The 72,089-nt window shown below is 40.7% G+C and overlaps 1 protein-coding gene across 3 annotated transcripts; it reads left to right on the plus strand.

The window, feature by feature from the left end:
- The first annotated feature begins 7,552 nt into the window (after positions 1-7,552).
- On the plus strand, positions 7,553-41,722 carry LOC141001017 (paired box protein Pax-6-like). Of its 3 annotated transcripts, none has more exons than XM_073471933.1 (11): positions 7,553-7,565; positions 12,661-12,714; positions 21,436-21,566; positions 23,504-23,719; positions 25,546-25,708; positions 31,334-31,486; positions 37,960-38,042; positions 38,571-38,721; positions 40,270-40,379; positions 40,771-40,912; positions 41,637-41,722. In XM_073471933.1, the coding sequence occupies exons 1-11, from the start codon at positions 7,553-7,555 to the stop codon at positions 41,720-41,722; spliced, it is 1,302 nt and encodes a 433-aa protein (XP_073328034.1). The 3 variants fall into 3 exon arrangements, with proteins under 3 accessions (XP_073328034.1, XP_073328035.1, XP_073328036.1); XM_073471934.1 differs by lacking the exon at positions 7,553-7,565 and adding an exon at positions 25,941-25,958 and having other exon boundaries at positions 12,666-12,714; positions 31,349-31,486; XM_073471935.1 differs by lacking the exon at positions 7,553-7,565 and adding an exon at positions 26,013-26,015 and having other exon boundaries at positions 12,666-12,714.
- Positions 41,723-72,089: the final 30,367 nt, after the last annotated feature.

Consider the following 72,089-nt stretch of genomic DNA (forward strand, 5'->3'; position numbering starts at 1 on the left):
ATATAGTCTGGTCAGACAAGACCAAAATTGAACTCTTTGGATGTCATAGCACACACCATGTTTGGAGGACAAATGGCACTGCTCATCACCCCAAAAACACTAGTTTGGAGGTGGGAACATCATGCTGTGGGGCTGTTTTTCAGCATATGGTACGGGCAGACTTCATATAAGGAAGGAAGGATGAATGGAGAAATGTACCGAGACATTCTTGATAAGAATCTGCTGCCATCTACCGGGTGCTAAACCAGAAGTTAGCCAGCTCGGTCGGCGATCCAGATATTTTCATAGCCGGGAAGTCTTGTTTTTTAGGCTTCAAAACACCACTGAGCAGCTTTCATAGGAATGAATGGGGCTCCACCTCCAACACTGTGTCCATTAATAAAACCTCCTTAATAGACCGCATCCAGAATTCCTTCCTTATTTACGCACCACTACCGGATGTTGATAATGTGTCATCACTTTTTAGCGTAACGAATTTAGTGTGTTCACCCAGGTCTTACATTTAGATCAAAGCCGAGCCAAGGTGAAAAAAACCTGTGTCTACTGCAGAGTCAGTTCACCCGGTTGTAAATGCAGAGTTTACACATTCCCATAGCATACAAAAACCTGACTGTAGTGGGTTTAAGTGGGATTTTTGACCAGTGGAAAAGGGGTATAACTGGAGGGGAGTTGTAGGCTTTTAAACTTTGTGTGGGAGTGTCCTTACAGAGTCGTAAAGGACACATGTGAGCTCTGAGTTTCAGAGTCATTAGGGCCACTTGTGAGTCGTTGGTCAAACCAGTCTTCATGTGGGTTGCTAAGGCTAGGTGAGCCCAGGTGTGAATGGTTGTTAAGCTGTCTGGGGAGAGAACTCAGTACAGCATTGTAGGTGGGGGATAAGCAATGTACGTAGGCCACCTCCTCTGTTCAAAGACGTTCCAGTTTGACATAGATGGATTCTTTTAATCCTCTTTCAAACCATCTGTCTTCTCTGGACAACATGTTTACATTGTTGTCCTCAAAGAAATTATTTGTCTCCTTCAGATGTAAGTGGACAGCAGAGTCTTGACCTGAGGAGTTGGTCCTCCTGTGTTGTTCCATTTGTTTATGGAGAGGTTGTTTTGTCTCCCCAATGTACAAACCTGTGCACTGGGATATGATGTTTATTAAAGAGCCTCCCATCATAATTGAGTAGTTAATACATTTTCTGATTTTAATATATTTTTAAAAATATTTGTGAACAATACATATTGTAATCTTGGGGGAATTCTTTGTCTCAGTCCATCATTTACTGTCATATGTATTGTTATAAAGAATCTGTGGACATTTAGTTGGTTTGAGCATTAAAGGGTTGGTGTAATTTAACACTACACAAATCCAGGCACTGCTGGAGCCAGGAGATAGAGGCGCTTGTCTTACTTTATAGTGTTGCCTATGGGCTTTTCCTCTTTGTAGTGAGTTCTGCATTTGGTGTTCCTTAAACTATGATCCACTGAGTGATTTAAACAGTTAGCAGGGAGATAAAGTTACACACCATGATTTCACTGCAAACTCCAGATGAGCTACCACAAATTGCAGAGGGCTTCTTTCAGCTTGCACAATGCCCAGCCTTTGTCCATGCTGCTGGTGCCATTGATGGCTGTCATATCAGGATAAAACCGCAACCTTAACATTACTTAACCGATACATTTTTTCCCATCCATAAAAATGCAGGCAAGTGGCAGATTTACTTACTGTTTTTGTTGGATATTCAGTACATGATGCCAGGGTTTTACGCAACAACCCCATCTTCTGCCAGAACTGTATCCACCAGCTGGCTATTGTCTCCTTGGAGATGGTGGTTATCTTATGCCTAGAGAAATCAGTTGCCATTATTGCACCATGCAAGGTCCCTCTGCAGGGCCAGGTACAGGAAGGTTCAACTGATATCATTCCAGGGCTCAGTCTGTCATGGAATGAGCCTTTGGGATAATTAAAGCACACATTGCTTATTGTGTATTTCTGAACAATCTGTGCCTCAAAACAAGATGATGTCATTGATGAGCGCCTGACTGGTGCTGATTAAACAGCATGATTAGTACACAGATGTGCCTAGGACTGGTCACAATAAAAGGCCACTCCAAAATGTTTATCACACAACACAATTCCACAGATGTTACAAGTTTGGAGGAAGTGTGCAGTTTGCATGCTGACTATAGGAATGTCCATCGGAGCTGATGACCATAAATGAATGTTCATTTGGAATGTTCAATTTTTTTTGCGGAACCACTGTGTCACATTTTCAATTTTATGGATGGAAAAATGCCTGTGTTATTCCACTTTTGAAAGGTGGCGATCCAACCATTTTAAATAATTAATGACCAATCTCTAAACTCTCTGTTTTGGCAAAGGTGTGTTAACCTCTGGTCAGTGTGCAGGTACAGTATAAGAATATCTGGCTTCCAATTCCATGCTGTCCGTATTTCAGTCAGGATTTTGCAAAAAACCACAGCACTACCACTGCTGCCACGAAGGTCATAAATGATATAACTGCAGCCATCGATAATAAGCAGTCCTGCTTTTAGCTGTTTATAGATTTTTGTAAGGCCTTTAATACTGTTGACACTGTCTGCAGCCCAACAGGAGAGACGCTCTGTGGTATGCTTGGATGTCATAACTGAACTATGAGTAGGAGGCACACTTTCACTGACTGTGTGGAAATCTAATGTTTTCACATCAGAGATGATGAAGAAAGGCGTTAAAACGAGAGTCTGAGGCTGCAGGTAAAACATACTGATGTAGGCTGATAAAGAAGTTTAGAGATTGCTGATTATTTTTGACATCTAGTTGATTGTTGAAGTCTTATCTTATTATCTTATTAAGTCTTATCTGTGTGTCAAGGATTGGTCTTTGTTGCAGCAGAAAATATCACAATTTAGTTTAGTTTAGTTTAGTTTATTTCGGTCATTTTCCAACATATAAGATTCAAATACACTGGTAGATAGACAATAAATTAACTTAATGCTTTCCAGCTTCAGAAAAACAAACAAAAAACAAGTACACAAAACAGGACCGAAAAGGTGTAGGCTGAAGCTTTTAGCTCATTACACCTACCCTTTTAACATTAATTGCATTTTGTCAGCTGCCTTTAAATTATACAGAGCAATAAAAGAAAATAACAGCAACTAAGAATATACACATTTTAAAATACAAAAACCCCAAACTCATTTAATGTTCACTCTGGTGTTCTTACTTCTGTCTTATATTTGTTAATCATCTTGTGTTTAAATGATTTTTTAAATCTATCTTAAATATTTATATTTATAAATCTTTCATTTCTGTTTCTAAATCATTCCACAAATGTACTCTATATACTGAGACTTTTTTTTGTGAATATACAGTTCCCTCTCAGTTCATATCGACATTTTCTTATTTGGAACAACCCTTGGATACAGTCTTGCAACATGTTGTTGTGTGCTATGTACATCAGTGATGTTATTTTGAGATCTACAACTTCACTGAATTTGAGTGCCTGTGAATTTATGAATAATTTGTTTTTTGGTTGGCAATAATCAGCTCTGTTTATGATTCTGATTGCTCTCTTTTGAAGCAAGACAATCTGATTCATGATTGTTTTATATGTTTTTCCCCAAACCTCCACACAGTATGTAATGTATGGAAGTATGAGCACGGTAACAGATTTGGTTATCCTCTGAGTTTCCAACAGCACGTGAAACGTTCTCTCTGTGCGACATCACAAATTGTGATGATAGTTGAACTATGCACACACTGCGCAGGTGGGCGGAAACGGTGACCAGAAGAAATGTTTTTGTCTTGGATTTGGAGAGAGGCATGAGGCTAAGCATTTCACTCACTTGGGAGAGTGGTAGGGTTTGACATTCACTACTCCAGCTGTGTCACCTGCCTGATCAGTAATGCGGATGTACAATTCACAACTGAGAGTGAGTTAGAAATTTCCATCATCAGCTCTGTAAAAAAGCGATGTGTCTAATCCAGAATGTTATTGATACTTTTAAAACAAGTTTAAATGTCTTCTGGATGTAGTCTGATATGATTTGCTGCTTTCTACTGTTCGTCTTTTTTCCGGCATATTCATGATGATGAACACAAGAAAAAAAAACACAGAAAGGCAAATTCTTCTCCTGGCAATTTGAAACATTTCTGGCAGGTTTGCCCACCTTTAACACGCCCTAATCTTTGTGTAAAAGTGGTACAAGCCTGCATCAATGCAATATGTCTGTATTCCAATTGAAGACCAGAGGAGGGTGTGAATTATACTGGAAGTCAAGTTAAATCAGTCGGATACTGGCCCAGGGAGTACTGTGGGAGTATGGGGTACTAGGGCTGTTGCTACAAGCTATCCGGTTTAACCAAAGTCAGAGCTGTGTCCGTATACTTGGCACAAATTCAAACACGTTTCCAGTGAGTGTTGGACCTGGGTTGCCCATTGTCCCTGATCCTTTTCGTGGCATTCATGGACAGGATCTCAAGCCATGGTGAGGAGAGTGTCCGGTTTGGGAACCTCAGTAGTGTGTCTCTGCTCTTTGCAGATGACATGGTTCTGGCTTCTTCTGTCCGTAAGCTCAAGCAGGCACTGAGGCGGTTTGCAGACAAGTTTGAAGCGGTCTGTCTGGGCACGGCCTATCTCATCTGGCCTAAGAACTCCTCAGGACGAAAAACAACATCAGCCTTCCTCTGTATAGCCTCACTACAATTAACCAGAAAAACTCAGACTATTAAACACAAATGACCAACAATAAATCGTTGTCTGTACTTCCAGTTCAGACCAGGGGATTAGATGGGGCTGAGTTTGGAGCTTGTAGCCCCCACAAATAACCACAAGCACAACTTTCTTTGGTTTGACTGATGGTAATCTGTTTTTTTTTCACCCACAATTGTCTCAATGGGAAACTGTAAAAGAAAACATTCTGTCCTGTTAACTTATATTACAAGATCCTTGGCATATACATGAAGATAACTTCATGAATTTTTTTTAAACAGCTAACATTTAACACTCACTTTACATGTTTGCATTTATTATCCTAACAGATCATCTGTTTAAACAAATAGAAAAATAACAGGGAAATTCAATTTATCCTCACTGAACAAAGAATCTCACATAAAATGTCAAATTATTCTCTGACAGTGATCACACAAAACATTCCTGCTAATGATATTTACTCTATTTAACACTAGAATCATTAATTATTGTAGAATGCACCTCGTTGGCTGCTTTGCTGTCACACTCAGGGAATACAGAATTGGACTCAAATGCAGACAGAGAAAGGCAGCGAGAATATTTCAGTGATTTGTTTAAGCAAAGCTACAAGTAGGCAGGTCCAGGTAATCAGATCCTCAGAAACAAAAGCGCTAACAAAGCAATATGGAAATTGACTTAACAATCTGGCAGGGAACAAATGAAGTGAACTGGTACATATGGGGAACTTCTCTTATACTATGTACAGTGTATTTATACTGTGTACTGTGTATTCACACTGTGTACTGTGTATTTATACTGTGTACTGTGTATTCACACTGTGTACTTTGTATTTATACTGTGTACTGTGTATTTATACTGTGTCCCGGTCAGAGGCACAGGAACCATTTCTACTTGCAGAATGTGTTTATATATTGATTCATTATCTGCCTCTGTATTCAGTGATATTCTGATTGTGAAATCATCATGTGTAAAAAGAAAAGAAAATTGTTTGTAATAAATGAAGAAAGTTGTTTATGGTCCTTTTGATCTCCTACAGTCAGGCTGACACATTTTAAGTCACTGATGAACCAGAAACAAGCTAAATAATAAAACTTGATGGAGACACACTTGAGTTTAATCTGTAATCTGTCTTCACTCTGTATGAAACTCCAGTCATGTTGTGATGTATCAGATCAGTCTGATCCGCTGCAGCGTCCAATCAATAACTGATATCAACTAAAGGGGCGTGTCGGCTGGTCAAAACACTTGAGTGAATCATGAATCAGTCAACTTACTTTGCGCGTGAGGCCAATGTCACTTTGAAACAGGAAAGGCGCTTACACAAACTGGCCACAAAGTAGACAACAAACTATTGTTTTTATGGACGGGTGTGTAGTACATGTAACTTTTAACAGACCTGCAATTATTTTGAAAATAAACAAAAACTAAAACATTGGTCTTGGATGAAAACCAACTGATTCTGGACATAATCTTCGTATTTGCAGAATCATACATTATCAACATTTGTGCGTGGTGAAAGGGTCATCTTCACAGTAATAACTAATACCATCGTACATCTGGTGTCAAAGCAGCCTGGCAGCCTCATTATATCCTTCAAACAAAGCACTTGTCCCACAGTGTCTGCAACTCCAGCCACTGACACCTCTCTGACCTGGAACAGGGGGTGGGGGTGTGAAAGTAGGCAGTGTTTCAAAACAAACATGATAATCAAAATGATTGCGCTTTTGAATATGATTATTTTTACTATTCTATATGCAAAATCTTTTACTAAGCAGATGTTTCCACAGCCAAGATCTGACATATTCTCCTACAACTGATTCTCTACTTATTTAACAGTGAAAACAGTAATACACTTTTGAAAACATATTGAACTTTTTTTTCCCCTGAAACCTATGACTGAATACTGTATATGTTTCTATTTGTGTATATATGCACTGTATTTTTTGATTATCTCTGCCAAAAAAAAAAAGTTTTCACCTGTGTCTGTTTGTTGGTTGGTTTGTCAGCAGGATTACACAAAAAACTACTGAACAGATTTTCTTGAAACTTGGAGGGAGGATGGGTCTCAGCTCAGAATAGACTTAGAATTCTCAGAAAATATTTTTTTATATTAAACCCACTTCTGTCACTTTCCATGTGACAGGCAAAAGACCCAGACTCCTTGGACCAAAATCAGAAAGGGCAGTGGAATTCCTCCTGGAGGAGGAGGAAGGAGGAGGATGGAGAAACACTTCTACCTGTTCTGGTCCAGTGTCTGTTGTACAGCTCAGTTTGTGATTGGTAACTGGCCCAAACCATGAAAAACTGCCCCAGAGTAAGTGTCTGTCAACATCTCACAATGAAATATAAAGTATTTCATAATACTGTTAATCATATTTCAAGTATATCAGTATGGTCTCTGACTACTTGTCAATTTCATGCCAATAAAGCACAATGAAGTGAAGTGAAGTAAAGCTGAGAGAGGGATGAAGTGTGGGAGAGTGATCACACAACTCACACTCACACTCACACACACTGCACACCTCTTTCTCTCTCTCTCTTTCTCTCTCTCTCTCTCTCACTCACACACACACACACACACACACACAGAAACAGGCTCTCACCAATGGAGCTCTAACCCTCCGTCCCCTCCCCTCACTCTCTCTCCCCATCCTCTCTCCGTGACAGTCTCTCGGCCCTCCCACTCACCCCCCCTCCCTCCCTCACCTCTTCTCTCCTCCCTCCTCCTCAGAGGAGCAGCTCTGTCTCTCTCTGCACTTGTCTCCTCAGTCAAGGAGAAACTAATTGGAGGAAAGAATAGAAGAAAGGAGCTGTTGGAAAACTAAACGAAGCAAAACTTTACTTGTCTACAGCATGCCACAGAAAGGTAAGCTCTCTCTCTCTCTCTCTCTCTCTCTCTCTCTCTCTCTCTCTCTCTCTCTCTCTCTCTCTCCCACCTCTCCCTCCATCAGTTGGAGCTTGGAGTTAAAAAGTTACAGTTTGTTGTAGATGAAGATTAGTTGGTAATGAGGGACCCGGCTTGGAAAAAGAGTGAAGAGAAACATGTTTTCATTCTAATGTTAACAAAGAACGAAAATACATTTTAAACAGAGTAGAAAACTGAATTAGTAGAAACAACAACTGAACATTCAGCATGAAAAACAATAAAAATGGTTGAAAGAAGAAAACAAAACAGAAAGAGTTTCCAAAACAGAAATGCCGAGGGAAGAAAGACAGCTCTCCATCACTCTTTCTGTCTCTTAAGTGGTGGAAATATTTGGTGGAGCAACAATTCAAATAGACAAAAGATAGATAAAATATTTCTTTTGAATTTATTTCAACAGATTGCTCTTAAATGATGGAAATATGACTTATTAATTATGTCTAACCGCCATTGACAGCTTCACACAAAATCTGGAATTTTCAAACAACAGATGCTTATGTCTAGTTTCAGAAGTTGCTGAGAGACGCTGAAGTTATCTTAAATCACAACCAAAAGACTACAAACAGTCATAAAAACCTAACAAGCTCCTCTATATGTTTACCGTTTGCATACTATTGGCAAATGACTTGTGTTAACATGTTAGTCCAGTAACTGCACTGAAACGGCCTCAGGAGTACGTTTTTATTCTATCTGCAAGTTCAAGTCCTGTGTCTTACATCGGGCCGGACTGCACTGCTTGGTTCGGAGTTCAATTGGCCAGTCCCGTGTAGAACGCGCCGACTCAACAACTCACAAGTGAGCGCGCAGAAAAACACAAACAAACAAACAACAACCCTAACGCATCGCTCGCTTCCGATTTGACGCTCGTGCTGAGAGCGCGTGGAGCTGCCGGGTGACTGCAGTGGATTAGTCCTGGCTCGTTTTCTCTGACGGGTTCTGGATGCTCGACAGGACAGCAGGGTGCATTTATTTACCAGAAGTTTTTAGATACCTCCGACCTGCCTGTCAGAGAGCGGAGAAGTGTGCTCTGAGGATGTGATCACTTTTATCACCAGAGCTAAACGCTTAAATACAGCAAGTATATTTCCTTCTCCACGGTCTTTTGAGTCCAGAAAATTATTTGGAGCAATCTGTCAGTAAATCCGCCATGTTGCGTCAACCTCAGACTTTATGATACGTTGTAGGCTACTCTACTGTTTATTTTTAAAGATCCCACAAACAATTTCTATCATCGATCCTGGGATGTTTCCACATCGTGTATAGCTCATTCGTTATATTAAACCTTTCATTTAGGCTACATGAAAAAATCCACCTTTTACAGTCGCCCTAAATCAGCCCTATATGATCATAAACCTCAAGTGAACAATGTCCCTGTGCTCTTCTTCAAACACTCGGAACCAGCCAGCCTTACTGTACTCAGACGGTGTGATTAAGAACTTTTTATATCCAGACTGGTCGTCTCTAAATGGATATAAGGGAGCTAAAGGTTTCACGGCTCTTTGACCTGAACATTAAAGGATAAAACTACAAGTCATTCATTTAAGACTATCATTTGTAACCTGTAAAGACCATATTTTTATTTTTGTCAGCTAAAAAAATGCTGTAGAAAATTGTAGAATATTAGTTGCCTTAATTGATATTTAAAGGCAAAATAAGGAAGGTTACTGTATTAAACCTATAAACGATCAGGTTCTCCAGTGAAGGCCTTGTGATATTTATTTGACTTGTTCTTCATGGAGGCCCAGGCAGAAAATACCGGAGTGTTTGAGAGGCCTTCAAATCGTAACTCCGTCATTTTAATATCCTGCCTATGTGTCTGAATCACATTCTAAATAAGAATACGCGTCTGCTCTCAGTCTGATACAATACACGCTTTTTAAACACAAAGCCGGCATATACAAGACGGTAAAGTTGGTCTTAATTGATCTAATTAAGTCAGCTGTTAATTAACGTCTTCATTAAATCGAAGCCAATTAACTGCATGATTAATCAGGTCAGAATGAATTCATCCAACATGTGGATTTGTAACATTTCAGTTGTTTGTGTGTCAGCGGGATGACAGCGGAGCGGAGCGGCACTGGCCGCCGGAGGCGTGACATTCACTGCACGTGCACAAAAACACATCTTGAGCCGTATTTCATTTGAAGTGATCGCGAGCAGAGCAGCAACTATCTGATGTTGTATTATTACAGAATAACCGGCTTTCTGTTCAAATGTCATATTGAATTTGATTTTTAAAGTGTTACTAAAATACATCATGTATCCTACAGAATGTGATGTGAGTGCTGGCTGCTGCTGGTCACCGTGAACAACCTTTAAAACAGCGTCAAACTAACATCATCACCTAAATACAGACTCTCAGCCAAAACTTTAACCCTCCACAAACTCTTTTTTCTTCTTGCAGGGGACAGACCGCCGACAACCCGCTAACCGAACCAACCCCGTAATCTAGACCAGGCTGTAAGAACAGAACCATTTTTATTTCGAACATTTAAAATCCAAGAAAACAAACCATGAAAAACTTTTAAAGAACAAGTCATGAACAACAAAATGAAAACGAAATAACAGTCAACCTGTAGCCTACAACCAATTCAATAAAGAAACACAGTTGACATGTAGCCTATCACTTACTGACTGGAGGTCAGATTTAGTTTATCAGTTCATGTCTGTGTGTCGTGTAGTGTAGCGGGCTCCTGCAGGCTGCTGTCTGTGAGTGATGAAGAAGGTGAAGTGATGCCACAGCCGGTCATTGACTTTTTCCTGTCCGTCTCTGTAGAACGTCCTTGACTGATAATGTCCAGCTATCATGTAAAATGATCTCATTCTCGGCATCAACAGTTGCCTTTACTCACTGTGTCGGTCTGCACTTATTACAGTGTTACAATAAAATATTAGCTACTAGGCTACTACTGAATTATTATTTTTATGATGATGATGATGATGATGATGATGATGATGATGATGATGATGAACCTGCAGTGACAGTGTTCTGTGCAGCGGGACTCAGCAGCAGTGTCCTCAGTGTTCGGCCGCAGATCCGCGCCTCTCTCAGCTCTTTTCTGCTCATATCAGCGCGCTGAATGCGGCTGAATGAAACTTTTATATTGTCATCAGTGTGTTCAACAGAACTCCTTTATGTCAGTTGCACTGGTCAAATTGGGCTCCCCGCCGCGGTTTTGTGTCACAGATTTTTTAACGAGCCGCAGCTAACGAGCCAACGACACCAAAATCCCGCGGACACACAAAGCCTGGCGGGTATTTACCGAGCCGAGCCGCGGCTCCGCTCCTCCGGCTCTTTGTCTCCTTTCACAGGGAGAAAGGCGCTGAGTTACAGCGGGGACAAGGTGCCCATAGCCGGCCTGTGCGTGTGTGTGTGTGTGTGTGTGTGTGTGTGTGTGTGTGTGTGTGTTCCTGTGTGGAGATGCTTCATGTTCATTATGCAGGTTGGTAATGACAAGAGAAGGGCTCGCTTTGAAGCTTTTATTGGTGAGCTTTTGAAAGGCTTTGGTGTGAATATCGGAATGAAGTATGATGCATGTCGTGTTTTCTACATGCATCAGTGACAACAGATAGTTCAACTAATCGTCTTGGTTTGTCTCATCATCCTCAACAACAGGGCACTTTTTGGTGAAAATGAAGGACAGTTTAACATTTATGGATAATCATTAATGATAATCATTTAGGCACAACTATCATGATTTGTCAGGAGCAATTTGTCTTCATTGAGGGTTTATAGTAGAGATGGGACTGAACTGCGGACTCACAGCTAAACCACTATTCCACCAGGACACCCACAGTTTGTTACCAGTCATTCTAAAATTATTTAGAAAATTCACAAAATATATGGCTTCTGCTGTGCCACAAGTCATTGTGCTAAATGTAATATTTTCATTATTCAGTTCAACAAACAATCTTGAGGTAGCTCAATGCTGATTTCCTTTCTTTCAGTAATATCCGACAGGTCTAAGATCATTTTGTAGACCCAAGTTGTTCAAAATGAAAACAAATAAGACATGACTTATCAAATGCAAACAAAAAAATATATCAATATATTTGTAGAAATACATGGAATTGTGAAACATTCCTTTTTCTCTCTTTATCAAGAAGAGTTATAATTTATTTGCTTCAGTCATTTTTTTTATTGAATCTGTTTTTTGTTTTTTTTTCAAAATGTTCTGTTAGTTTTTATTTCACAACATGATTTTCTACAGGATAATCCCAGTGACCACAAAGTGTAGAGAAACAATCAAGATCAAGACCTATCGGTGGGCTGAATGAGCAGACAGGCATAACCTGCATTAAACTCTGTTATTGTGAAAGGATTGATAATAATTCATAATTTCATGGTTATATCATATAAAAAATATAAAATTCATTTGATTCTATAGTTTTCTTTTAATTTTGAACACACAAATTGCCTGTAAATCCTTCTTGTTTACACCAATAAGAATAATGTGATTCAGTTTCTCCACAAACTCTGTGAGTCCAGTGTTCGAGAAGACAGAGTTTTGTCTTTCCACAGATGACCTAAGATACATAAAGCAACTCCTCACTCATAGTTGAAGTTATGTAAAGAAATAAGAAGAAAGCAGATGTGATTCTAATTTCCAGTGGAGTGTAGAAATAACATTTAGTATTACTGAGTATAGATAAATGTGTTCGATGTGTCCTGCTTTTCAGTTTGTGGGAGCACACTGGACCTGAGTGTGAGGCCTGGACTCAAGACTGGGACTCAAGTCTGTGCTCATAACTTTATGGACATTAGCATACATTAGCATATGAACCAATCACAGGATTTATTTATCCAGACTGTGTCTCGGGTTTTTTCACCTCAACAAGTTTTATTGTCCGATATAGTGTCTTTCTATCTCGCTTCTGTAGAAAAGTTGATTAGGTAAGAACTGATTCGAGGAGATCCAAGAAGACACTTTCTCTTCCTTTACTCTAACTAAGTGTCCAGGGACAGACATGTGCTTTATTGTCTATACACGTGTTGCATAATACAACACTATAACAGATTATGTCTCTGTTTGTACAGATTTCAGGAGTCAAACAAGCTGGGAGACTGGAGTGGCCTCCATGATGCAAAACAGTGAGTTACATCTCTGAAGTATTTTGTTGTTATTATCATTCATGCTGATGTTACCGTATCTGTAAGCGAGGTTAAAAACAAGTATATGTTTAGCAGTGTTTTAATAACACATTTATACACCTATGTATGTGGTATCTATACACACACACACATGTGTATATATATATATATATATATATATATATATATATATATATATATATATATATATGTATATATATATATATATATATATATATATATATATATATATATATATATATATATATATATATATATATACACATATATATATACCAATGGTAAACTATAGTTAAATAAACTTTAATTAATAGTTATTTAACCGTTAACAAACACTTCATAAACCATTTATTAAGCAAAAGTAATCCATTGCAACTTTATAATGACCGTCCAAATGGTTTGTATGGTTTCTATGTTTATAGATTAACTACACAATATTTATTAACCTTGTAAATGGTTAATCGTAAGTAATCTTTACTTGCAACTTTTCAATAAACAATTGCTTAAAAAATGATTTCAGTTTTTGTTACCAGTGAAATAACAATTAACTAACATTTAACTATACTATAATTTACCATTTATTAATTCAAAACCTGAACCAGATTTAGTATGTTTCATTACTCATCATTTCGTCATGTCTGAAATTCTGTTGTTTCCTTGTGCTGTAAAATATTTCTTAATATTAAAGGATAATTCTGGTTTATCTTCCATTCCCTGTTTTGGTTCACTCCCATATTGTTGCTTTCCGCTGCAGCAGACAGCTGTTTTTACTTAAAAACAAAGCTCTAAAAGCGTACTTACACTATGTGTTCAACACCTAACAGCTGACAGACACAGAGACTAACTGGTGTACATAGTGGAGCATTTCAACCCATTCACCAGAAGAAATGTTGACAGTGTACGTTTTGTGCAAACCAAAGATAAGTTGACACTTTACATTTCTTTATGTTTGCGTCAATTTAAGTCCAATTTTGTGACAAGGTTGTGATTAGGGTTTAGACACAAAAACACTTCGGAAAAGAGCTAATTTTACTTAAGATTTTAAAAAAACTGATACTGACTTTGGTCACAAACACGGCTTGAGATGTCCTGAGGTCTCCTTAAACTATGCAGTAGTTTCACTCTCACAAATGTTGAAACACAGACTTGAACTGCAGTCGCTGGCTTGGCAGCCTTCTCGCCTGCAACTCCACCACCATCTCCTCCACCTCCATTAAAATGGTCATGTGAATGTGATATGATATATCTTGCTGATGATTATGATCTATACATGCTGAAATGTCATTATGGTATGTAGCCTATGACACAAACAAATGTGAAGATATCAGGGGTTTGCAGAAATGTTAACTGCCAAAATTTTATCCTGTTGACTGGGCTAAGCATTTAGCCACTAAAGAACCAGATTTTCCCCTCAGGAGTTGCTATAGAGACCAAAAACAGTAAGTATTGGACTCAAATTCACTAGTTGGTCAGAAACACAACTCATTATTTTTAGGCAATTTTCACTTATTATTCCTCATTTCTTTTAAGTTTTCACGTGTTTGAAAGGATAACTTTTCCCGTATGCATCTTCTTCCCAAAGCTATGACATAACAAAAACATGATTGGTCAGTTGTAATGATGCTCCCGGAGTAACATTATTTATGATGTTCCAGGAACAACACCAACAGGGCGATATCAGATTGTTTGGAGCAGGAAAGAGATTTGGTGTCCCTGTAAACAACCTCTCACACACAATATACACCAATAGTGTGCATTTTTACATTATAATTTGGGCTTGCAATTACTTTTTCTTGTAGCTTTGTCGTATTTTTATAAGTGATAATAATCAAGTAAATATCTGACATCTGTGGACATGGCAACATCACAAAGAAAGTCTGTAGGAAAGAGAGCACGAGTAATGAGACACCTAAACAACAAAAATGGGGCCCAAGTTGTGATAAAGTGGAATACTCTTTAATGATCGGTGTAAAACGGACCTAAACGCAGATCACCCATCAGTAAAGCAGACTCTTTAGTTGTGTATAGTCTGTGAATGTACCTTAAATTTTGATGGTCATCAAAATGACTGATTTAATCTTTTAGATATCTTTGTTAAAGATGACTAGTGAGATCAAAATGCTGGGCTGTATAAAACCTTTTGGGTGGGACTGACAACTCCACCTGATTTCTTCTTTCTTACTGCTTGACAAGAGGTCCACGCTCTCTGCAGTGAAGGTGTGTGGATTTTTTCTCTCTCTGTGTCTTTGCTTGTTTCTCTGTCCTGCATCTCTCCTCTGATCAGTATCAGTCCCACACTGCTTTTACCCCTTACATCTACCTCACCTTGAATGATGCTGCTTGACATGAAATGCAGCCAGGTCTCTGTTGGGCAGTAACGTTGGGTTAAATGTCAGACTGGGTGCTTTTATCAAACATCTCCATTTCTCAAATAGTGAAAATTGAGCAGCTGGATGGAGGCTGGTTTGTTGAGGAATACCTAAAGGTGAACACCAATATTAATTTGTGAAGATGATTAGTGAATGAAGCACAGATTGAGTCAGGAATGGATAAAAATGAATGAATGGTTCAGTCAGTCTGCAGTGTGCTCCACCAGTGTGTGTGTGTGCGTGTGTGCGTGTCTGTGTGTGTGTGCATTACACAGAAATCAAAACTAGACATGAAATTAAAGAATTTTATTGAAAGTCAAACAAAAAAAAATTCTGATCCACAGAAAAAAAATAATTCTGTTGAGCAGTAGTATCAGAAAAAATGATCTAAATTTGCTTGTGTCAATGCATGTCGTTTCCCTGTGTAAATAGCAAGTTCAGATGTATCCCATTTCAGATTAGAGAGACTTTCTCTCTCAGGTAATTAGAATGGATATCATATGTCGATTTTGCACAACTTGGTTACAACATGCATTGTTTAGTGCATTGCATCGTGTAAGGATATTCGAATCTCTGTTGGATTTCAAAAATCCAGAATGTCATGAGTTATCTTTTTGCTAGATTTTTTCCCATTATGTTAAAAGAGGAGTGTGTCCTTCCATTGTCAATATTTCTCTTGAATTTCTCTGTGGATCTGCAACAAGACTGGTTATTTCTCTGCTAACAACAGATGCACAGATTAATTTTAATTTGACATGTGATTTACAGTAAACTAGATATGATTACATAGGGCCTTATGATGTTAACAGTAAGAAAAATAAGTTGTAAAATGTGATATAACAGAATAAAAGTTGGCAATGCACCTTTCTGCAGCACTGGTTTTATGCTCTAGTTAGGGTTAAGCACAAAACCCCTTTGTTTAAGGTTCAGAAAAGATCATGTTTTGGCTAAAAATACCTGTTTTGGTCGCCATGAGTCCGACTTGAGATGTCCCGACTTCTCATTAAAAATTTAAAAAAGGAATAAAGAAAACACAAAAACAGCTGGAAATTGTCCTGACGTTTCCTTAAAAATATCTAGTAATTTCACAATTTTGTCCCAAACTGTGGGCACTGTTTTGGCAACCTTCGGGCCTGTAATTTAATTATTTTAGAGATATCAAGGTATGACACGTACAATTGTGAACGTATTTATGGTTTGCAGAAACATTATGTGCCAACATCTCATTCTGGGGACTGGGCTGCAACAAGACTGGTTTCTTCTCTGCTGACAGCACATGCACTCTTTAATTTTAATGTGACACTTGATTTACAGTAAAATAGACATATCATTCCATAATAATGATTTATAAAAACCATCAGATAAATAGGTTGTAAAATGAGGTATAATATCAACACCTGCCTCGCAAAAAGAACAACTGCATTGGTAATTTCAACAAGTGCCACAAAATATGTTATATTCAAGTGACAAAGCACAGGAATTATGACGGGACAGCAGGAGGAAGTCAGGTGCAATTTTTTTTCTCAAGCATGACCACGATCATTCTAACCTTAACCAAGTGTTTATTGTTGTAAACATGAAGATGACACTCTGCTAACCATAGCAAAGTTGTCATTTCAACCTAAACCACAATGTTTGCCTAGACCTAACCAAACCAGACTTTAACCATTAAGTTGCCTCATCATCTCAACAGTGATTTGTAAGAGTTTTGGATCATGGACTAGTGATGTCATCCCGCTGCTGTGGTTGCATGGACAAACAACAATGTTTAAAGTCGAGAGCGTATTGATAATAACAGTAAACGGCTAAAGTGAAAGTAAATTCAGTCAGGTTCAGTGTGAATGAGCTGATTTAAAGTGATAAGCTGCTGAGCTGCTCTCCCAGGGGCCCACTCGCTGTGAGTGTGTGTGTGTGTGTGTGTGTGTGTCCACAGAGAGACCACAGCCAAATTGACTCCATATGTCTGTCTATTAATTGTGTGTCAGCAGAGGAAAGCCCTGGTGTGTTCCCCTGGGAAATGACGCTGTGATTAACATTTCTACAGCAAAACAATCGACCCCGAAACACAAAGTGAACATGATGTGAGGCAGCATGAGGGAGAGTTAGAGGGTGAAATAATCCACCGTCACACTTAAAGTCAACAGCAGCTTCTTCAGAGGCCCTTACTCTTCATATAATTTAATTAACCAGAAGATAAGTTCAAAGGCATGACAATGTGAGGCGTATTGGAAGATAAACCATCTCTGATTCAGGTTATCCATCTGTTTTTCCAGTGGAGTAGCTCTGCTCCAAGGGAGGAGGGGGTGGGGTCAGAGAGAATCTCTCTGTGCTTCTACCCTCTGTCCTCTCTCTCTCTCTCTCTATATATATATATATATATATATATATCTATGAATGAATGAATGAATGAACACCCTGAGGTTTCTTAACTGAATAATTCATTATTTGATGAATTACTGATTATTAATTATACTAAGCAATAAATGATTAGCAATTACAAAGACATACAGGAACCAGGTGACCTATTACCTTTACTGTAGCTCCATTTTACTGCTGTTAGATCACTGTTGCTAACATTGCTGAATATCCTTTTCATGAATGAATATTCTGTCACTGTATATTTTTCTTGTTGCACACGCCTGAGGATGGTTACATGTCTTTGGTAACTTTGTAATATGCATTAGTTTATAGGTAATAAGGCCTTTATAAATTATTATAAGATGATTATTAAGATTAATAAAACTGTTCAAGTGTTAATAGCTAAATAAATACCTTTATCATTAAATGATAAGACATTTATAAGCACTAATGAGAAACTAATGCTTATGAACAGTTTATAAACTGCTTAAGAACATAAATAAAAGCCTTACAAGTTTCCATAATTGTTGATAAAAGCATTATGAATTCACTGAGTTTATTTAATTTATGTCACAGTGCCATGTTAGGGTTAAGAGATCCTTTATTATGCAATTATTAACAGTTAACTATGCTTTGTGCAGCTACTGGAATCTAAAGTGAGAACGATGCATTATAAAGGTATATATATTCTATGATGATATTATTAACACTTGTATAATCTTTTTAATGTTAATAAGCTTCTTGTAAGGACTTAAAAGGGCCTTATGACCTATGAAATAATGCTTATTACAAGGAGCTTAACACAAATCACACTGTAGCACTAACAATAATATAATAATAATATAATAATAAATAAAACACAAACAAATTAACACATTCAGCAATTTGATAACGCTTAAAGACAGAGGTTTTCCAACCGACAGCCTGCCAGACCTAAGTTGAATCCCCGCCAGGCCTAATCATCTGAGAATTTGTTTGGAATGTGTTTTTAAGATTTCAAGAAAAATGTGTCATGTTAGCAGTGAACTCCTTTAAGGAATAACAAGCTGTGTGTGTTACATTAGCAAGTCAAGCGAGAGAAGGATAGAGCGTGTAAGTGACAGTGAGTGTGATGTCAGCAGTAATAGTACAGAGGTGAACGTAGCAGTGTGTGTTTAGCGTAGGCTGTTTGTTGGTAACTAAATGCTACAACTCCTCAGGACCTAAAATAAGTTCCCATTTCTTGCTTGTCACTTGCTGATTAAAGTGAAGGGGTTAGGGTTAATGGTAATGGTAAGGAAAAGATCATGTTTTGGCTAAAAACAATGGTAGCATGGTGTCATATTACAGAACTGTTGTGTTTGTTTCTTATTAATATTGTTCTTACTGCTTTATTGTTTCTCTTGTTAATATCATGCTTTTTTGTTTACATGTTTTTACTTATCATTGTTGTTTTTATTGATGCTTAGCTCTATTTTTGCTCTCCCCTTTGCTGCTGTAACAATGCAGTTTTGCCTGTTGTGGGACTAATAAAGGATTATCTTATCTAATCCTATCTTATTAATATTTATGGCAGTCATCCTTCCAATGATGACTGAATGGAGCATCTAAAGTGAAAACTTTTTTGATATACAGCAGCCCAACTGGTCACACTGTGTGTGTGTGTGAGTGTGTGTGTCAAGGGCGTAGGTTTGGTCTCAGCTTTGGTAGTGACATTACCAGGGGTGGACTGGGACAAAAATTCAGCTCTGGCATTTTCTGTCCAGACCAGCCCACTATATTATCAGCGGACACCACGAAGAAGTCCACAAATCTCGTGGCGTCCTTTCTCACACATACTACAAAGGAGAGTCATATTCCTTGATAGCAGTTAACAAATAAAGCACGTAGCTATGAACTCAAGGACTAAAACTGACAGCTATAGCAATCAACCAATCAATCTTTGTTCATTATAGTGTCAAATCACAACAGAAGTTATGTTATGACCAGGGGTGGGACGAGACTAACGTGAAGAACCCAAAACCAGAGACGGGGTGGAGTTTTTCTCACATCATTACTTACATTTGCACAACAGTTGGTGCATTTCTCAAAACAATTAGTACAAACTGCAAAACCTTGTTGATAACCTGCAAAAGCATGTCACATGCTCAAAATAGAGGTCATTCCTCAAAACCAAGTATTCCTATCAATGAAAGTGTGTGTGTCATAAAAAAAAGTCCTGACACCATCATTTATGAACAAGGTAGTCAAATGGCTTTGTCGTGTTTTCATTAGGACACTTTACTAGTGTTTCCCAATGCAAAACAGCCAGATCTTTGTGACCTGAAAATGCTCAAGACTATACACTAACACTATACACAGCCATTTGAAAACTACAGTAAAAGTAACACATTTACACACAAATTATACCTATTAGATAGTTATCACCTCAGTAAACAATAAATGAATTGAAAGATTACAATAAATTCAATGGTAAATATTGCAAATTAAACTTATTATTTGCTACAGGTTTACTTGTGTTTTGTATCTCTGTTTACAGCTCATCAGGCCACGTGAATGTTTACTGTTGCTATGGCAACAAGAGACCGCTGACGTTAGCATCTGTTAGCTAGCTTAGCTAAATCATCTGAACAATAATAACCCATAATATCACAATTCGGCGTATTTGAACAAAATCAACCACAACTACCAACAGTCACAGCCCTTTAACTCTGGGCTGATGTGCTGCCACATGTTAGATTGTCAAAGTTAGAACAATAACGGCTTCAGTCCCTGAGGAGCTGCGTTAGCATTAGCGGCAGCTGCGTTAGCATTAGCGGCAGCTGCGTTCATCAGTATGCAGTTAGTGAGGTCGCATCACATTCAATGTAAAAGCGTCTTTTACTTTGTTTTGGACGTGTCTCAAACATTTAGCCGAGCCAGCCCCAGGCTGACGTTACTGACCCTGTCTGCCTCCACTCGCTCATCATCGTCAGGTCCTCCTCCCTCGTCTCCCGGCGCAGCAGCACCTGTGGCTGCTGGCGGGTCGGTGTTACTGGTCCCGGCACCAAAAAGCTCCGTCAACTTCGCACATTTAGCAGCCTCCACCTCCAGAGACTTCAACTTTTTAATCGCTGTTTCTCAGCTGTTTCTTCCTCTTATCCATTTCAAGTAGCGGACACAGTTTGGAAGATGCTCACTACTACCACTCACTAACGTTACTACTGGCTCAGCAGCAGACAAATATTGGTAGTGACTATTTTGCAATCCTCGAACATTGGTTGTGACATGTCACGACCATCTATATAGAAACCTACGCCCATGGTGTGTGTGTGTGTGTGCGTGTTGGCCGGTTGTATGATTTATTAATGCCCTGTAGAGAGGTTTATAAATCTGCAATATGCTTTCCCCCACAGAGCCATTAACAAACAATAGACAATTGATTCAGTGTAAATCCCTACTTAACCTGCACAGTGTCACAGCACAGGCTGTGGTCGCTGAGAGAAACATGTCAGACCTGCAACATGTTGATCAGCAGACAGAATTTTAAGCTTCACACAAAAACATATATCTTTTGGCATTATAGGACAGCTTAAGAGATGACAGGGAACAGGATGAGAGAGAGGGGAGATGACATGCAGCAAAGGGCCGCAGGTTGGACTCGAACCCTGGGCCACTACAGTGATCATACAGCATCTGTACATGGGTCATACTCTCTACCAGCTGAGCTACTGGGGCGCCCTCAGTATGAAACTTTGACCCTAACCTGGTTGACTCAGGTCAAGTTTCATTTTCCCTACACACACCTGACCTGAGCTCCCTCTTCGCTTGCATGTGCAGTGTGGCTATTCAGTTCATTGTGGTTAGGCTTCACTTTTCATTTCCGCTCATTTTTTTCTGCTTTGGACTGAATCAAGATCATCGTAGAATAAATATAGCTTTGTAGACTAAAAGCCTTTATTTTACTTTCTGTTTGTGTGTGTGTGTGTGTGTGTGTGTGTGTTTGTGTGTGTAGGTCACAGTGGAGTAAACCAGCTGGGAGGTGTGTTTGTGAATGGGAGACCTTTACCTGATTCTACCAGGCAGAAGATAGTGGAGCTGGCACACAGTGGAGCTCGACCCTGTGACATTTCCAGAATACTACAGGTAAACTCATCAGGCTCAAAGCTGATACTGTCAGTGGTTGTAGAGACTATCTATCTAATTTGAGTCACAGGTCATGCAGAGAAACACACAATACAAATGATACAATACACTGCATCCCTGGATGTTGGTAGGGTTAGGTTATTTGTATGGCATCCAGTTGGACTTATGTATGTCACTCTACATCAACACTGTCCTCCCAAGAAAAACAACAACTTCTGTTTTTTGTTAAAATGCCTACATATGACCTACAGTCATACCCTAACCTATACTGAAAAGGTCCAGTGTGTAAGATATAGCCAAACTTGAGATAAAACAGTCAAAAAACTTTCAAATATAATTTTGTAGCTCAAGAGATGATAGTCTGATATCTGTTTAGTTCCAGGTGAGACATGTATGCAGGTGGTGAGTTCGTTACTCAGTCTAATATGTCAACAAAATAAACTAACAAAATGTCAAGAAAGGAAATATTTTTAAACCTATTTTCCTTCCTAAATCAGAAAAACACAACTGTACACCATCTTTAATGTAAGTTTCTTAAGACAAGCTTAATTGCCTTGTTAACTCATCATAAAACACACTCCAAAGTTGTCATAACTTAATAAAACTCAACAGAACAGTGTTGGTTTGTCTTTCCACAATCACCTCTGGTTTGGTTCAAATAAATCCTAAGTTCACAGAGTAAGATGTGAAAATATTCTGGCTTTATATGCCGTTTTCACCCACTGCTGATGTCCAACTCTCTCTCTCCTCTGCTGCTTCACCTCTCTCCTGTCCCCAACTACCGTTTCTCTTTGTCCCCGGAGTCATAGTCCTGGTAGAAGCCGCTGTCAATCACCTCTGTACCATATCCCCTGTCTACAAACAGACCTCCGTCAGTCTCAGAGGCTGTGTTTAGTCCCATTCTGCTGTCCAGCTGTGTTCACTGCTGAGCCCAATTGAGCTGAGCCCCGTTGTTCACGGTGACTCTATCCATGATCTGAGGTTGTGACCCAGGCAGAAACCAGTCAGCTAATAAGGCCACTAGCTCAATGGCTAAATTAGCTAATTAGCTAATGGTTACTAGCTCCAGCAAAGTTTCCTTGTTTCTACAATCACCAGATTGATGCAGCAGAACAATAGATAATGTCCCTTTAGAATAGAATAGAATAGAATAGAATAGAATAGAATAGAATGCCTTTATTGTCATTGCACAATGTACTAGAAACTTCAGTGCAACTCCTCAGTGGTCATACAAATAAAAACACCAGTACACAGCAAATTGACGGACAACTCAGACACAAAACACAGAAAGTATAAAATCAAGTAAGAAGGTAAAAGTATCAAGTATAAAAACAAGTGTAAGAACAGTAATACATAAAACTCAGCAGCATATTATTGTACTTCACCAGATCTATTGCACAGGATATATAATAAAAATAGAATATAATATATTGCACAGGGGAATATTGCTCATGGATGGTTTTTGGGTTCAATACTTTGATGACATATCTCAGAGAGCAAAGCTGCTGTGTACATGCGTGCTGCATATCCTACATATATTTATTTATTCCACACATTCCTCTTCCCTGTTAAAACCTGGTGCCTATATTTTCCACAACACAATCCCCCTGCCAACAGTTTGGCGGGAGATTTGCGTGTGATATGCTAGTAGTTGTTAATGTGTCCTTGAGTCTCTAACGTTCAGCTCCATCTTCAGTCCCAACCAACACACCAGCTCTGTCTCTGGAGCTATCAAAGACTTAACACGACTTTTTCCACATATGCCGTAGTCCCCCGCAGTACCTATAAGCAGACTTTCATATGTTATGTGGTGGAGTCCCCCTTTAGCCATTGCCATGATGGCTCCGTAGATCATCTTTCAAACAGGAACCTTTTGAAAGCCAATCAGTTTTTGCCCTAGCCCCCACAAATCTGTGTGATGCTGTTTTTGTGTCCAGGTGTCTAATGGCTGTGTGAGTAAGATCTTGGGCAGGTACTACGAGACGGGTTCCATCCGTCCTCGGGCCATAGGAGGGAGTAAACCCAGGGTGGCCACTCCAGAGGTGGTGGGAAAGATCGCTCAGTACAAGAGAGAGTGTCCATCCATTTTTGCCTGGGAGATTAGAGACCGACTGCTGGCAGAGGGAGTCTGCACCAACGACAATATACCCAGTGTAAGACCTTCTGTTCTTCAGCCAAGTCATGTCAATAAGAGCTTTGCTCAGGGCATGTTAGCCAAACATTGAGACTAATCAGTGAAACATTGTACATTTGTTACACTCTAACAACAGGCTTGCGGGTGGTCTTGGTACTAGAAGTTCCTGGGAGTCAGCAGATGTGGCACAAAAATAAGCTGGAGCAGGCAGTTTTAACTAGAATGATACTCACATCTGTGCCAAGGCCCAGCAGTCTCCTTTAAGTCAATCAAGCCTAATCCAATATCAAACTCTATAGCCCTTTATCACTCTGAATTTGAAACTAGCCATAACTGCTTAACATAATTTCAGATCTACAGCTCTAGGATGTGCATTAAACTGTCGTCACTCATAGATACCAGCCACCTAAATACCTCTGATTATTTTCATCAAGATCCATGCATTATTCCCTGAGAAATTAATGAAAATGTCCGACCTCACAATGTTTAAGAAAGTTAGAAAAAATTCCTGGATGAGTCCCTTTGCCCGGATCCACACCAAAAGTTAATGGTGTCTATTCTGGGCCAAGTCCCATCCTCCACTCAAGTTTCATTGAAATCTGTTCAGTAGTTTTTTGTGTAATACTGCTGACAAACCATCCAACAAACAGACAGGTGAAAACATAACTTTGCTAGCGGAGGTAAAAAAAAAATCAAACCTTTAATATTGATCTAATTAGAATTTGCGGTCGATAGAGGTGTGTATCAAAATGGCTATTGACCTAAAATTTAATCCAGTAGTCAAGCATATACAAGTTTGGTGAAAGAAAAAAAAAAAAAAACCTGTGGAATTTGACAGTTAAGTACTTTACCGGAGTAATACACATAATGCCTTTGTTATCTCTCTGTGCACAGGTTTAAAGTTCTGTATGTGGAACAGTGCTCAATTCATGAATGGATATGGACTTTAAACTGGTAACACTAATAACCATTATTACTAAATGGTAAATGGTAAATTTATAGTTAACACCACTGTGGTAAATACACATCCCAGGTAACAGTAACTGTAACAGTTTGTCAGATGTAATGTAGGTACTAACTCATGACATCATAACAATGTTATGTGTTGAAAGCTTGTATGTTGAAGTAAATATGTATGTAACGCTGTGATCCTACCCTCTCACTGAAGTTACATAGAGCAGAAACAAGAGACAGAGACAACATTTACTCTGTTACAAGACACTGTACCATCAACATGATGCTGAATCTGTTACTGTAAGGTCAGGACATTACATCATGTTGCTTTAACTTTAGTCAGTGTGACTGTTAACAAACAAGAAAACATAATATAAAACATTTATTAAATGGTTTATAATATGTAACAAAGCTGTTGGGATTGTAGGTCAGGTAGCCGAAGCATGTTTGACGAGTTGTGAGACTCAAAAATCAATTTTATGTTAAAGTTGAATATTGTTTATAGATGAACACATAATTTATTGACCATTTACCAGGTATTATAAATATCAGTTACAACTTTACAGTAAACAATATATGTGTGTGTGTGTGTGTGTGTGTGTGTGTGTGTGTGTGTGCACGTGCACAGGTAGGGGCCACAGGTAGCTGCTGCCTTTCTCTTTTAACATATTGTTACCATCATATATCATACAGATTCTGTCGAACAATGCCATACATGTCCAACAATAGATGCTCTTATGTAATCTGACCTGCCAAGGGACTGCATATACAACCCATCTTGAAACTAATCTGGTACAATACATCAAATGTTGGTATTTATGTTTAAACTGTACACTTAAATAAATAAATGCATATATAAATAAATAACTACAATGTTGTGTGTATGACCAGGTTTCATCCATTAATCGAGTGCTCAGGAACCTGGCCAGTGACAAGCAGCAAATGGGCACAGTGGGACCTGAAGGGATGTTTGACAAACTCAAGATGCTCAATGGACAAACCACGTGGGGAGGACGCTCAGGGTGGTACACCGGGACCACACTCACTACAAATGGTAAGACACTAACTCATACTATTAATAACATTACTACTGCTCCTACTTTACCACTGCTACTATGATACAGGGATTCACTCACAACTGCCGCTGAGACACACTACGTAGCATACATATGGCTAAGTACCATTTTGATGTTTCTACATGTCATATCACATTGACATTACATGTTTATGACCTGACTGATATATCAGATGGTGGAGGGGTTGGTGATGGAGTTACAGGCCAGCAGGCTGTCAAAGCAGTGATAGCAGTTTGAGACTGACAGTTTCCTGAGTTTTTTACCAGTTTATGGTGACAAAAGCAGGTGTTTTTGATGAGACCTCGGGAAAATTCAAACCATGTTAGTGGTGACAAAACAGGTATATTTTTGGTGCCCTGAACTCCACCACCATCCCCTCCACCTCCACATTATGACAATCAGGGCATGATGTAATGTGAATGTGATATGACACGTTTTGTTGAAATGACAATATGGTACATAGGGTATGACACGCACAAATGTGAACGAATCAGTGGTTTGCAGAAACATTAAATGCAACATTTTATCCTGGTGACTGGGCTGCCACTGGCATGAACTGGCAAGACTGACCCTGCCCCACCACAACAGCTCAGTTTTAACATGATTTTCCACCATTTTCAGTTTTCTCTAAATACACAAAGATGTTCTCACATCCTTCCTCCTGTCTACCACATTTTGTTCATCACATGAACAAGGCCAGAAAAAAACATCATCAGCAACAACAGAAACTTTTAAATGTTTGTAATTTAATTTTGAAACTTGTATGTAATGTATTTCTTTCTCTTCATTTCTTTTAAAGTACCACAACTCAAGATGTATCTGTTGTGACTAAATCTGGTCCTAGTTTTAAATACAAAGATTCTGACTGAATTTTGTTCATATCAGGTGACATTTAAGTCTGATTCTCTTCTATGGTGTGCCTCAATGCCATTGCCTTAAATTATTATTATTTTACTGTAGTTAATTGCTCACTTGCAAAATGTATTTAAATTCATGGAGCAGAGGACACGGTGTATAGAGCTGACATGAACAGCTTCCGTTCCTTTTCCTTCAGTGTGTGTGGCTGAGGGCCCCATTTGCTGTATGGAGCAGACTCATATGCTGCTGCTCCTCCTCCAGCACCCTGGGATTACAACAGTGAAACCAAGTCATGCTATACTACCACGGCTGCTGCCTCCTCAGTCTACAGCATGTTTATGCCCGTGTGTGTGTGTGTGTGTGTGTGTGTGTAAGGGGCGTCTGCTCTCATTTGTGTCTCTTTCTGCCTGACTGATTGTGACACTGAGCAATGGCTTCATTCTGTTTTGCAGTCTCTGTCTGCTGGGGATAATGAATAATTAGGCTAGCACCACAAATAACATGAGATCCACAGGGAGCTGGAGTCAAGCTCCCTTCTGCTCAGAGATCACATGGTGGAGATCTCCACTTTGAAGTGCCCTGTACCTTCACTTATCTTTAACTCACATGCATTCATTAAGCATGGAATATCTTAGGCTAATATTGCACTTTTCAAAGGTATCTTTTTGAATGTTTATTATAAAATCAAAACCTTTTTATGGAGGTATATATGTACAGTATGTATGAAATAAAAGGCTAAATCAGTCATTTTTGAACAAATAAACGGAGGTGGCTCATTGTTCACTTACGTAATCAAAGAGTTTTAAAACAGGCATTTATTTTTCTAAACTGATCAATTTTACAAAATGCATCCGCATTGATATTCCACAGACCCAACTCAGAGCTGAGACTTCAGGGAGCTGAAATAAAGGGCTGCACCCATAATAAACATACTAATTGCTGTAATTTATACATGTTAAGTGAATGGACCTAGCCAAAATGTGACCCTTTATTTTAACAGCAGCATTATTAAGCTTTTTTTTTTTCTTGGCCTAGAAGAAAAAAGAAGCTGTAAACACGTCATTTAAGTTAATGTGTTAGTAAACAGTTGCTTATGTACACATGCAATACTATATATTACCACTACTACTACTACTACTACTACTACTACTACTAATAATAATAATAATAATAATAATAATAATAATAGCTTTTTTGTCGCATCTTTCATTCAATGATGTAACCCAAAATGCTTTACAGAACAGGATTAACAGGAAAATAAAGCATGGCAAAAACCAACATGAAAATAAACAATGAAAATAAAAAGTTAACAATGAAGTGAAAATGAACTATGTCAGTAAGTAAATGTTCTATAACAATTAAAACATTAAAAAACAACCCTTCTGAAAACTGGGGGGAAAAGTTACATATCAATATCAAAGGTTGAGATTTATATAACATGGCAGCTGACTTACCTCAAATTACAATCTAGATTTAAAATATAGGTCCTTCACTTCTTGTTAAATATACCATGAGTTTGTTGTTCTATGAATTATGGGGCTGATGTTTCACAGAATAGGGCCATAAAAACAGAAAGCAGTCACTTTAGAAAGGTCCTGGATGCAGTGTTCAGAATTAGAATTAACCAAGTCTTTTTATGTATCTTGGTAAAAAGAGAATTTAAGCAACTTGTAATGAATGCATGTGTCAGCATTTACCATTGTTCTAACTTCAAAATGGGTTCATTTTTCTTGGATGAAAAGATCATGTTTCTTTTTACTTTGTAAAATTTAATATTTTGATTCTGCATACAAGTAGAGTATCAGTTTCCTGTTCATTTAGTTTAATTTTTTTTTTCTTATCCAAATATTGATAGCATTGAGGCAGGTAAAGACCTGAGGTTGTCTGGCGAAACAAATATATACAATTGTGCAGTCCTCTTTGTTACAGTAATTTAATACAGAATATGCAGCATTCATTTGCTAAATCAGTTATCTCCTAGTGTTGGCTTATTCATTTTCAGAATGGCTTTTCAGAATTTGTTTTTGCAAATGAACTCTTCTTGTATAAAGAAAATAGAATAGGGCAAATGTCCAGGCCACAAAATCCCCTGAACACACAAAATACTGTCTTCCTGACAAGTTTGACGGAAACCCGTCAAGTCCTACTAGAGAGACCTACCCATTTCTCAAATCTGTAGATTAAGATATCATGATTAATTGTGTCAAATGCAGCCCTCAAACACAGAATGAGGACAAACACACTGTTGGCATCAGATGACATTATTGGGTAATTTCAATCAATCAATCCATCAATCAATCTCTCATCTCCTCTAACTATTCTCTGCAGGGCTTTTTTGTCTGACATACTGCAGCTGGAGTACCATGTCGAGATACAATATGTCAGAACGCTCTCCACCACACCACTATAGAAATTCCTGAGGATGCTGATGGGGAGAGAGGCTTGTTTCAGCTTCCTCAGGAAGTACAGTCTCTGCTGGGCCCGTTTCGTGATCCCTGAGGTGTTCTTATTCCAGCTTAGGTCCTGCAAGATCTGCACTCCGAGGAACTTGATGTTCTCCCCTCTCTCCACTGTGCGGCCACTGATGCTAAGAGGAGTGTGCTTGGGCTGTGACCTCTGGAAGTCAATAATCATCTCCTTCGTTTTGTCCGCATTGAGCACCAGATTATTTTCTCTGCACCAACCCTCTAGGTGTTTAACTTCTTCTCTGCACATTGATTCCTCATTTCTATGAATGAGTTCCACCACTGTGGTGTCATCCGCGAACTTGATGGCAGATGTTATCTGGGCCTCCCGCTTTCTGTGGGTTGACCCTGGTCTGCGTGTGTCTGCTGCGTTGATGGTGAGGGCTGGCCTGATAGATGGTAGAGAAGGATGTACATGTTGGGTGCTTCAAAGCGTGCAAAGAAGTTGTTGAGCCTGTCTGGAAGAGAAGCATCATCGTCGTTGACCCCCCTGGACTTGACTCCCTGCCACATCTGCCTGCTGTTTCCTGTTCCTGTGTTCCTCTGCATAGGTGCCTTTTGCAGCCTTGATTCGCTTTGAGAGCGCAGACCTGGCTGAGTAGAGAGCAGTCATATCCCCCGCCCTGAAGGCTGCATCAGGCTATCAGCAGCGAGCGCGTTGCCACATGCAGTGAAGGTCTTAATTAAATGCATTTCTATAAGCGCTTTTCCAGTCTACCAGCAGCTCAAAGCGCTTTACAATACTTGCCACATTCACCCATTCACACACATTCATACACTGATGGCAGAGGCTGCCATGCAAGTCGCCAACTGCTCATCAGGATCTCACGTTCAGTATCTTGCTCAAGGACACTTCGACATATAGCTGGGACATGGAGGAGCTGGGATTCGAACCAGTGACCTTCCAATCACTAGACAACCCACTCTACCTCCTGAGCTACAGCCGCCAATGTCATCCTCTGTGCACTTTGCAATGTAGCTGGTTACCGCCTCAGCATACTCTTCAATGTCTATCTGGTCTCCCTGCGAGGCTGCTGTCTTAAAAACCTCCCAGTCGGTGTGCATGAAACAGTCCTGAAGTGCTGAGTCTGCCCCCTCAGGCCAGGTCATGATTTGTTTTTTCACTGGCTTGCTGCGCTTCAGTAGTGGTTTGTAAGCAGGCACCAGCATAACAGATAGATGATCAGAACAGCCAAGGTGGGGGCAGGGCGTTACCTTGTATGCATCTGGGGAGTTTGTATACACCAGGTCCAGCATGTTCTCTCCTCTGGTTTTAAAGTCCACAACTTGCTTGAATTTGGGGAAAACAGCCTTTAAACTGGTGTGGTTAAAATCCCCTGCCACCACTACAAAGCTGTCCGGGTGTTTAGTCAGGAGCTCACTGATGGCATCATGTATTGTAGCCCTCCAAGTGCTTGTTAGCATTAGCTTTAGCATTTGCACTAGGAGCTATGTAAACAACGGCTACAATCACTATGGTGAAATCCCTCAGCAGATACAATGACTGGCATTTCACAATGAGGAACTCCGCCAGCTGAGAGCAGTGTTTAGTGGCTAATGTGGCGTTTACACACCAGTCTTTGTTGATATAGATGCACAGACCCCCTCCTCGACTTTTACCGGAGGTAGCTGCATCTCTGTCCGCCCGGAAAGCCAGCATCCCCTCCAGCTGTATGGCCGCGTCTGGGATATTGTCGTGGAGCCAAAGCAAATGCACAGCAGTCTTTCCACTCTCTGTGGGTTTCTCTCAACAGACGTAGCTCATCCAGCTTGTTGTCGAGGGAGCGGACGTTGGAGAGTAGGAGCGACGGTACTGCTGGTCTGGAGGGGTTAGCCTTTAACCTAACATGGATCCCAGCTCTCTTCCCCCTCTTTTGTTTACATTCGCACTGCTTCCGCTTTCTTTTCTTACGGTTGGTTGGCTCCAATAAGATCCCGTGCTGGTGTAACATGTCCAAATCACAACCAAGCGTCATAGTTTTAGCAGCCTGTGTTACCCTGATTTTTAGTAAAGTCTCTTGGCTGTAAATTTTGCAGACTGAACGTCTAGGATAGGTAGGACACCCAAAACTTTCACTCTCGCTGATCCCTAGAGGGGCCGCTGCATCCATGTGCGCCGCTGCCATACCAAAAATACATTTCCATGTACTACAGAGGAGGATAGTGCTTTATTTACTTCACTACATTTATCTGATGGCAGGAGTTCACCTTAACCCAGCTGATAGTGTATCTAAGCATTAGAGTAATTCAATGTATTTGTTCCTTCCCTCCTTGGTACAGAGTGTCCACCTTCAGAGGGAGGGGAGAACACCATATCAGTTAGTTCCAATGGTGAAGACTCAGAGGAGACTCAGATGAGGCTTCAGCTGAAGAGGAAACTGCAGAGAAACAGGACGTCTTTCACACAGGAGCAGATAGAAGCACTGGAGAAAGGTAACTGCATGATACAGTGTCATATACCTTAGCACATCATGGAACCAAAAACAGACATTTATATGTATGGGTAAACAATTACAAGCTATCCAGTGTTGTAATTTTGTATGTGACTCAAAAATAGTCACTTTGACTTGAATGAGTCGGGTCAGATTCACAATGTACCAATTAGACAACTGTAGGGAATGTTTACATGATAACATGATCTTGTCTAACATTATTAACAACAGTTTCAACTTTATTGAATATATACTGTATTGGGGATGTAAAATGAAAGACCAGCAATTTGCATCTTCCTCATTTGACTCAAAACCTGATTTTTGATACTTGTACTCCTGTCTGTCAGCCTAGCTGCTGCTATTTAGTCAACTAACAGACAGTAGCCTACATGTTGTAGTGTATTAGTGCAATTAGTCTTAATGTGATTTATGATTAATGATGGCACGACTGTACATTTGTGCAAACCACAGATATGTTGAAACATATCATATCTTTATGTTTTAATTCTACGTTTCTTTAGGTTCAGTTGTGTATTTTATTTTAATACAATGCTGTGCTTATGGTCTGGTTAGATTTAGGCACAAATACCACTTGGTTAGCTCTTATTTGTGCCCCAAGGAGTGATTTCTGCAGAGCTATGAGTGAGGACACACGAGAGCAGCCTTCACAGAAGTCTTTTGACCAGCCGACACGCCCCTTTAGTTGATATCAGTTATTGATTGGACGCTGCAGCGGATCAGACTGATCTGATACATCACAACATGACTGGAGTTTCATACAGAGTGAAGACAGATTACAGATTAAACTCAAGTGTGTCCCCATCAAGTTTTATTATTTAGCTTGTTTGTGGTTCATCAGTGACTTAAAATGTGTCAGCCTGACTGTAGGAGAACAAAAGGACCATAAACAACTTTCTTCATGTATTACAAACAATTTTCTTTTCTTTTTACACATGATGATTTCACAATCAGAATATCACTGAATACAGAGGCAGATAATGAATCAATATATAAACACATTCTGCAAGTAGAAATGGTTCCTGAGCCTCTGACCAGGACACAGTATAAATACACAGTACACAGTATAAATACACAGTACACAGTGTGAATACACAGTACACAGTATAAATACACAGTACACAGTGTGAATACACAGTATACAATATAAATACACAGTACACAGTATAAATGCACAGTAGACAGTGTGAATACACAGTACACAGTATAAATACACAGTACACAGTGTGAATACACAGTACACAGTAAAAATACACTGTACACAGTATAAATACACAGTACACAGTGTGAATACACAGTACACAGTGTGAATACACAGAACACAATATAAATACACAGTACACAGTATAAATACACAGTACACAGTGTGAATACACAGTACACAGTATAAATACACAGTACACAGTGTGAATACACAGTACACAGTGTGAATACACAGTACACAGTGTGAATACACAGAACACAGTATAAATACACAGTACACAGTATAAATACACAGTACACAGTGTGAATACACAGTACACAGTATAAATACACAGTACACAGTGTGAATACACAGTACACAGTAAAAATACACTGTACACAGTATAAATACACAGTACACAGTGTGAATACACAGTACACAGTGTGAATACACAGAACACAGTATAAATACACAGTACACAGTATAAATACACAGTACACAGTGTGAATACACAGTACACAGTAAAAATACACTGTACACAGTATAAATACACAGTACACAGTGTGAATACACAGTACACAGTGTGAATACACAGAACACAGTATAAATACACAGTACACAGTATAAATACACAGTACACAGTGTGAATACACAGTACACAGTATAAATACACAGTACACAGTATAAATGCACAGTACACAGTGTGAATACACAGTACACAGAAAAAGAAATCTGATCTTTATTTTAACCATCCATAAATCAAGTCAATCACAGTCTAATGTCCAAGTGTGGGCCTTCACTATAACTTTAATCATGTAAATGTCTTAACTGATTACACTAGAAACTGCAAACAAAAACACACGTTTGCTTTTATCACAGTAGTGATGCGTGGATCACAGGTATAACCAGAGACACTGCGGAAAACCTGTGGATTGGGCGGTCCAGGTCATAAAACTAAACACTGTGATTAATATCAGGTGGGCTGCTGGTGGGTGAAATAAAACAAGTCATTAATGAGGAAAACATTACATTACCTGCACTATAGCAAACCATATAAGTGCGTCTCTCCATTAACACACAATTACGCACACGGCACATCAGTTTGACTTTATTGATTATTTGAATCTCTCAACAGTTATTCGTTCTGTTATTATTAAAGAATATAGAGAATGGCATTTTTGGCAAGGGGTTGTGTGCAGACACAAATGAATTAAAGTCTCCACAGCTGTTAAAGCTGATGGACAGCTGATGCAGCTGTGATCTGCTACAGCCATCATCGCAAACGGACATCATTCACATGACACTTAAGAGGAAAGGATGTCTCATTCATCTTAAAGCATATTTCCTTGTTTCCTCTCCCCTCCCATGGTTTCCTCGCGCCTCTCCACCAACTTGGTGGGAGGGACTAGGCAAGGAAACGACGCAAGTGAGGGAAATGTGGATGCAATTACGAGAAATAGGATCCATTTATCAAATGTGGATTCTCCCCAAACTCCTCTTACATGTGTTTGCATCATAACCATTTATTGTTTGTGTGTGATTGGATGTGCAGCGAGGGAGAGAGGAGGATGAACAGGGAGAAAAGAAATAACCAGATGAGACAGTGGACAGATAATGAAGATTGTTTTAGTGCAAGAAAAAGTAACTGTTTAGCTGAAGGGGAAAAAATCATCCACAATAGAATTTTACCCCTAAAGGTCTGATCCTAGGATCGCCCCTGTGCCCTAGCGTGGTCAAATATAACTCAGGTAACTTCTAGGGTGTCTATTTGTGTTATAACAGAGCCAAGCCTTTTGGGGGCCCTAAGCAGAATTTGATTTGGGGCCCCCCTCCCACCGCCGCGGAGTCACCTGTGCTTGACAATTATTGACACAAATGTCACACTATAATGTTACATTATAAATTGTATTAATACAGTGATGGATTATGAACTACTGTCCTCCTGGGCACAGATGCATAAGGACCCCCCCTACCTTATTTTTATGAAAGTGGGTGCAAATGGGGGAAGGGGGGTCTGGGGCTCCTCCCCCCAAAAATTCTGAATTTAGTAGATGTGATTTCCTGTATTCTGGTGCATTTTTGGGATGGCCAGCTGGAGAAGGGCAATACCTAAATTAGTTCAGATTCATAGCCTTTTGCTTTTTGACTTATTGAGGTAGTGACTTCACGCAACGACTTGGGCTTCAGGGCCCCTTGACCTCTTGGGCCCGGTAGGCTCTTTCAGTAATCCATCCTTGCTCACATGCCACAAATGTTTTGGGGCTCCTGGTCCCTCTAGACCTCTGCCCCCCTGGGCTTGGTAGACCCCTGTATTAATATAGTTGTTATTTACACCAAACCAGTCACCTTTTAACCTTAGAGCAGGGGTGGGCAAATAATTTTTCCAAGGGGCCACATGACAAACCCAAGCTGTGTTGGAGGAACTTAATTCTGCTCAATATTAATTTTCTCTCATTTTCAAAATCTGAAAGCTGTGGGATGTCATTCCCTTCGCTCACACAGAACTCTTGAATCTCTTCTCTCAGATCTCATACTCTTTTAAGCACTTTGCCCAGGCTGAGCCACCTGACAGCTGTGTGGTAGCCTATGGCACCATGTTCAGTCTCATTTTCCTCCAAAAGTGCAACAAACTGTCTGTGATTTAATGCTCTTGCCCTGATGAAGTTAACCATTTTAGTTACAACATCAACAACATGGTTCATTTTTAACACTGACTTACACAACACCTCCTGATGTATGATATAATACAAAAATGCCAATTTCTGTTCAGGGTTAATTTCTGTCACTTTATCCTGCATTCTCTTCAAAAGTCCAACATTTTTCCCTGTCAGATTTGGACAACCATCCGTCGTCACACCCGCCAGTTTGTCCCATTTCAGTCCCAACTTGTTCAAATATGCATTTACCTCTGTGAATATATCACTCCCAGTTGTTGTCCCTTTCATTGACTGCATGGCTGCCAGCTCCTCCGTGATCTTTAAGTCCATAGTTATCCCACGTACGAAGATGAGTAGCTGTGCTGTGTCACGTACATCGCAGCTCTCGTCCAAAGCCAAGAATAAAAAAAGTCAAAGTTGACTGCGCTGTTCTGCAGCTGAAGCTCCAGGTTTCCTGCAATGTCCTCGATCCTCCTCGTTACAGTGAGTCGGGAGAGGGGCACGTTCTCAAAAGCCTCCTTTTTCTCCGGGCATATTAGTGCTACAGAGTCCAACAAACACTCCTTAATAAACGGTTTACTGTTTCTAGCGATTCTGTGGGATATGACATTACTTGTCTTGACAGCTGCATCTCTGGATGTGTGAAGTTTGGTAAAAAGCAAAGCATCTGACTCCCTTGCCCGCTCTTTGCGACCTCTGCACCACAAACTAAGCACACGGCTTTACCTTTGACTTCTGTAAATAAATATTTAGCAGTCCATGTCTTGTTAAAAATACGACATTCGGTATCAATCTTTCTTTTTTTGGCGTGAGCTGACACTTTGAGGGCTAGTTGCTAGCATCAGCATCATCTATAGCTGTCCACGCTTGTGCGTACATGCGCATCCGCATGTAAATAAAAAAACAAAAGCACCATTTTCAAAATAAAAGCAACATAGCTGTATTGCATGCATGGTGTAAATAGTTTTTCATTTATGTTCTGATTTACGATTGACCTCAAGCGGCCAAAAGTAAAAAATAAAAAAAATAAAAAATGTTTTCTCGATGGGGGGCCCCCAAGCAGCCGCTTAGTTCGCTTATGCCTCGGGCCGGTTCTGTGTCATAATGTGAGTTGTGCAGTTTGTCAGACAAAAAAAAAATTTATTTACTAATTGTGAGATCTTCTGAAGTTAAATTCTAATGTAGCAGAGCCCCTCAAAGTACTTTAGTATTGCGAATGCTGGAAATCACTGCCTCACTGTCTTCACTCCAAATTTACTGTCCAAGATATAGTATATCAATTAGACATAGCAAAACTATCCACTATCCCACTATCCAGGTGAGAAATCAGTTTAGGAAGATGAAGGTGAAGAAGGCCACGGGTCCAGATGGGATCAGCGCCAGGCTCCTCAAGTCCTGTGCAGACCAGCTGTGCAGGATTGTGGAGTACTTCTTCAACATGAGCCTGAAGCTGGTAAAAGTGCCACTGCTGTGGAAAACCTCCTGCGTGGTACCAGTACCAAAGATCCCTCACCCTTAGGACTTCAACAGCTACAGACCAGTTGCTCTCACTTCACACCTGATGAAGACCCTGGAGTGGCTGTTCCTCGTCCATCTCCGCCCTCTGGTGGGTCCTTTTATGGACCCACTCCAGTTTGCATATCAACCTGGCATCGGAGTGGACGACGCCATCATCTTCCTCCTGGACAGATCACTGTCCCACCTGGAGAAGCCTGAAAGCACTGTGAGGATCATGTTCTTTGATTTCTCCAGTGCTTTCAACCACCTCCAGCTCAACGTCGGGAAGACCAAAGAGCTGCTGGTGGACATTGAGATGGTGACATCTTACAAGTACCTGGGAGTTCACCTGAACAATAAACTGGACTGGACTGATCACACTGCAGCAACATACAAGAAAGGTCAGAGCAGACTCCATCTGCTGAGGAAGCTCAGGTCCTTTGGAGTGCAGGGGGCACTCCTGACTTCTTTCTATGACTCTGTGGTGGCATCAGCCATTTTCTATGGAGTAGTCTGCTGGAGCAGCAGCATCTCGGCAGCAGGCAGGAGGAGATTTGATAAACTTATCAAGAAGGCCAGCTCCATCCTGGGATGCCCTCTTGACCCAGTGCAGGTGGTTGGAGACAGCAGGATGATGGACAAGCTGTCATCGCTGCTGGTGAAGGGGTCCCACCCCCTGCAGGTCACTTTCACAGCACTGGGCAGCTCCTTCAGCAACAGACTGATACACCCTAAGTGTGTGAAGGAGAGGTATCGCAGGTCCTTCCTTCCTGCTGCTGTCAGAGTCTACAATCAGCACTGCTCCCAATAGACCTCACTCTGCACTCTGCACTGTCAATTTTCTTAATACCCATATTTGTTATTTATATTGTAAATAAAAATTCACTGCTGTAAATTTCGTACAATATCATGTTTATATGTATATACAAGTCTATTCTATTTCTTACCTTTTTAATTTGTATATTGTTAATTTTTGGCTATTGTTATTGTTTTTTGGTAAATATTCTGTCATTTGGCTGCTGTGGCAAACAAATTTCCCTGTTGTGAGACAATAAAGGAATACTGATTCTGAGTCTGACTAATGCTATCATGTAATGACACAGTTTGTCTTTGTTCTAGAATTTGAAAGGACTCACTATCCAGATGTGTTTGCCCGAGAACGCCTTGCCAACAAAATAGACCTCCCAGAGGCAAGAATTCAGGTAAACTCTTGGTAGACTATTTTTTAAAGCTTACAAGTTTGTTTGTTTGTGTGTGTGTGTGTGTGTGTGTGTGTGTGCGCGCGCGCGCGCGCGCGCGTGTGTGTGTGCGTGTTGTAATAATGTATGGTTTTCATTAGATAATATTATTAGTATGCAATTAGTGATAATCAGTCTCGGACAACCTTGAAGGAAGCTTGAAAAAGATCTATTCAAATCTATCTTAGAGCAACTGACCTGTCCACATTCAAATTGTTTACAGTTGCTGTAATTGTTTCCCCAGTCCACACTGGCTGTGAAGGGATTCTTTGTTTGAGTGTTTTTAATTAGGTAGTTTTGTATTTTTGCATAGAATAAAAACCATGTATTTACTCCTCACTAAAGTGTGGACAGGAAGAACTATTAGATAAACCAATAACACTTTCAGTGTATGAATGGACATTCGTCAGTTTTGTTCTAATAAAGACCTGACATGTCAACACGTCCTTTAACCATTATAACAACCCATGTTTTCTATTCTGGAACGTGCAGGTTTGGTTTTCCAACAGACGAGCAAAGTGGAGAAGAGAGGAAAAGTTGAGAAATCAACGCCGTCAGGTGTCCAACTCCGCCAACCATATTCCCATCAGCAGCAGCTTCAACGCCAGTGTTTACCAGCCTCTGCCACAACCTACTACACCAGGTACTGACAAAGACACATGTAATATATATGGTAAATCTGTGATTTATCATTTTTAACAGGAGGGATGGCCCAAACCCTAACTGAAACCCTTGAGTAAAAACTATATCTGTAGTCAAAGACACTATGATGATGATTGTAGAAATATTACAGGAATAATGCAGGCAGCAGTGTGTCTCTATGAGCCCCTCACTCTTCTGTGACAATACGTTACTACGCATTATTACATCTTACTTGTCACTTTGATCATGAAGGTGACATAACTCTATAGAGTATATTGGTTACATAATACAAACTACTATAGAACTGAGTATTTATAGTATAGAGTTTATAGAATATTGTTGACTAAAGTGACAAAAGGCTGGGACTGAGAGATGATCACCACTGACAGCACCATGGATTTATCAGCACAGTTATGATATGTCACAGCCATGGTCAGGCCACAACCCTCAGTCAGATTAAAGATCAATGAGTCAGGCAGACTAACATATTTGACTAAACAACCTCTCTGTACCTGGACTCTCTGCTACTAGAGGAACCTGGCAGGTTAACAAGGGGGATGTATTTTGGTCATTTTGCTAACAATTCACCCCTCGGGCCTACTGCATACAACATACATTTGACAAGCACTTATTTCCAACCTAATAACTTATGTTATTGTTTCAGTGGTTAGTCCACCACAACTTGATCTTTTTTTGTAAAGTGTAACAGGCCCTTTTTCCCTGAACACATTGCGACTTGTCATAAAAGTTACTAATACTTTAATAAATAATAATAATATGATAATATAATAATATAATAATAATAATAAAAATGGCTCTGTCCTGTTCAAGTGTCCCACTAAACAGAGTAAAATGGCACTGTGTCGGTTGCTGTGGAACCCTACAATAACTAAAGTGAAGGGCTGGTTATGGAACCATTTTGTTTCATACTTCTCTGGTCCAAAGCAAAATATGTCCACATCACATGGTATACATAGTATATAGACATATTTTCAGCCAAATACATCCAAATAAAAGGCATGGTTAGCTGGTTGTCATATGCAACTCTGTTACGACTGTTTGCTCTCGGTGTAAGATACTAATGTTAGGCTAAGTATTTAGACATATTTTGGTGACTACAATTTTAACAACATGAAACAGTCTGTGACATCCTGTAAACACATGCTTGAAACAGTTTGGCTACATATTCACACATCATTAATAGTTTACTGTTGTCTAGCTTGTGTCCTCGCCCTCTCAGTACTACCATGGTAAACCACATCACATCAGAGCTCTAACTAGCTCAAACTACATTTTCTTATACATGCTTGTGAAAATATAACTATACTATTGTTCTTCATTAATTCCAATAGGATTTCTGACAAGAGAACTGAACCACTAACTCCAAAATTAACGGTTTACCTGCTCCAATTTGAGATTAACATGTGACCCATGACTTGTAAAACAATGTCTTGGACCAACTGTCTCCCTAGTTTGTGTGTTAATTGCTTTGCCTGGGACGCTACAGATCTGTTTGTTCTCTCCATGTCTCACATCTCTCTGTCTCTAGTATCCTTCTCATCGGGATCCATGTTGGGAAGGTCAGATCCAGTTCTCTCCAACAGCTACAGTCTACCAGCCATGCCCAGCTTCAGTATGGCTGCCAGCCTGCCTATGCAAGTAAGATTATTTTACAAGACTGCTGAAACATTCCACCTTTCCAGTCATTGTGGGGATTTTTTCTGTCAAAGGTCCATCAAAAATAAAGTTAAGCCACTGGGTGTTGATATTTTTAGATAGTGGGGAGACTGGAGACTTTCAGCCAACAGCCAAGAACAGAATAATTAGTGTGCTTTGCTCATACCTTTTGCCTCTTTGTGTTTCTGGAGTCGGTGTTAAGCTCCAGCCTCAGGTCTACCTAGCTTCTAACTCAGAAAATATACTATGGAGTCTTACCTTGATAGTTACGAGGATGTAACAACACTGGCAATCTTGCATGACCCTTTTCCAATAGTGAATCAGAGTGTTACATTCTGTTGTTTTAATGGGTAACATTAATGTATGCTTTCAGGCTTCCAGTCAGACCTCTTATTCCTGCATGCTGCCCACCAGCCCCACTGTAAATGGAAGAAGTTATGAGACATACACTCCTCCACACATGCAGCCACACATCAACAGCCAGTCAATGACCTCCTCTGCAACATCGTCAACAGGTAGGAAGTTACTAACTGGCAACTGTTTGATATTCTACACACCCCCTCCTCCTGATTTTTCAATTTTTGTGTCAGGTTTGTTACACCCTGCTGATGAGCAGTGATGTAGCCATTAAAACATGGTGTCTTGGGTTTGAATATTTCGGTGTAATAAGGTTGTTCCTTTAAATAATTCCTGGAATATTAAAATTGTCAAAAAGTATAACAGGAAACAGACTGGATCATTTAATACCAATTACATACAAAAAAACAAGACTTGCAGCATAAGCAAACCCATTCGAGCTGCACAACAAAAAGTTCACCTATTTTGTGCAGTTTTCTGCAGCATTCCATCAAAAGGAAATATTCTAAGTATGTTGTGCTTTTTGTACGCATTTCCCCAAGATTCTGCATTTGTCATGTTTTGTTACTTTTGGACATAAAAATAAAGCTCAGACAATGCTTAGCTGTACCACATTACTTTGTAAAGATGGAAGGTCCAGCAGAGTTTGTCAGATTAAAACTAAAACATGTAGACGGACATTTTTTACAAAGTTTCAAAATAATCTCAGATTGTTCTGTATTGATTATCGGTGCAACCCAAGAAACTGTACAGGCTTTCTCTTAGCTCTTTCCATGACATATGCACAGTTTGGACTCCGTGTGGACTCAACATGTTTGTTGTGTAATGTCTGTCTTATTCTGTAACTATAATCTAAAAACCCTTCTGCTCTCCTCTTACCAGGTCTGATTTCCCCTGGTGTCTCAGTTCCAGTCCAAGTTCCAGGAAGTGAAGCAGACATGTCACAGTACTGGCCACGCCTGCAGTGATGTTGTTTCTCATGTCAGTCCTTCTTGCCTGTTGGAAATGCAACAGGACTGTTTGGGACATCACAGCCTGACCTATCCCTATTTTACAGCTTGAATGTCAAAAAGGACCTGTCATCAACTGAAACGGCCTATACTGCAGCAAATGAATATGAAGAAATTACTTTCTTTAGCAACTGCAAGAAAATGTTCAAACCAAATTGTGGAGATGAGCAGGACAAGAATGAGTTTGAATACTGTTCCAAATGAAGGATTTTAATATTACTGTAAACCATCAGCCACCATTCAAAGTCTGACTGGTGAGGACACTATCCCGAAAGGAAAAGCTCTAGCCTGAGCTGTACTCAGGAAGCTCAGGAGGGTGGAGCAGTAGTCCACACAGGAAGAAACTTTTCTGTGGGAAGACATATTACCTCCACTTTCAGTTCCTAATTTATATCATGTTGGTGTATTTGTGGCAACAATGACTGAAACGTAAAGGGAAGAACTTAACGAAACTTGAAATCGCCTGTCTGCTGTGAACTTGTTTTATGAGCAGATCCAAAAAGCCCCAGCCTGGAATGTGTACAGAACTTGAGAATATGGATTCTGGTTAAATGTGTTTGGTATTGTAAAAACATTGCCCTGGATGTGATCTGCTAACTGGCATGGACGCTGATTTTGAACTGAAAAAACGTGTCTTTTGGGGGGGGTTGGGGGATGGGGGTCTCAATTTGTTTTAATTCCAAAGCTCCTATGTCCAGAAATTCAACAGTAAAGCAACTGCTGAAAGACTGTAAGCAGAACAAACACTTTGCTGGCTTATAAAAAGTGAAAATTAGATTGTGTCTGCGATGTACATCAGTTTCTAATTTCAAAGTGTAAAGTATTTGTCCTCTCCATCAAGGAGGGTTTCCATAATAAAGTTATTTCAATTATAATCCCTTGTAGAGTAACACTGAACCATCCCTGGTGCACCTGAACTCAAATGTACAGCCCTCTGAGACAACCACTGAATTGGAGTGGAAGTTTGTCTCCACCCCTCCATAGACTTGGAGAATCTATGACAAGGAGCATTGAAGTTGTTGTTGCCTGTTGTAGAGACTTGTTAGTGTCATTTGCAGCAGAAGATGAACATGTTCAGTCATCCCCGTGGTAGGACATAGAATAACTATCTCCAAGATGAGTTTTTTTATTCAGTCGTGAAAATGTTACACAGCTCATCCACAAAGATTATTTCTACATGAGTCATTTAAAGACTGTGCTGTCAAATGCTGTCACATGATGATTGTTGAGGTCACATGTAGGATGTGAAGGTCACAGACAGATGTGTGATGGTTGTCAGAGTTACATAAATAAGTCTCACCAGAAAATGGCACAGCAAAGATTATTCTGTTCAAATATCTGGTGCTGGAAGCTTAGTGAAGCAGTGACCACTGCAGGACTAGCTGGTGAGCAACAGTGGCTGCAAAGCTAATCATTTAAAAACCTGTGCAACCCAGCCTCAATAGCCCCTATTCTACCTGATCTGAGTGGTTACCCATGCCCAAGCGCTTCTGCTGTCTTGGACAGTTGGGTAAGGCAACGTCACTTGGACAAATCACACACTGTCAATGAGTCTTTCAGATGTGTGTGGTTGCCTCTTGTAACCTTTTTTTTTGTTTTTTCAACTCAATTCAAAAAGGGTTTATTGGAACAGAAGTTTCAAGAACAATATTGCCAAAGCAAAAAAGTACATTGTCCAAATGTTTGTACGGTACACAATATAATTATTGAAAAAATGCTATACTCCGTGAGCAACCACACACAAAATAATCATCAGCAAATTCAAAACTTTACAAATTGCATGTTTCACTGCAGTTCTATATCTTGTTTTTGTCCAAGTGGTCTTTGCTGTACTTCGCTTTTTCAAAGATGGCCGACATGCTCGCTCATGCACTACTCAAATTGGGCATCTACTTAGATTGGGTAGTGACAGCTTCCAACCTGGCTTGCTAGCAGGGGCGAACTGGGCCAGGAATAACGCCAGTCCAGGCTGTTTCCAGGTCATCTGCACATTCACTCTGTTCACATCAGACCATGTATACTGCGTTTTTGTTGTCTTATTTTTAAGTTTACTGTTCATGCCAGTAACATAGCTCTTACTTTCTCTCTTTTGTTTCTGGCAAACTATAGTTGCTCTGTGTTTTTTCTCTAATTTACCTTTCAATGAAAATATTTTCTTGATTTGACAGCAGAAAGAAGACAGGAAAGGGGATGAGAGAGAGGGGGGATGACACGTGTCAAGGGCCGCATATCAGATTGCAGACATTTTTACTTATGCATTGTTTGGCTTTTGACACCTTACTGATGTCACACACCTCATATGCCATAATCCTGTGGTTGATCTGCTTTGAGCTTGTGCCATAAAACCACACCAGGGCTTTCTTAGAAGTGGACCTAGACCTTTCTTTTCAAGCAGGTTTGGTGCAGTTGTGTCCTCCTCATGAGAGTTTAAATAACAGAGTTAACACTAGCCTAAACTAGCTGAATCAACTGGAAAATGAATGCACTAAACTGCTTAGCTGTGAAAACATGTTGAATTGCACTTGGGTATGAATGTGTAAGATCAATACTATGCTGACAACCTGTCCAGGGCGTACCCTACCTCTCACTTTGGGACAGGCTTCAGTCCCACATGATCCTGCAAAGGATACAGCCTATTCATACAGTGTAGAAAATAAATGGATGGATGCCAACAACAGCCGCACAACAAGTCCACCCTCAGGAAGCATGCCTATGATGCTAGACACAAGACTCCCTAAGATACACAAGAAGGGACCCACGCTCAGGCCTATCATCAGCAGCATCAGCTCTTACAGACAACATTGCCTGAGGCCAAAGGATACCAGTATTGCACAAAACAAAACACCTTGGTACCGTTCAAGTACTAAAACTGGACACAGATGACATAAAGTGGTCTTAGGGTGTCCTATACAACTTTACAAGACCATATTTCTACAACAAGATAAAGTATTTGTCTCTCTCTTGCTCCCTTTGGGGAGTTGACATTATTTAACACCATTGGCAAACCTTCAAATTTTAGAGCAACCTGTGATAACTATCTTTGATATCTATTTTATAGTAAAGAGCTAGGACCAGCTCACATATCACATTGTGAAACTGGCTTATACTGTTGAATATTACAGTGACAGTTACAGTCCCCTTTTTACTCTATATACTAGGGCTGCACAATACCATTAAAACATTATATTATGATTAATTTTACAGGAAAGGCAATCGGGATATAATTGATGATTAGTGTGAATGATCACTTTAGCATCACAGTCTTTATTTTCACAAAAAAAATCATTAGTGTGACATCTGATGGGGTCTGTAGCAAACAAACATGTTTTTTTTCCATCTTGAGAACAAGATTTGTCGGTCAGGACCTCTCTGCAGCTCTACAGTACTTTATTATAATGATGTTTGTCACACAAAAATTGCAGCTTCTGTGATTTGAATGTTAAACTTGATCATATTGCAATTTCGGTTATATTTCGATTAATTGTGCAGCCCAACTACTAAAGCTGGCTGAAATAAACAGTTTTCACGGGAGGCAAAGTCCTGCCCCTTCCAATGTGTCCCATGGGACCTTATTTCAGAAAAAATCTGTCCAGAAGTCAATGACTAGAGACACATACATTTTAATCCTGTTTGAATTGTGCCTTTAATTACACATATGACACATTGTCAATTTAAAAGATCATTTAAAAAGTCAAGAAAGTGGTGCTTTGTCTTTAAGATGGTTAAATGGTTTTGTCTAAAACCACTCAGTGAACTACATCGTCTGGCTCAAAATGTTTCACCAACAACAACATGGCTGTCACCGTAGCACAGAAGAAGTATTAGAAAGGGTGAAAATCCAAACAAGTCTGCTCATATTGATAATGGCAGTTATGTGAAAGCAGAGTTGGTTCTGGTTCAGTTCGCCTGACTCCTGCTGTTATTTTACATCTTGGAGACAGTTCTCAAATACTGTAGTATTTGTAGCTGGAACAAATAAATGTATCCCTTGCACATCCATGGAACCACTGATAGGAAAATCTGAACAAATGAATACTTCCATACAGTGCTTACTGAAATAGATGTGAATAATCTGCAATGGTCCTTGCAGACACTAGATCTCAACCCAATTAAACACCTCTGGGAAATTCTGGACTTACGTGTTAACCACAAGACACAAAGTACACATTACATTGTGTAGTGTCATTTGACACCATACAGGTGTACACAAAGTCAAGATGAGGTGAGCCGAGCACTGAATGTGATACAACTGCTGCTCATCTGGAGATTTAAAGCACATCAACACTGGGAAGTTTTATATTGCCTTTCAGCACCATCATCAAAACATTAAATGTCAGAATATCTTTGGAAGAATATTGTTCATCCTTTCAGTTAAGTTCCACACACTTGGAGAATCTATTAGCAGGATCACTGAAGCTGTTCATGGAGCAATCCTGTCTCCAAGAAAAAACTTGTAAATACAACTATATTTGCAACATTCAGAATGTATTTTAATTGGCCACTGTTCGTTCAAACAAAATGGGGCAGCTACAGTCCCTTGGTCCCATAGCAGATAAAAAAAAATCGTCCATTCCTGAATTAACTCCATGTTTTTAAAAAAAATAATAATACATTTCATCAGCCCACAGCCATGCTATGTAGGAAAGGAAAGTGTATGCATGAAAACAATGTTGAATATAAAAAACAGTACGTTTCCATGCACACTTCACTTAAGTCGAGCTACGGTCGAGGGGCAGTAGATGAGATTGAAGCCAGGTATTCGACAAACTAATGGGTTGACAAACATGCCAAACACACAGCTTGGGAGTGTGTTGCTGCTGCCCATTGTTCATAAAGCTCAGACACCATATGCTTGGATGCATATGAGACTCAAACTGCAATATCCCTACATAACCAGCAGGAAAATCGCATAAGTCAAGTCTAGACTTTGCTGAGTTGAGATCATTTCCACGTCAAAGTAGAAAAATACTATGTATTTTGTTCTCTGCTTAAGTCATACTGATCAAAATTGATCAAAAGTCTGTTTCATATGAGACCAATGGTCTGAATTATTATCCCAGTTCAGCCCTGCAACAGCAAAACATTTTCAGTAACTTGGACCAGATTACGTTCCTATCCGCTCCAATTAGGAAATGTTGTTAAAAGACAAAAGTTGCAAAATGTTCATCCTGAACAAATTAGTAGTTTTATTTGTTTTCAGTTAAATATCCTATCTTGTAATATAATATCCTCTAGTAGTGACTACAGGGTTAGGGTTAATACACATGTGTAACCCTTTTACCACCGGCTCGTGTATTAAAACCCACCTTATGTTAGGAAGATGAAGCTTTAACGCTTATCAAATGTATTATGGTAAAAGTCACATCTCAAATAGTATACAGTCTAGGGTAATGTATGATTCTCACTCTTAAATAACGGTGGAGACTGTAGGGAATACACTTGACCTGTATGTATCTTAATACTTCAATAATGAAACACAATTTAATAAAACCAAACACAATAATCTCAGTTTCAGGAAATGTATTAATGATGCAGGGAAAACACACATCCAAACATTTCTCTTTGGAAGAGAGATATAGAAAATAAAAAAATAGAACCCCGGGGTTTTAGAGTTTTTATCTTTTCTCAAACTGTCTAATTTTATTTTGAGTGCACTCTTTTCTACTTTCGTTGGCGCGCTTAGTTGGAGCTCATGATGGAAACCTTTTGATACCTGTACTCCCGTGTGTCTGTGAAGTCAGCCAGACCAGGCCGCAGCTGATGAATCGCTCGCTCGTTGCGGTAACGACCGTCTCCGCTCGCCGCAGCTCGCAGCGGCGAACCTCCGTCTCCCACGGCAGCAGCGAAACGTCCTCTGTGTCCCTCGGCAGCAGCGAAGCGACCTCCGTCGACGACTCTCTCCCGAGACGACTCACCGAAGCTCCTCCCGTCCGTGCAGGCGACGTTTCCCCTCAGCGAGGCCCGTGGTGTTAGCCTAGCTCCCGTGGTGTTAGCCTAGCTCCTGCTAGCTAACAGAACCGAACTCGTCTTCGTGTTCACAAAACACAAGCAGTGGTGGAGAGTCGGACTAAACACACTCCGAACACGTCGCTCAACTACAGTTCACAGTCTCTCACTCATAAGACTCCACACTGGCGACACACACAGTCCCGAAGTCTCCGCTCTACGCCATTAACACGTTGCTCCTTCTTCTTCCTCGCTCGAGTCTCTCCCCGGAAGTGTAAACATTCAGGTCATGACCTCACGCATGAACTCACGCACATAATGTAACGTAATAGAATCACTTTTAACTTCTTTTAAAGGCACACACATCTCATGAAATGATGTTTTTAAAGTTACTCATTTTAAACATTAATTATTTATACATTTTAATACCTCGTTTATAGAAATAGTTATTTATGTAGATTTTAACTTCACCATGAACTGGCATTTTATACTTAACTTATTCCCATGGAAATAATGAAATAAATACCACTGATATTTATCAGAGTATTACACTCTCCCCCCACCAAAATAAAAGCATGCCCTCATGACTTTGTACCTTGAAAACATAAAACCAATATGGCATATCTGGTGAGTGAAACACACAATTAAGCAATTATAGGTGTACCTATCCACTTGTAAATACAAGAAACAAACTTCACCGTAGGGGCTGCTATGACACTTGGATGACCTGGGGTGTCATAAGTTAACCTTAAAGGAGCCCTCTTTAGTCTCTGAGGTCTGGTCTGAGCGTCAGAGTCAAGATCAGTCTCAGAGTCAAGGTCAATGTCTTCTTCTTGTAAGTGAATGTCTTCAGTCAGTGTTTTGTCTCTTTCAGTCTCTTCATGGTTCTCACGTCTCTTGTAATTCAGGTTCTGTTGTCTCAGTTGACTCAAGTTCATTTCCACTGTCCATTTCAGGTTCCTCCACACATTCCTGTGTTTCTGCTGGCTCAACTGCTTTTGGTTGTCCAGTCAAGTCGCTTAAGAAGATATCCAAATCCAGACTGAATAGTTCCAGAGTATCATCATCCATGTTGTTCCTGAGAGGTTCAATAGTGGAATCATACCACAGTCCATAGTCCTCATCCTCTGAGTCAGTGTACTCTTTTCCAACAGGATCACTGGGTCCAACTTCTCTTCTTTCAGAGTCTTTATCTGGCGTTTTCTGTGATTGTGTCTTTTCCTTTACAGGCTCGTCTGTGTGTTCTTTCTGTTTTCTCTGTCGAAGAACTCTCCTTGTAGGTGTGACATCTGTATTAGATACAGGATCTGGACATATCCTCTTCCCGAGAGGCAGGAGATGATTTCGATGAAGGATTTTGATTGGTCCATCACCATCTTCAGGTTTCAAACGGAACACTGGTAAGTTCGGCATCTTGCTTTCCACAACATATGGTTTCGATGCCCAGCGATCTGCCAGTTTATGCTTCCCTTGTAATCCAAGGTTCCGTAGCAAGACTCTGTCTCCAGGTAACAACTGTGTAAATCTCATTCTTTTGTCATACCTCTGCTTGTTGTTATCATTTTGCTTGGCAGCGATGGACTCTGCTAGTTCATAGGCAGCCTTCAACTCTTTCCTCATGTCAGAAACGTACTTGAGGTAAGTTTTCTGTTGTGTGCCGTCACTGGAAGTCTCAAAACATAGATCCACAGGTAATCTGGCTTCACGCCCAAACATAAGAAAATAGGGAGAAAATCCTGTAGCTTCATTCGGAGTACAATTATAAGCATGAACCAAATGTATGACGTGCTGACTCCATTTTTTCTTCCTGTTTGGTTCCAGAGTCCCTAACATGTCCAACAATGTCCTATTAAACCTCTCGGGTTGGGGATCTCCTTGAGGATGATAGGGCGTCGTTCTTGATTTTTCAACTCCGAGTGAACTCAACACTTCGTGGACAAGGCGACTTTCGAAATCTCTGCCCTGATCACTGTGCATCCTCTTGGGCAATCCATAATGGACGAAATATTTCTCCAGTAACACTTTTGCCACTGTAGAGGCTTTTTGGTCCTTTGTTGGAAAGGCTTGGGCGTAGCGAGTGTAGTGATCAGTAATGACCAGGACATTTTCTGTGTTGCTCGAATCGGGCTCAATGGACAGAAAGTCCATACAAACAAGGTCAAATGGTCCATCACTTTGCAGATGAGACAAAGGTGCAACTCTCTTGGGTAAAGTCTTTCTTTTTATGCACCTCACACAAGACTTGCAATACTCTTCGATCTCTGACTTCATCCGAGGCCAGTAGAACCGATCTTTAATCAGGCCGTATGTCTTGTCGAGGCCCAAATGACCTGAGTCATCATGCAGTGATTTCATTACTGTGTTTCTGTACTTTTCTGGTAGCACCAATTGAGAACAGCGTGATTTTCCTGGTGGAGTTACAATGCGATACATTACTCCTTTCTGCATCTTTAACCTGTCCCACTCTCTCAACAGCAAAGAGCAAGCTTGATGTTTTGTCTTGTCAACTTGGTTGATATTGCCATTTCTCAGAGCCGACCACACTTGTCCTATGCCGGGATCTTCCTGCTGAGCGGTTGACAACTCAGTGAGACTCACAACAGGCATATTTTTGACACTCAAAGAAGCCAAATTACAATAAGCTTGTGGGATAGCTTGTGGAGAAATCCCCAAAAGGTCAATGGCTCTTCCAGACTGTGGGTTTCTGTGTTCTGTCACCGCAGACATCTGGCACATGGCTCTCACACCTGCTGCAGGAATGTCTTTCCACTCTGATTTTTGTATTGGACTGGGATGTGGACGACGTGAAAGGGCGTCGGCATCAATGTTTTGGACACCGGATCTGTACTTGAGACTGAAGTCATACGTAGATAGGGCAGCAAGCCAACGGTGACCCGTCGCGTCCAGCTTGGCAGACGTTAACACGTATGTCAGAGGGTTGTTGTCTGTCCTCACCTCAAACTTAGTCCCATACAGATAATCATGCAGCTTGTCCACTACCGCCCACTTCAGCGCCAAAAATTCCAATTTATGGGCTGGGTAATTCTTTTCTGAAGGAGTCAAGCTTCGACTGACGAAAGCCACGGGTCTCAATCCTTCACCCTGATCCTGGTACAACACTCCTCCTAGCCCTTCTCGGCTAGCGTCGACATGCAGCACATAGGGGAGATGAGGATTTGCAAAAGCTAACACAGGAGCTTGAGTAAGCCGTCGCTTCAGTTCCTCAAAGGCTGCTTCACATTTTTCATCCCACCGATGACCAAAAGGCTCTGAGGGGTTGAGGTAAGTATTCTCCTGTTTACCTTTGAATTTCTTTGCAGCTGGTGGGTAACCGGACAACAGTTGGTTCAACGGGTGAGCTACTTTGGAATAATCCTTCACGAAGCGTCTGTAGTACCCACAGAATCCAAGAAACGACCGCAAAGCAGTCACAGTGTTCGGTCTCGGCCATGTGGTTACAGCTTCGGTCTTCTTTGGATCAGTAGAGACCCCATCTTGTGATATGATGTGTCCGACGTAGGTTACCGATGGCTGACAAAACTGGCATTTATCCAGTGACAACTTCAGTCCTTCATCTCTCAAGCGGTCAAGCACCTTCAACAATCTGGTCTCATGCTCCTCAAGCGTTGCTCCAAACACAATGAGATCATCGAGATAAACCAATACCTCAAGCAGATTCATGTCTCCGACAGTCTGTTCCATGATCCGCTGAAACGTAGCGGGAGCCCCTGTCACTCCCTGTGGCATTCTTTCAAATTGGAAGAATCCAGCCGGGCAGATGAAAGCTGTCTTGTCTTTGTCAGAGTCTGTCATTGGCACTTGATAGTATCCACTCCGAAGGTCGAGCACACTAAACCACTTACTTCCACTGAGACAGGCCAAAGCATCTTCAATTCTTGGCACTGTGTATTGGTCTGGGACAGTGCGACGGTTTAGAGTCCTGAAATCCACACACATCCTTATTTTCCCGTTCTTCTTCCTCACGACCACAATGGGTGAGGCATAAGGACTGCGTGACTCTGTAATAACACCAGTGTTTTTTAGCTGCGACAGATGTTCTCTCAATGCCTCCACATCTGCAGGCGGCAGCCGACGAGACCTCTCACGAAATGGTTTGTCGTCTGTGGTTTTGATAGTGTGCTGGGTGCTTTTGCTGCATCCTACATCAAACTCATGCAGAGAGAAAGCCTCGCTCCGTTCCATCATTTTTGTCACCAATCTTTCTTTCCACTCCTTAGGAACTGGTGAGTCTCCAAAGTTGAAAGAGGAGGGCGTCAACTTTCCTGTTGATTCAACATCAGACTCTTTCTTTTCAGGTGGAGATGACACGACGTCGACAGGAAACAGATGAGCGATCGGCATTCCTCTGGTCAAGGTAATTTCTCGTGCTGACATGTTTCTGACTAGAACAGTGATTTTCTTAGCCATCACACCAGTGGATGTCTGTAACTCTGGTCTCACCAGGAGTTCATCTGGAAACCGTGACTCATTCGCAGGGTCATCAGGTGAGTCCACGAGGATGGTCTGAGTGCTCGGCGCTCCCTGAAACTTTGCTGCACCGGTCACTCTGGCGACTCCCCCAGGCCGTAAGGTGACAGGTTTGGTTTGAGTGAACCACACAGTTCCTCTCTTGTTGTTGTCAGTGTTAGGTGGCAGAAGTGAGATCTCACTGAAAACTTTTCTGAAGATTGGGTGAATGTGCATAGTTCTCACAAAGTTTTCTCCTCCCTTTTCTTTACAGTGGCTAAGCAGTCGTCTCACAGTGGGTGTGTTTGTGCCTACAAGCATGGAAGCTTCACCTCTCACAACTGGGTCAGGACATACCAACACAAGTGCATCAATGGTCTCACTCACTCCGACGTCCGCTTCCAAAAACTCCAGCCTAAGTGACAAATAGCCATCATAAGGGTACTCAGCAGGACTAAGACCCCATATCTGCAAAGTGCTGATAGACGTCAATGGCAGGTGTGTCAGATATCTGTCGTAGAAGGATCTGTACAGCAAAGTTACTTGAGAACCAGAGTCGAGTATGGCTTTAGAGTAGATGCCTTCAATCTGTACTGACACAACAGAGCTTGGGCCCACTAAGCCTTCAGGTACAGTGTCAATCACTTTTCTTTCTGAGTTTTTACACTTGGTGGAACGTGTTGCAACCACCGGGATGCCAGGCCGTTCCTCTACTGGACCCCGCGGTAGTTTCCCGATGTCTTTGTCAGTTCTATGAGGCGCTTGTTGACTTTGAGTAGGTTTTCTTCACCTTCACATTCTCTCTTAAAATGTCCATCCTCCCCACATCTAAAGCAAAATATCCCAGGTTTATCCTCTTGATAGCCCAGTGTTGTATAAAGTACTTAACAATCACACTCAAGTAAAAGTATCGGTAGCTCTCCAAAAAATGACTTTGGTAAAAGTCAAAGTCACTGACTGAAATATTACTTGAGTTAAAGTCTTAAAGTATCTGAAATTTCTTGCACTTAAGTATTACAAGTACTGTAAAAATAAATGTACTCAAGTAATGTAATTAAAAGTACAAGTAAAAGTAAATAACAAGCAAAGGCAGTCTGAAGTTCCTTTTTTTTTATTATGATTTACTTGGTCAAGTTGGAAGGCATAGCAGGCACTTCATCCGGTACGATGAATCCCTGACATCGGAAAATGAAAACAAACGGCTCAAATAAGGCCACGGGTGCTCGTCGGGTTGTGGTTCCCCTTCATTTGTAGTCGACGTTGTCGCTGTCGCTGTGTCTGGCGTCTCCCCTTCTTCTTCCATTGTTGACTGCGAGACTCGCAGGTGTTGTCAATGTCGTAGTTAAGGCAATTGCCAACAAGCCCGGGCATGCACTAACTTCGCTGCGTCAGACAGTGAGGGTGGGGCGGAGCCAAAACACTGTTTCCTTTTATTTCTTTGTTTTGTTTCATTTTTTTTTTTTTTTTTTTTTTGTAACGAGTAACGAAATGGGACTTTGAAAATATATCGGAGTAAAAGTATGCAATTAAGCTCGGAAATATAGTGAAGTAAAAGTGAAAGTTGTAAAAAAAAAATCAACTCCAGAAAAGTACAAAGTATCCCAAAATATACTTAAGTACAGTAGTGAAGTATTTTTACTTCGTTACTATACAACACTGTGATAGCCAGACCTTTGTGGGGTAGCATTTTTTTTGTAGGTTGTCTTGGCAGGGATTTCTAGTTGTGGACTCTGTGTGTCTGGATGTGATGCTGTAGCAGCTTTAAGGCTAATCATTTCAGCTTTCATGACACTGATCTCTTTTTTCAGCTTTGCTACTTCAGGATCGACTTCCGGTTCAGGTGCAGGCTTGGAAACAGGAGTTACAGACTGTGACATTACTGGGTTCTTGACATCGTTTCTGCTTTGGAGCATGTCCTCTTCCTCCCTTACCTCTTTTAGCAACTCACTGAAAGAAGGAGGTTCTCGCAGCTTGTGGGTCATGCGGAGACGAAGAGCAATCATGTCTTGTTGCAGTGCTCCTCTCACAACCTGCTCCATCCGTAATCGATTCATGTCAGACAGTGCCACGCCTCCTTTTCTGAAAATACAGTGCAGCAGTTTATCCAGCCTCAACAGGTAAGTAGACAGTTTTTCACCAACATTTTGATATGTGTATCTAAACTTCACCAGGAGATCAGATGTACTCTCAGTTGTCCCAAAAGCTGTTTCCAAAGCTTGCATGTAGTCATATGAAGTTGCAGTGGGCTTCTGCACTCTCAAAAATCTCACAATGTCAGCAGCTGGACCTTTTAAGCTTTCCACTATCCTCTGTTTCTTTGTAGTGTCACTGCATTGCCACTCTTCTAGCAAATGCGTTGTCTGTTCTGCCCATGCATCATACTCTTCCTCGCCACTGGGCGTAGGTTTCACACCAGAGAACATGCGCAGCTTGCGATAACTCTGAGAATCAGCAGATGTGGTGTTACATTTATCCACTAGGGAGCTGATGGCGTGTATCAGTGCAGTGTTCATGTCAAGGGGTGAAGGTTGGAGTAAGCCGCTAACATCAGTGAGAGTTTTACCTTCAGTCTTCAGAAATGACATGAGTTTAGCTTGAAACTCTTCATTTTCTGCAGGAGCGGTGAGCACATGAACAGGCCATGGACCAGCCTCCCCAGGAAGTCCAACAACGTCAGGTAGGGTTTGTTTAGTCAAGTCAGTGGAAGTCTTGATCAGTATAAATTGTGTTTTAGAAGCTACATCAAGACAACGATCAACTATTTCAGACTTCCCAAATACTTTAACCTGCCTTAAAGCTGTTAGCAGAACTGCATCTGTGACATCTGGGTCAACATCACTCAAAACAACTGCATTTTCATAGGCTAACTGCTGCCTTTTGCACCAAGCTTCAATTTCAATTGCTTCCATTTTTTTTTTAGCTCCAAGCAGCAAAACTTCACAATAAATGTAAACACACTTAATAATTCCCCGTTTTAGCAATGAGGATAATTACATTAGCAGTCTCGGAAAAAATTCTCTCTCTCTTTTTTTTTTTTTGAATAAAGAAAATAAAAAACAGGTCAGTTACAACAAAACAAATCCCGGACGAGCCCCCAAAAATGTAACCCTTTTACCACCGGCTCGTGTATTAAAACCCACCTTATGTTAGGAAGATGAAGCTTTAACGCTTATCAAATGTATTATGGTAAAAGTCACATCTCAAATAGTATACAGTCTAGGGTAATGTATGATTCTCACTCTTAAATAACGGTGGAGACTGTAGGGAATACACTTGACCTGTATGTATCTTAATACTTCAATAATGAAACACAATTTAATAAAACCAAACACAATAATCTCAGTTTCAGGAAATGTATTAATGATGCAGGGAAAACACACATCCAAACATTTCTCTTTGGAAGAGAGATATAGAAAATAAAAAAATAGAACCCCGGGGTTTTAGAGTTTTTATCTTTTCTCAAACTGTCTAATTTTATTTTGAGTGCACTCTTTTCTACTTTCGTTGGCGCGCTTAGTTGGAGCTCATGACGGAAACCTTTTGATACCTGTACTCCCGTGTGTCTGTGAAGTCAGCCAGACCAGGCCGCAGCTGATGAATCGCTCGCTCGTTGCGGTAACGACCGTCTCCGCTCGCAGCAGCTCGCAGCGGCGAACCTCAGCGAGGCCCGTGGTGTTAGCCTAGCTCCCGTGGTGTTAGCCTAGCTCCTGCTAGCTAACAGAACCGAACTCGTCTTCGTGTTCACAAAACACAAGCAGTGGTGGAGAGTCGGACTAAACACACTCCGAACACGTCGCTCAACTACAGTTCACAGTCTCTCACTCATAAGACTCCACACTGGCGACACACACAGTCCCGAAGTCTCCGCTCTACGCCATTAACACGTTGCTCCTTCTTCTTCCTTGCTCGAGTCTCTCCCCGGAAGTGTAAACATTCAGGTCATGACCTCACGCATGAACTCACGCACATAATGTAACGTAATAGAATCACTTTTAACTTCTTTTAAAGGCACACACATCTCATGAAATGATGTTTTTAAAGTTACTCATTTTAAACATGAATTATTTATACATTTTAATACCTCGTTTATAGAAATAGTTATTTATGTAGATTTTAACTTCACCATGAACTGGCATTTTATACTTAACTTATTCCCATGGAAATAATGAAATAAATACCACTGATATTTATCAGAGTATTACACATGCATACTGCTACACACACACAACTACACACACACACACACACACACACACACACACACACACACACACACACTATACCCTCAAAGGTACACCCACATTTCATACACTGCAAATTCATAAGTGAAGCATTGTTGAATAGGAAAAAAAACTATTCATTGGCTCTCTCCCTCCCTACTTCATTCATTCAGCCTGTCATTTCTTTCTGTCTTCCATTGGCCAGCGGGTGGCTGCAAAATGAGAATGGGGTCATCCTCTCCTCATTTCCCTAACAAAGGTTTGGAAAAAAGAGCGAGAGAAAGAGGAGCTGACGGCTGTCACTGAGAGAAAGAGAGAGGGGATCCAAGACAGATGACCTGCAGTTTCACTCTGAAAAGTTTCATTCCATTACATATCACACAATCCAAATCATGTCAGCACCTATCAATTACTGTCTGCATCAAACAGCACAATAGCAACCCTCATCATCAAAGAACATTTGGATAGTGATCAATGATGACTTCCTACCACTGAAACAAGACTGATGACAAGATCGTTAGGTTATTCTGGTTGTAATGGGACTATGACTGTATGTGTGTGTGTGTGTGTGTGGGTGGGTGTGTGTGTGTGTATGTGTGTGTGTGTGAAGGTGAGGCACCACACTCCGCAGAGAAAAAAGTTTTATAACACCACATTCAGCCTCTCTCTCTCCCATGAAGTAGGATTTGAACTGACAAATCCCCCAAACCACTCACTAAAGGTGGCTAGAGAACTGTACTTAAGTAGAAATTAAAGTAATCATCAAAATAACTACTTGGGTAAGAGTCCAAAAGTACTAACTAAAAAGTTACTTGAGTAGAGAGTAACTCAATAAATAAAAAGGAAGAAAAAATGCGACACACTTCTGTTTTTTGTTGTTGTAGATCTGGAATTATTTCAACCACAGATGGTCTTCATCAGGTAAAGAAGTGAACAGACACCTATCCAGGTCTGTGCAATCACATAAAGATAATAAGACTACAGAAGTGGTTCAATTACTTATTTAGGTGAATTATGAGATAATGCTGTGCCTGTGATGTTTCATCAGGGTATATTAAAGCTACAAAACTACATCAGTCATGTCCACATTTGTGTGCATCATTTGGTCTCTACTTTTCTGTCTCTTTTCATCAGGTTACACCAATAAGCCTGACTAGTTAAATGCATGGTACTGGGTGGGTGTTCAAACACCATTTGAACAACACCAGAAAGCAGGAACATCAATTTTCAAGCCCAAAATCATAATCACATTGCCTCAGTGGGCTTTACAATCTGTACAGTGAACGACTTCCACTGTCCTTAGACCCTCAATTCAAGTGAGGAAAAATTTGCCATATTGAAAAAAATAAAAACTTTTTACCAGGGGAAAAAGATGGAGGAAACCTCAGGAAAACTCACAGAGGAGGGATCCCTCACCCAGGATGGACAGACATGCAATAGATGTCGCATGTACAGAACAGAACTACAAAATCACAGTTTACAAATTTAATTGACAGAATATCTGATACAAGTAAATTATATAAAATATAAGTGAAGAGTGTGGGGAAGCAGGTCTCTAATCTTGTAATTTGACATTAACCATCAGCTTTTGTGGGCACATACAGCTGAGTATCATCCACATAGCAGTGGAAATGTTTCACGTAACTCAGAATAATTTGGCCAAGGGAACTCCATACTTCACATCAGTAAATATTGATATAGTATTAGTGTAAGAAACACATTGTGTTCTTTCTGATAGGTAAGACTTTAGCCAAGCAAGAGCCAGGCCAGAGATGCCAAACTGACTTTCAAGTCGGTCTGACAGTATGCCATTATCTATGGTACCAAATGCAGTGCTGAGGTCCAGTAACAGAAGCACTGAGGTAGAGTTTGAGTCCATAGTAAGTAGAATGTAATTTACCACTTTAGTACGGGCAGTTTCGGTGGAATGATAGCTGATTGAAAAGGTTTCAGAAGATTATTTTTAAGTAGGTAGCCTGAAAGTTGCTGGGACATAACTCTTTCCAAGACTTTAGAGAAGAAAGAAAGGCTGGATACTGGTTTCTTTTTTTGAGTAGAGGGGTTGAGGTTGGTGGATGAAAAGGGGGGTTTGAGTTGGGTTGCGGATTGGCTAGAACCAGGGAGGTTGAGACTCAGAGTGGGGGTACGTCTTTATGGGCACACGTCTTGGTCGGCGTGGCTTCATCATCTTCCAAAAGATATTACTGGGTTATGCAGAGTGTGCTTGATGGATATCGCTGAGGTAGCTGTGGATGTGGTTGTGGTAGGCTAAGGAGGAGCAGCGGCTGATGACTTTGATGGTGGCTGAGCCTAAGGTGAGGCGTCGGATGAATTTCAAGATGTCCAGTGATTGTGAGCGGCCTTTGTTGAGCGGCTCCATTTTGCAGGAGTCATCCAGGGTGATGTAGTCGTGGAGGGATGGAATGGTGGAAGACAGGGATAGAAGGTGGGAGATGAAGGATCAGCCCTGGGGGATAATGCGGATGGAGTAATTGAGGTGTCCGTGCCAGGAGAGAAGCTGGCAATTGGTGCAGTGGTGGGCAAGGAGGTAGTTGGATATGAACAAGGAGGTACGTAGTAGCTTTTCAGTTGGCAGTTGAGGGGGTCTGCGGTTAAGGGTAAGCGTTTCGGTGCAAGCTGGGGTTCTGCTTTACGTAGGTCTTTGACCAGCATGGTGAGATCGAGATGTAGGAGAGGGGATGGTATAAGGTTGTAGAGTTTCTGGTTCATCTAGGAACCAGGGAGGTTGAGACTCAGAGTGGGGGTACATCTCAGTTTGACCCCCAAAAAGGTTTACTGGCTATGGGCTCATCGGATATCAGAGTCGAGGAGACGGGCTGTTCAAGTTTGTTCACTGAGATGTGATGAAAAGGTGGAAGAACTGAGGGTTCAGACATGGATGGTGGCTGAAAACGGAGGGACTGGTGTAGGATGAGAATCCAAATCTGGTGCCAAGGATTTGAATTTCAGGGATAAGAAGGGAGGAGCTCGTGCCCCCAGAGAAGTGCGGCGATGGTGACTGGATACGTTTGTAGAGGGCGAAGGAAGGGGAGAGTGAGGATGGTTGGGGGCCAACTGGTGGTGCACCATCTACCGCCGTAGTAGCTTCCGAAACTACTAAGAATGCAGCATTAGTGTACGGCTGCGTGAGTTGGTCATCGTAAAAGAAAAGAAAAATATGCCGTTCCATAAAGAGAGGAAGTGGCGGTATTTTCGTGCTCCATTTTACGGGAGTCATTGAAGGTGATGCAGATGTGGAGGGAGGGAATGGTGGGTGGCAGGGATGGTAAGTGGGAGATAAAGGATAGACATTGAGGGCTAGTGTGAACGGTGAAGTTGGGGTGTCCGAGCAGGGAGAGGAGCTGGTGCTTAGTGCAGCGGAGGAGATATGGTGTAGCTTCCTGGTTGGGAGGGAGGCTCGGGAGGTAGGTGTGCTGGATCCTACACTAGATTTGGCGTAAAGGGGAACACCTGGGACGAATGAGGAGCCAGGGATAACTTCAATGCCTGGGTGGAAACTGAAAGTGGAACCATGGGTGAGGAAGTGGACAAACTGACCAGTCGGGGTGGTCTTTTGAGCAGACCTTGAGGTGGTGATTTTTATGGGGGTTTAGAGGTATCAACTTAGTCAGGGTGAGGGAGGGGTAGAGTTAGTAGCTGGGGGTTGCTGCGGGAGCTACGTTAGTGGGGGGAAAGGAGGAAGGAAGAGGAAAGGATGCTGGGTTGGAGGGATACATGTGCAAGGGATAATTGTGCAGCCTACGGTTACAGGGAAGAGAGGAATGAGGAAAAAGGGATGAGACAGGTGAGACAGGTGGGGAGAAGACACGGGGGAGATACGACCTGGCCCTCTGGAGGCTGGAGGAGATCGCGGCACCGCTGCATCTGGACGATGTGCTGCCTGGGGACATGGATAGTGGAGCTCAGGTGTGGTGGCTGCCTGGCTGGCCGTGCCAGAGTAGAGGTGATAACAGGTGGAGGAGATTCGGAGATGACAGAATGATTGTCGAAAAGATCGTCGCCAGAGGGATTAAGAAACTGATCCATCAGGAAGGTAGTAAGGTTTTCAATGTTTAGTTTTTCAAAATGCTTATCTTAGTGCAAACGAATGTCAGAACTTGAGACGAACAGGAGAGAAATGGTTAGGCTTAGGCTTGCCTATATAGATTTCACAGGTGATTGAATCAGGGCGACATAGGTGGTTGAGTTAATGAGGCACAGGTGGTTAGGTTGATGAGACACAGGTGGTTAGGTTGATGGGACACAGGTGGTTTGATTGGCTGGGCCTGGGTGGCAGATCAGCAAGGAGGAGTGGCATGGTCCAGTTCCTGAACCTTAGTTATAATAACTCCATATACAGTTGCAATCAAAATGATTCAACCCCCATTGCATTTTAGATTTATCGGCAAAATTAAAAATTTCTCAACTGTTTGCAATAAACAAATTACATGATTTAAATAGTTAAATAAAACTAATATTACAAGGATTTCATCCAAATTCAACACTAAATCCTACTTTCAATGACTACTGCAGTCTCAAAAATATTCAACCCCCTGAATAGAATTCCTCATAAGAGCACACATTTGCAAATCAGGTGTGGTCTCAAGCACACCAGCTGCAACCAATCAAGGGCTTCATTAGTTGCATCAGGTGTGCTTGAGATAGAACACCTCAAATACCTGGACTGTTGACAGTGACATTTCATTGCATGTTAGAAATATGGCTAAGTCAAGAGAATTGTCCAAAACGTTCAGAGAAGAGATCATTGCCTTGCACAAACAAGGAAAAGGATACTATAAGATAGCAAAGGCACTGAATGTTCCTAGAGATACAGTTGGAAGCATAGTTCGCAAGTTTAAAGTTAAAGAAACAGTGGCTACATTACCTGGACATGGCAGAAATAGGAAGCTATCAATGGCTTCCACCAGAGTCCTGAGGAGGCATGTGGTCAAAAACCCTCGACTGACTACAAAAGACCTGCAGAAGAGTTGGTGGCAGCAGGCACTGAGGTTTCAGTTTCCACAGTAAGGCGCATACTAAACGCTTAAGGGCTCCATGCCCGAACTCCAAGACATACACCACTACTGACCCAAAAGCACAAGAAAAGTCGGCTCCAATTTGCTCAAATCTATATAACTAAGCCAACGAGGTTTTGGGATTCTGTTCTGTGGAGCGATGAAACAAAACTGGAACTTTTCGGGCCAATGGATCAGCGGTATGTCTGGAGGAGGAAGAATGAAGCATACGCTGAAAAGAACACCCTGCCTACACTGAAGCATGGCAGTGGCTCAGTGATGCTCTGGGGCTGCTTCGCTTCCTCTGGCACTGGAAACCTGCAGTGTGTGGAGGGCAAGATGGATTTAATCAAGTATCAGGAAATCCTGGGAGAAAATATCATGCCGTCTGTGAGGAAGCTGATGCTTGGGCGTCATTGGACCTTCCAACAGGACAATGATCCCAAGCATACCCCAAAGTCCACCAAGGCTTGGTTTCAGAAGAAGTCCTGGAAGATACTAGAGTGGCCATCACAGTCGCCTGACTTGAACCACATTGAAAATCTCTGGTGGGATTTGAAAAAGGCGGTTGCAGCACGCAACCCAAGAATAGAGGAGGATGCACTTTCCGGACCACACTTTCAGAACCCTAGTTTATAACTATAATAACTTTTTGTTATAGTTTTGAAGGTTTATTCCATCCAAATATTACTGTGACTCATTTTTGATAGTTTTAAAGGTTGGTTTACCCAAAACATACTTTCTGACTCAATATTTCTAGTTTTGAAGGTTGATTTCACCCAAATACTACTTTCTTCCAAGTACTTGTGGTTTTAAAGACTTATTCCATCCAAATAATACTCTGCCTTGCAATTCACCTTGCTTGCCAAGACTTGCAATTTGTATAATTAACTAATTATGCACACTCACCCTAAACTATGATTTGGTGTGATATACACTACCGGTCAAAAAATAAACAACGATAGCAACAATTAACAATACTAAGGAACAAACAGATTAAATAAAACAATATGAACAGGAGTTATAAATCTGGTTAATCCAATCCTCTAGTTTCCAGTCCATCAGGCCTCAATGACTCTGAGAGCGAGAGAGAGAAAACCAAATAAATTTTGGCAGCTGGCACAGTTGAAGATTATTTCAAATATATAAAAATGGTAAAACAAAGTATTAAGTATTAAACAAGCATTTACACTGACGACAATAGACCACCTCTGATTAAACACTGTTGACAGACACAGATCATATCGACATGCTTTCATCATTCATAGAAGTTGGCTAGAAATAATTACAGTAGTCATTAAGTCAATTAAAATAAGACACAGTTGGGCTCGCCAAATCATGCTATGGTTTCAAAACACAAACGTTAAACAAATTATTGCGCTCAAATCACAATTAGACCTTAAAGAAAGACGAGGACAATAGACAAATTTGACTTTTTAATTCTTGGCACAAGGACGTCTTGTGAAAACGCACTCTCCCCTCCTCTCACATCCTGATATGTTCTCTACCGTACATTGATTACTGAATTTAAAACTATTTAATTTCCCACATTCCTCCTTTTGACACAAAGTGTCAACACAACATTTCTGGGAATTACATTCAAAATTCAAATAAAACAAAACCATTAACAACAACAGCAACAACAAAAAATCACTTAGTTTGACCTCAAAATTATGACTCTTCATTACAGATAGAAAAATACAACACACATTAAAACAAATCAATTAGTTCATTGGCATTGAACCCCCAAGACCTGTAATCATTTTGTTCAAACTAGTGCTGCTTTTTTGTTGTATTCCTTGATCAACTGCGCTATTGTGGCTGTTCTGGTGTCATCTTCTTTTGGGGTCACCTGACTCTGTGTATTCGGTATGCCAATGCCACTTTTCTCCTCTGTGTCTTCTTGCACCCTTGTTGATAACAGTCCATTGCCATCCTTCTGTGATGGATGGGGTGTCTAAGTATCAGTATAAATGACATCAGTTTGACTGGTGATTGCAAGTGAATCAATGGGTGGTATGGTAGGTATGAATATATGAGGACGTTCGGAGTCCAATTGTTGTAGGCTTCTGGATTTGCAGGGACAGATCTCATCTTGCTGCTAAGCTGAAGACCAGGATTGGACTACAACAGTTGTGGTGGCCAACCCAACGATGAAAACTACAGACATGATCTTCCAACAGTATCCCTGCTCAGCTTTCCGCAGGCTAGGTCTTGTTCTTCTCGCAAGAGACATGGATTGGAAAAGGCTTGCACAATCATGGATCCATGTGTCCCTCTCAGCTATCTGGATGGCAGTGGGAGTCGTCAGCAGCACCTGGTATGGTCCTGTCCACCGGGGTTGATGACAGTGTTTCCTTCTGAGGTCCTTGACCGCTACCCAATCTCCAGGCTGGATGTTGTGGAGTTGTACCAACGTAGGCCCAGGAAGGGCAGCTTTCACCTTAGCGAAAATAAGCTTCAAGGCATGGTTAAGTGCACAACAATACCTTAGCATGTCATCATCTATTCCTGTCAGAGTTAACCTGTTTTGAGGAAATGCGGTGTTAATCATTCTCAGGACGGCAAGTGAGTATCTCATATGGAGACAGGCCAATTGTTTTATGTGGGCGGCCTCTCATAAACATTAATGCAAGAGGTAAAACCTCATCCCTTAATAAATTTGTTTCTGCCATTAATTTTGTTAGTTTTGTTAGCCCATTCCACTACACCTCCACTAGGTGGATGTTTTTTTACTTCTCTCAACAATGCTTTTGCTACTGAGACAACTGTAGAATGTTTACATGGGAAGCACTCAATCCATTTCAAAAACATGTCAACAATACAGAGACAATATTTATACCCCCTACATGGAGTAAGTTCAATGTCCATCATAAAATGCTCAAAGGGACCTTCAGGTTTAGGATAGGCTGACGGGGGCATTGTTACAGCTCTGCCACCATTGTTAGTCACACAAATTACACATTTCTTACTAACCTTTTTTTAGCAAAAGTTGAAAACCCTGGCACATACCACAATCTATTTACAATATCAAATATTCCCCCTTTTGATACATGGTCAAGACCATGAGTCAATTTTGCCAAAAAAGGGAATATGGCTTTTGGCAGTACTGGGAGGTCGTTCACGCCAACCCAGAGGCCAGATGAGAGTTCAGGACACTTTTTCTTTTTCCGTAGTGTTTTTTCTCCAGCATCAGCTCCTGTTTAAAGCAAAGAGACATTATTAAGGGGAAAAAAACATTGTCTGTTGGACAGACAAGGGCATCTGTAGAGTGGGGGAGGCAGGTGAAAGAGCAGCTGCCCTTTGACACTGGGTCAACAGAACCTGTATGAACTTGACATTTGCACACCGCTACACAGGCAGGTAGAAGTAATGCAGACAAGAGGTTAATGTTGAGACTAATATGTGCAATAGGTTGGCCTGTAGAAGTAAGGAAACCTTGATTCTCCCATAAAGCGCGAAAGTTATGACACACATTAAATGCATATTGAGAGTCAGTGTAAACTGACGTCCAGTCCTGTGCCCAGAATGAAAGCACGAGTTATTGCAAAATATTCAGCTGCCTGAGCAGACAGGTTATTAGGAAGTTTAGCATTTTCAACAATGGCATGCTCAATACATATTGCATAGGAGACACAAGGGGACCCATCAGTCGGATTTCTCATAGCAGAACCATCTACAAAGAAGACAGAGTCAGGGTTAATAAGAGGTGTGTTGAATAATGCATCCTGTGGTTTTGACACAGTGTCAACCACTTCCAGACATGGATGTGGTTCTCTATCTTGAGCTGTAGGGAACAAAGTTGATGGGTTAAGGCCAGTACAATGTTTTAGGGTGACATGAGACATTGTTAGTAGCACATTTGTTAGTGCAATACTCATGCTGTGATTAGGTGAGTAGTTTTTTTCTGAGGGTTAAAGGAGTAGACAGCATGCAGAACATGAACAGTTAGAGGACAATGATCTGTGGCCATTACTTCTTTGGTAGCGGCTGCTACAGCTCTTAGACAATCTTACCATAGCTCTGTCTGTGGTGGAGAGTCATTTTGATAAATGACCTATTAGTCACTGTTTGCCACCATGGGGCTAAGTAAAGGCTGTTGACATAAACTATCACATTCAGAAAGAGATTATTAGTTGTTCCTTCAATTGTCTTATCCTTCAGGGATTTCTAGGGTCTGGGAGGCCTAAACAAAACAAATTACATCAAGCTTGATTTAAGTCAGTAGATTTATGTCAATAGAGGCTGTCTTTGCCTCAAAAGTCAGAGTCAAAGTCAGTCATGGTCAAATGTTTTCACCCATGCGTGATGTCATACAGGGGTTGGGAGATCTCCACAAAATTAAGAATCCATACAACAACATTAGCCTGCTAAATCCAATAAAGCAATCGTTTGTTTTCCTCGTTCGCAGTGTTGGAACATCTGCTCTGGACCCAATTCACGACCCTCTGGAGTATAAAATTGCATTGATTGTGTGAAATAAGTTGCAACTTGTCCTTCTAAACTTTAGGACTGTTTTCTGCCAGAAAACAAAGTGGAGACAATGTCTCAGTTTGACAATGCCCCTGTATAGGAAAACACATACACAAAAATTGTCAACATACTGAACAAGTGCACTACCACACAATGGCTGCTAATGCAACAAGTTCTCAGCTCCACAACAAACAGAGTTGGACTGGAGAAGAAACCCTGTGGCATCTGCATCCAAGAATAAAGCTTACCATTGAAAGTGAAAGCAACCCAGACCTGTGAGTCAGGATGAACAGGAATGCTAAAATATACATTTGCTAAATCAATAACCCTGCAGTCCGATAGAAATTTTGACATTGGTGTTACAACATCTGCTGGATGCTGAACAGCTTCATTTATCACCTTAAGGTCCTTTGCTGGTCTCCACCCCCCTTTTGGTTTCTTTACTGGCAAGATGGGGGACTTACATGGTGAAATTAGGGATTCAACAATGGCACCCTTTATTTATGATGGACTAAATGACAGGAGCAATGACTTTAACAGCTTCAGGGCTTCAGAGTGGATATTGTCTTTTACCTGGTCTAAAAGTTGATTTTGACTTCTTTTGACTTCAATAACAGAAGTTGCATCTTTTATATTCCCAAAAATCGAACTTGTTCAGAGCCCTCAAGCTATCAGACTATAATTACATAATCTGTGCGACCGCAGTTATACATATAGTGTTCCCAACCGAAGGATTAGAAGAAGAGCCTGTATTTGTCTCTTTTTGTCTAAGTAGACACTACTTTTGGGTAACTTATTCAGCCATGTGGTTTGTACGACACAATCGTAACGAGCAAGGCACCCTTGTGGCATACAGGCTGTATACTAGTCACTGAATGTCACCACAAAGTTTATTCTTTTCATTCTTATTTCATATATATATATATATATGTATGTATATATATATATTTTCACTCATACGCCCATTTTATTGTAGTGGGGCCTATCATATCATACTATACTGTATCATATCATTATTACAGTATCTCATATCGGATCATATTATATTATATTATATTATATTACTTGTTGTCAGGTTTGCACCAAACAATTTCTGACTCATCTATAAGGATTATCTAGAACTCTGAAATTTTCCCATCACAATATATATATATATATATATATATATATATATACATATATATATATATATATATATATATATATATATATATATATATATATGTATATATATATATTGCTTATTTCACATGCTTTACTTGTTCGGTTACAACAGCCTCTTGCTGTATAGTTAGGTATACTTTAGTATCTCATTTTTTTCTCTCTCTCTCTATGGTTTACTCTTTTCTACACAAAAAAGTCTACTACCACAGAGGAATTACATCGGGAAAAAAGGCGCCCATCATGGGCCCTTACACACAAAAGTCCAATACCACGAAGGAATTACATGGAAAAACAGGCACCCCTCATGGGCCCTTACACTTGTAACTCACTACTACGAAGGAATTATGTGAGCAACCTAGGTTTCAAAATAGAGCAAATGATTCATAACGCCGTACTCACTTATTAGATGGAGCGTCCACTGTCCGCCACCTGTGCCTGACTTCAGGTGAGTTCCAGTCCTCCGTTTGTCGGAGTGGAACTTTCCCTGAGGCTCCTTGAGACTCCTGCCAACAGTTCAACCTTCAGTCCAGGCTCAGGCGTCAATCAGCAGAGCCTCCATCCCATCCTCGTCGCCAAAATGTCGCTAAAATGCTAATTCTCCAAAGAATTTTAGACTCAGCATGATGAATCAGATTTCTTTACAGTTTTTCTCAATCACTTTGGTACATTTTTCCAATCATTCTTGCAATTTGCAGAAGATCAAGTGCATTTCTCAAAACAGTTTGAACAAATAGCAAAACACCGTGGATCACCTGCAAAAGCCAGTCTCTTGCTCAAAATCCTTAGTCCATCCCTCAAAAGCAAGTTTTTGTGTCAATATACTTGTCAGTGCCATCAGAATGTTTAATCATTGTGTCATTGTGTACGGATAAGACAGTCAAATTCATTAGTCATGTTGGCAATTGAATAGTGCACTTTGAAGGGACATGTTGATGTAAAATGTGGTTTAGGTGTGATGACAAGTGTTGTACATTTGACCTCATATAATGTATATGTGTAAGATTGATTGGAAAAGACAAGATTCACATTTACAGAATGACTTCTTTATTGGCAAACATTGACATTGCAGTGCGTAAAGAAAAAAAAAAGACAGCACTGCACATAACAAAGGTGAAATACAATACGTAAGTAAACATAGGTCAAAAATATAAACATAGGTCATACAGTAGGTAAACAAAAAAATATGAACAACTCCCCAAATTCTAATCTCAATCCTGATCTTCAGCTTCTTCCCGTTCCTGTCTGTTAGGCCACAAATTCTCATCCACGTCACACCTGATGTCCTCCCGTGCAAGGCAGCGTGGATAGTATCTTCTTGCATGCCTAATCCATGCTCTGCAGGAATCTGCAGTAATGTCTTGGCATGCTGCATCCATTGCAGCCAGAAGGGTCACTTGTGTGTGTGGCTCTCGGTCATACACCTTCCACCTCCAGGCTGAGAAAAATTCCTCAATAGGGTTGAGGAATGGGGAGTATGGTGGTAAGAACTCCATCACCATTCTGTTATGGTTTGCGTACCACTGCCTTACTAGGTTTGACTTGTGGAAGTTTACATTGTCCCATATTATGGCATATTTGGGCTGGGCCATATTCTCGGCTGGGCCACCTAGGATATGATCCCTGTACAAAGTGTCTAGGAATGCTATTAGACGTTCAGAGTTGTATGGACCCATCAGTGGAATGTGTGTCAGCACACCGTTATCTGATATTGCGGCACACATAGTTATGTTGCCACCCCTTTGGCCTGGCACATCAATGGTGGCTCGATGTCCAATAAGGTTTCGACCCCGTCTTCTGCGCTTTGTCAGATTGAAGCCAGCCTCGTCCATGTAAATGAAGTGACAGGGTGGCTCACTAGCTTCCAGTTCCATCATGCGCTAAATACAGAAGACAAAATGTTATTTTTGGAATTACTGCATTACATGCATTTGCAAAAGAAGTTAGATCAAACGTATATGACATATTGCATCTTCTTTTCTACAGCCATAGCATATGTGCAAATGCCACACTTACAGTAGTGTAGTGTACATCTTTACATTACATTGCATTTGGCAGACACCTTTTACTGTAAACCCAAAGCGACTTACAAACGAGGACATATCAATATATGGTTTTGGAATAAAAGTTGTACCTGGACAAAGTGGTAGCGCAGCTCCTTCACCCTCTCACCATTTCTTTCAAATGGGACAGTGTATAGCTGTTTCATGCGCATGTGTTGTTTTTTTAGCACTCTATCAATGGTAGAGATACTGACTGTTTGGATGTTTGCAAATGTGTCGTTGTCCTGCAAAATAGTAGTCTGTATCTCTCTTAGTGTAATGGCGTTGTTTTCCACAACAATGTTGCAGATAGCCATCTCCTGCTGTGGTGTGAAAATCCGACCTCTACCACCCCTGTGTACTTGTCTTGCAGTCCTATGTGGGAAATAGAAATGTAAACCAAAACAAATTTGAGGAAGACACAATGGCATTGTATAGAGCATCAGTGGAATAGGCTACTGTAATTTTGTATGGGGCATTACTGTATTGACATGTAAATACAGTAAACTCCATGTAATTCAGCACATACTGTTAGATTACACACCTGTTCTCTCTGCGGAAAGTTTGAATAATTGAGGACACAGTTGTTCTGCCAACATTTGGCTGCACCCTTCCCCCTGCTTCAGCCATAGTCAGCCCATGATTCAAAACATGGTCTACAAGTGTTGCTCTGATTTCATCAGGAACACGCATGTGTCCGCCTCTTCTGCCTCTTCCTCTTCCTACTCCTCCACCACGCAGCCTCACCCCTCTTCCTCTCCTTCTTCTTGGCTGTTGTCCTTCCATTGTCAGACATTGTAACTTTCTATTGTGCTCTGGTTACCTATATACTCCCCAGTAGATTGTTCATGAGATGCTCCCTTGAGCTCATTCAGAAAACTGTCGATCATTGGTTGATCAACTCTTTTCATTAGAGAAAGTCTAGATTCACCTGGGAGGAATTTACCAATTTAGATCATATTTATATTTTATTTATTTTAAAAAACTGAGAATTGTACACAATCATTTGCATGGATGGACAAAAGCATTTGCAATTTGTTCAATGCAATGAGAAACTGCCTTTTTCATCTGCACAAATGGCATGATGATGTGACAATTGAACAAGAACTTTTGAGAATTTCAATTCTGATGTGAGAAATGTACCAAACCAATTGAGAAAAACTGTAATACATGCAGCATGGAGAGAAGACCCAACGTGTTCTCTGCAGTCTTTCAAATGTTTCTGACTTAAATGCAGTGCTTACAAACTTTGCAACAGTTGTTAATTACTCCTTCCCAAAATAATGACCCCTTGATATTTGTTTTGATACTGCCTTTCCCAGGGCCGTGCTGTTTTGCTGTTTTATTTGACTGTAAATGTCATCCTATCTACCTTCCTGTAAACACCTCAGGCAAAGAGAATTGCCCCTCATGTGACTTTCTGACCTGTTCTAATACTATCAAACCCCCACACCTTAGGTGAAGGGGAATCTCCCCTCCTCTAACATCCTGATATGTCCTCTACCGTACATTGATTACTGAATTAAAAACTATTTAATTTCCCACTTGGGTTAAATAGTTCCCATTCCCCATAACTATCGATGGAACAGAGGGCTTGTACTTCCACCGCTTAGCCTACCTTCACTCCAGCTCTGCGGCCTCGGTACCCCCGCCTTAGCTCCTCCGATCTGGGCTGAATAATGCTGGCTTGTCCCATTGTTCGGAGTGAGATCAGCTTCTCCCTTGAATAGACAAGTTTTCTACCGCTTTGTTGCTGATAAAAACACACAATATCCATAGGATATATAAAGTTCTATACAGGGAGTATAGTACCACAAATTAAAAGTAGAAAATAAATAACACTTAAACACTAAAAAAAAACTAAAAACAACACAACTAGACGGAGCTACTGGACAGGCAGCCACACAAACTTATTGAACACTTAGTCAAGCCAACGTAAACTTTTCTGTCCAGTTCAAGACAATGGACAACTTTATAACATCAAACAAATAAAACTTTATTCACTTTCAGTACTCACACTTATTTGTTGTCCATTTTACTCCCTTTATCTCCAAAGGGGTTGTCCAATTTGGTAGTGGTGCTGTGGCGAAAAACTAGGGTCCTAGAAATGTCCTGAAACCGCGGCCCTGAAAGTGCAGCCTCCTCTACTGCAGCTATACCCTACTTGGACATGGTCGACAGCGACTATCGAGAGCTGCAGACAGAAAACAGCGACTGGTAAAGCATTTGCTCATATCGAATATGATGCCAACAGAAACAGGATATTTCTGCTGCAGTGAATTTTAGCGGGGCAGGTTTTGTTGGATACTGTCGCCAGTAACCACCCTGAAGCAGCACGTGTGTTATGTGAGGTGAGCCACAGCTAAAATCACTATTAAATCAACTCTCGCAGTCCGTTACCATGACCATCTTGGTTACCATCACCGTGGCGACCAAGAACAGTTGGGCCACCACAGAGAGAGACAGATTTATCAATGAGTCACTTTATTACACACAGTGACACACTCACACACAAATGCAGTCAAATATGCATGTGTAAGCGTTTGGCTCACAGCTTATATTCCATTTTTAATCCTTCATTCTCAACCAACTATTAGAAAGCTTCATTCTCTTCAGACGAGACTTCAAATAAATTAAAGCCACCAACTCAGTTTGGCCTTAGCTTTTCAACAAACCCTACATTTTTCAAAGGGTTTTAGACATTCTTGACATTATTCAAAGTTTTCAAAGCCAGCAATGCGCATTTGGCATCAGCTTCTCAACAGGCAGCATTCACAACTGCAAGTTCTTCAGAACTTGCCTTCTCTAGTTGCATTTAGTGTTGCTTGAAATGACCAATAATTTGACTGTAGTTATAATACGGCTCATCAGTAACGGTTATTACCACTCAGCCATCTTTCATATCATTGTTTCTTGTCATGATTTGGACTTGCTGTGTGTTTTTTTTTTTGTGCTTGGTGAGTGTTTCAGAGGTGCATTTCAGAGGCTGGGCATGGTTTCC

This window comes from Pagrus major, chromosome 8 (genome assembly GCF_040436345.1).
Source record: "Pagrus major chromosome 8, Pma_NU_1.0".
NCBI classification, from domain to species: domain Eukaryota; kingdom Metazoa; phylum Chordata; class Actinopteri; order Spariformes; family Sparidae; genus Pagrus; species Pagrus major.

Coding starts and splice junctions, on each gene's coding strand:
- LOC141001017 (XM_073471933.1), top strand. Junction 12,715..21,435: donor GGCCTCCATGATGCAAAACA/GTGAGTTACATC, acceptor TTGTGTGTGTAG/GTCACAGTGGAGTAAACCAG. Junction 25,709..31,333: donor GACCACACTCACTACAAATG/GTAAGACACTAA, acceptor TCCTTGGTACAG/AGTGTCCACCTTCAGAGGGA.